General features: G+C 36.2%; 1 protein-coding gene across 1 annotated transcript; it reads left to right on the plus strand.

Moving 5' to 3' along the window:
• Positions 1–25227: 25227 nt before the first annotated feature.
• On the plus strand, positions 25228–59486 carry APOB (apolipoprotein B). The gene is made up of 29 exons (XM_065730657.1): positions 25228–25355; positions 26998–27036; positions 29564–29679; positions 30519–30664; positions 31712–31865; positions 32051–32206; positions 32878–33002; positions 33191–33276; positions 33975–34194; positions 35098–35325; positions 35791–35908; positions 36012–36158; positions 37098–37309; positions 37669–37906; positions 38462–38638; positions 38947–39138; positions 39776–39943; positions 41139–41350; positions 41892–42074; positions 42302–42423; positions 43077–43287; positions 44567–44742; positions 44884–45071; positions 45328–45473; positions 46371–46747; positions 47477–55057; positions 55810–55924; positions 56737–56920; positions 57482–59486. Exons 1-29 carry the CDS (start codon positions 25298–25300, stop codon positions 59300–59302), a joined length of 13896 nt encoding a protein of 4631 aa, XP_065586729.1. The 5' UTR covers positions 25228–25297; the 3' UTR covers positions 59303–59486.
• The last annotated feature ends 12603 nt before the right edge of the window (positions 59487–72089 follow it).

Consider the following 72089-nt stretch of genomic DNA (forward strand, 5'->3'; position numbering starts at 1 on the left):
TCTTGCAACCAGTTCCTCCTCCATCAAATCCAAATCTTTCCAATTTAGAAAGATATTGTAAAGGACCATGTCCGAGTCCTTACTGAAGTCCATTCAGATGACATCAGTGTCTCTTTTCTTGTCCATTGATGCAGTTACAACATTAGAGATTTCCTGAAGAGATTGCAGAATCACCATCTCTGGAGATTATTCAAACCAGCTGGGCATGGCCCTAAGCAATCTGATTTAACTTAAAAGTCAACTCTACTTTGAGATGTGTTTGGACTGGATGGCCTTCTGAGATCCATACCAACCTAGTTTACACTATGATTCTGTGATCTAACCAATAAAGGGGATCGACCATTCCATGCTGAACTTCCTGCCATAGATTTTCTTGCATATATTTTGACTGCTGGAGTTCTGTTACTGCCAGAAATCATGATGGAAGAAGGTACAGAATCTATCTACTTATAACTGTCAAAAAATCATTTTTGGTGAGATAATGTGAAAAACAAATGATAAAACATCAGTTAAAAACTCAACTACACAAACACTATAGAAACTTTGAAAAATATGAAAGAAATGTAAAGTTGTTGGCACAAATTTTCAAAATATTTGGCTTAAGTTTGTATCAAGCTGGAGTTTAAAAAAGTCTGACATTTGCATGTTCCAAATATGAAAGATACCTGTGTTCTGAAATAACTTAGAATATCTTTTCAGAATAAAAGGACATTGTTTAGTCTTGAAAATACCTTCTCACCTTTTAAGATGCAGAATGGTATTACCAACAGCATAGTCATTCATATTAGTCATCTTGAATTAAAATATTCAGTGTAACATTTACAGTGTATCTTTACTAAAATCTCAATTACTTCAGGCTTCGATTATTCTTAACTGCTTGTAGAAATGATAAATAACTGCTTGTTGCAGGAATTGCTTCTAGAAAAGGAGGTGATTTCCTTTGTGTTGTTTCCTGTAGCAATCCATTGAATCATATAATCATTGATGTTGGAAAAGACCTTCAGGATCATCTAGTCTAACCTTCCCCCTGCCATCAGTATTTCCCCACTAAACTGTGTCCCTTAGTACAACATCTAAATATTTCTTGAATTCCTCCAGGGACAAGAATCCTCCAGAAATCCTTTGGTGGTGTGGAACCACAGTTCTGTTACTCATAATAAGTATTTCCTTCCCACCTGGGCATAAAATAAATGAACAGGCACTGAGCCTATCTGTGCATAATCATAGAATCACAGAATTGTAGGGGTTGGAAGGGAATGCAAGAGGACTGGTAGTGGGGCAGAAGCATAACTGAATTTAAGTTAGGCCATATCATAGTCTTACACAGCAGGTCGTATTTGAGCATGAAAGGGAACCTATTCTTTCAAAGCAGAAGGATTTTATTACCAATTACCTATAGTATATAATGGTCTTGCAGTTAATTAGTTGGTATCATAACGATGTCTCTGAAAACAGAAATATGGACCTAATAATCATGAGATATGTATATGTTTCTACTGTTACCTGCTAACTCTGAGACCATTATCTGTCAGTGGAACAAAAGTCAGTTGTTTTCATTACGGTCTTAGTCAGCAATGTGTATATTAAAAGAGCTGCCTATGAGTGTATACTTGCTCAATTGCTGTCTCACTCTTGAGTAAATTTATTGTTCGTTCTGTTTGTTTTTCTCTTCACAGTCTAATCAACCAGTGGTGAGTAAAATGAGAGAAGCATTTATTTATGATCTCTAGTTAATTGTAGAAAAATGATGTGATGCTTCAGATTCATTTCCACTGAAAAGACTGCAAAACTATCTACTTGTATTTCCCATATGCCTTATGGACTCAGAGGATCTCAGATAGGATAGACTCTGTCAATGCAAGTACTGTAGTTGGTTCTTAGCCAAAAGCAGCTTTTGACAAGCACTCTTGTGAATTTTACCAACTGCAAAACCTGTGCAGTGTTTGTACAGGGAGATGTAGTCTTATCAACAGTGCTGACTCTACCACTGTTTATCAGTATTGTGCATGTAGGTTAAAACTGGTGTCAGTAAGTGAATGAACTCGAGCCTGAAACCAGTGTCTGCCTGTACCTCCTGTTTATCCCAATCCTTATCAGAGAAGTTATAAAGAAGCTGTTTTATCTGAACCCATTTGGATTATAAAGAAGCAACAAAAAATACCAAGCTTTTATAACTAGGATCCCAGATATCTGAACTTTGCTCATAACATATCTCTGTTGGCTACAACCTTTGGACAGTATAATAAATACGTTTGCTGCGTGGCAATGAGCTCATAGGCTTAGTAGCAGAAAAACAAAAAATAAAATAAAATGTTGAAGTTAGTCATGTAAAACTGCTCTTAAACACAAAAGGAATTGATTTATATCAATGCTGCTATAGCTTGATAGCTTGTGTGTGCTCTAATTGATATGAATGACAAAACTATCTTCATAGAGGAAAACAGTCTTCGTCTTTCAGTAGTGTTAATTAATTACAGTTTTATAGCACTGCTTCAATTTTACTCAGATATGGAAGGCATTTATAAGCATTTTAAGTAGGAAAACAATTTAATGCATTAGTACCAGTGACAAAAGTGGAGTTGCATGAATGAGTGACTTAAATAGAAGACATTAGGTCCATTTTTGCATCACAAGGTAATAAAATCTTTTTGGAAAGCTGGCTCTAACTATTTTATTTTCAATCGTTTAAATATATTTCAGAAAAGAAAAAAAAAATCAAGCTATTAGCAAATAACTATATTATTTTCTTTAGCAAAACAACCCAGGTGTGAATTTTAGAAATGTATTATTAATTCCCAGTGTTCAACTAAGCTAGTAATTTTTAACATGTCTATTATGTAGGGGAATAGTACCGAGTACCACGCACAGAAGTGTGTTGGGTAACACAAAGCCTGAATTTCATCCATTTGCTCTCAAAGGGCAAGGTAAAAACTAAGACCTTTGGGCATATGAAATGCAATGCAGTTGGGATTTTAGGTAACTGAGATGATCAGAGTGTTTCATATAAATCTTATTTTGGCACCTCAGATTTTGTGGGTGCTTATTATTTTAGTGAAAACTTCTTCAGTGCTGAAAATATTATATGTTCCTTGAAGTATCAGCACCTTGGCTTCTCAGTGCCTGTGTCTGCCTTAAGACTGTTTATGATTTACAAACAAGGCATGTCTATGTCAGCTCCTTTGGGAGGTCAGTTCAGCCAGTGCTCTCTCAGCACCTCTAACACACATGGACAGCATTTATTTCATCACAAAGTACAGCAGTCACAGGCAGTTTCATCCAAAAGTACAGCTGGAGTAAGCATCAGACTTTTGTATAGCAGTCTAGAGAGTTAAACCAATTGTCCAGGAAATGGTAGTCAGGGTTTCCAGACTGCTCTGTCCAGGCATGTTCTAACTGACTTTGCTCAGTTTTCAGGTGACAACTCTAACCCTTAGCTGAGAGACAAAAATGCAACAACAGCCTCTCTTACTAAATAATTTAGAAAGTTAATTTAAAGAACCTACTATTTTTGCTTTTAATCAGATATTTTCCCCGTGGGCATAACCCTGTGTTTCATGCTCATACGTTAAGTAGGAAGTCCTGAGTAAAGGCTAAGCTGTGCTTCTTACAAAGGTAACTAGCAGGCATTAACGTTATCTTTTTAGTTTCTAGGGAGATTATAGCAAGAGTGATAGATAACACATGCATTTCTTGAATTCAACGTAGCTTTAAATGATCCTTAATCTTACACATTCTTTAATGGAAGAGACTCTATATGCCTTGTGCTTTCCTAAGGGCACAAAGTGAAATCAAAAGAATGAAAAGAAGCGGTAATCAAATCTCGAAACAGTCTTAGGAAGTAGAGAACCAGCTAAACTGTCTCAGTGACAGCTAATAGTGTTACAGGGTTAAGAAATTATCCAGGACACACCTATAAGCTATTAGTCAGAGATAAGAAGAACTACAAGGCACGCCTTTAAGCTGTCATTCTAGCTGTCCCTATTATGAGGAAGAGACGGGCAATGAGAATAGGGCAGTGATGCAGGTAGATATTCTTACCACCTTACTTAAGGTTCCTTATCTATCTCCTGTGTTTCCATTTGTTGATGGTCACTGGAGAATGTTCATCAAAAGCATTGAATCACTTCAGATGATCTGAAGCTGCAACTGCATTAATTTTTCAGTTTCGATTCAGCATGCATTTCTAAAGCGAAACTTCCCTTGCTTTGCTTTGACTCATGTTGTGAAGGTGTGATTTGCACAAACTGGATTCATTTCAAAATCAGAGATACACCTTAAGCTCTTTATTCCCAGCTTGTGGGACCAGGTTAAAACTAATCTGTCAAGACAAAAAAATATATATATATTTAGTAGAAACTTAAAATACCCGAGCCAGACATGTTTCTGTAATCAAAGTGCCCTGTAGCTTAGGGAAATAGAGCTAAAATAATTTCAAATACACAGATATTTGAACTATACTGGTTGTCTGAAAAGGTTAAAACATGCAGCTTTGAGCAGCAGTAGATGTGAAGTGCAGATAGATCATTAGGACCTCTTAAATTTTGGAAGTCTTTAACCAGTTGGAAATCCAACATTTTTTTATAATTAAAATAAAATATTTGAGGTCAACTTTCAATTCAGATACAAGCTCAATTTATTCTGGTTCAATGTATTCTGAAATAATTAAAGAAGTTTTTTCATGTCAGCTAAACTGATGAATTTGTCAGCATCTGTAACCTGTACTCTAAGAAAAAGGAAACTTAACCTCATGTTAGGTTTCATTTGTTGCAAGCTAGGAGTGAGCACACGGAGAACTACCCCAGTAACTTGGCTGCTTGACTAAACTTTCATTCTGTTCCAAATGAATAAGCATTCAACCATGAGAAAAAAAAATATAGCCACTTACCTGGCATATTATTGTTTCTTTTCTTTGACGTAATTGGGATTGATATGTTTTATAATTCACTATAGAGTGGTGGGAATAGTTCATGGTTTAAATTATACTGAGCTGCAAAACCTAATATTTTGAACAGTGAAATCTAGTAATTTATGTAATTTATCTTTAACAAACAATATTTCCTTACACTTCTTTGAAGATGAGTATTATGACATTTTCTTACATTCAGAGAAAGAAATGGTTAATGGTGAGGACAGCAGAACAATCATTGTAGAATCAGTGGCCACCAAATAAATGTTTAACTAAAATAAATTTGTCCTAGATTTCTTTGGCAGAATAACCAGGGCACTGAAATGTACACAGAGGTCTTCCCAGCACTTTTTAGTCTCTTTTATTTATTTATTTATTTATTTTGGGAGGGGGAGAAATAATGCTTAAAAGTAAAGAAAAAAGCTTGATTCTTTAACCGTGTTGTTTAATATTAGAATTTGTTCATGAGAAATTATTCTTAGATCTGTGGAGGGTATTCTACTATAATTTTTGTCTTTTTTAAAGATTTAAAACCTCACAAAATATACAATGAATTTCTGTCTCGAAGATCCAACGTCAGCACTCTTCTTTTTGTTTTAATAGTACATCTGTGAATACATGCAGCTTCCACGTACTGTTGGAAGGAGCAGAAGTGCAAACACACTACTGGGAGGGTCTATGGCAGCATGGCACACCACTGCTTTTAGCAAGAGAGATCTGGTATAGATGTGATCCCTATAGATCCTGAATGTAACTTTGGAACGAAACCTTAATCTTTCAGTAACCTCTACCTGTGCCTGCCTGTTCTGTGAGTCATTTGAGTCTTAGTCTTAGTTCTGTGGTTCTGTGCACCAGTCCAATTTAAAACTCTATGTGCATGCTGACAGTATGAAGCCAGATCAACCTTTTATTATTTTTTTTTCTTTAGCTTTAACTTTTCCCTTAGCAAAAAGAAAATAAAATAATTAATGGATGAATTCTGAAGATGAAGAAGATCTTACTCAGTCTGAGGTTGACTGAGCAGTGGAACAGGCTGCCCAGAGGGGTTGTGGAGCCTCCTTCTATGGAGAAATTCAAAACCTGGATGATTTCCTGTGTGACCTTCTGTAGGAAACTTGGTTTCTCAGGGGATTGGACTAGAGAATCTCCAGAGGTCCTTTCCAGCTGCTATGATTCCGTGATTCTGTACTGAGGGCTTGCAAAACTGAAAGATTTTCGAAGAGCTTCTATGTCTTTCTGTGGAAAAAAAAAAAAAAAAAAAAAGGAACACCTCAAAGGGATGAAATCCTGGTGTAGTAAATGGCAAAACTCCCATTGGCTTCAATGGGGGTAGGACTTCTTCCAAAATGCACAGAGTTTTCTCAAGTCAAAGTGTAAGCACACTGACTTCTTAATAAATGCATAGTAATGCAGCAAGCCAAAGGCAGTATAAATACTTAAACAGAGTGTGTTTCAGTTTAAATGCCAATAGCAGACTTACTTTTGGAGTCTGTGGAGGATCCAGATGGCACTGCTAGGGTTTCTCACTTTCAGACATCTGGGTTCACAGATTCCTATTCAAAAGGAAATAATTAATAAAGAAAAAGTGGCAGAGTAGTGCTATATATTTAATAACCCAGGACTATTACATATAACCTAAAGTGATTATGAGCTATTTTTTAATGTTTAAGTGAGAGATACATTCTTTATTTATACTTCTTTTTTCAAGAAAAAGCAAAAACTAACAACTGTTTTTAACAGAATGCAGATGAAAATATCAGGATTTACTGAAATTGTAATTTAAAAATGTGTGGGAACATGAAGGTTTTAATTCATTTGCTTTCTATTTTATAACTCTCTTGACAAATCAGTTGGCATTTGCATGTATGTGTAAGTTAGGTATTAGTGTCCCATTATCAACTACTTTATACACAGAAATGAGTAGTGTGTATTTTGTGGGTTTGATTTAGCATGAGGTCATCTTTTCTGCAGGTACTGTAGCTAGCTGAGTGCAGTGGTCTGTTCATTTTGTTTGTAACTTCTAATAATTAACTTAATGAAAATGAGAAAATTCTCTTATATTATGGTTGAGTTTGCATCCTACTTTAACTGCCTCTTTCCAGAGGAGTCTGGAAATCATTCTTCATGGCTGTAAGGGACACAGAAATGATACTTCTTGTCCTAAAATAGTCAGAGGGAGAAGGGAAAGGTCTTTAATGTACGCTGTTTCTTTTTCTGTTTTTTTTTTTTCTTTTCTTTTTTTTTAATCCTATCTTGTGAGGACTGGTGACCCTAACCAGAGGTTGCAGCAACAAACTTTTACCAGAGGTCTGATAAGCCTGTGAAGTAATCACCTTTTGTATAATCATTTCCAATGCCATGCCTCATACTAAAAGCTTTTATAAGTTGAAGGGGGAAGTACTCAGTAAAAATACTTATTTAAATTCATTTATGTATGAATTTTAGTTCAAGGAAATTACTTTTCCCAGTTTGTACGATGATAAAGATGTATCATATATGTAAGACTGAATCTGCAGAAAAATGCAACTTGAAATTAGCTTCTATTCATGACTCTATACTGCAACAGTGCTCTTTTCTGCAGCATTGATATCAAATATAAGCAAGTGCTGGCATCCTCTCTTTCATAATTCATATTAAGAGGTGAACACTTGCTGTTTATCTTGCTCCACAGCTTCTGCTCCAAATAGTCTTTCTTGTATTCCCACAGAAACTTTACTTATGAGATGAATATTTGTTTCCAGTGAATTCTTTATTATTGATGCAAGTGCAATTTCCCTTACACTGCTTTCTTTGAGGTGTGGGTAGAGGATCCTATTTCAGATTATAAAAGACAAGTTTTACACATTTGTATATCATTCAATATCCTAATGTTTTATTACTAGTTTAAAAAGAACTGAAATGTGATATAAACATAGAAAGTATATATAAAAACAACTGAGATACTTACAGAACAATGTTTTAATCTCTTCTTCTTTTCTTATAAGAAGGAAGAGTGATAAAAGGTGAAAGCATTTAACACACAGACGGTGAAATTCAGCTTATGTAACCGGAGTCAATTTTATGTGACATGTCAAAGTTAGGCTAGGATAGATGCACAAAGTTGGATTAAATAATTTGTAGGTAATTAAGGCATTTATAATTTTGTTTAACCTCAGCAAGACTTAAGACTCCTAAAGGACATACTATAAAAATTCTTATGCCCCAAAATGAGAAAATAAGCACCTTCAGGGATTTCATAAATTTTTTTCTTCTTTGGAATTCAGGTGCATTCATCTAGTAGGTATTTAGTATTTAGAATTAAAATCTGAACCAGCTGTCTAAGCTATCTTTGTATTCAGTGAGAAGAAATAGCACGTTTAGCCCAACTCACTTCCTCTGTTTTGGATTTCACTTTAGAAGGAGATGCGTTGTGCCTGGAGATGCGTTTTTCTCCCATTAGGTATTGGAGGAACCTAGGTTGTAACTAAAATACAGGTGTTTGAATTTGAGATGTTTGGTCAGCTGAGTCTACATAGCCAGTTTAAGATTATAGATACCTGAAGTTATGTAAAATTAATCCCACTTTAAGTCCATAACTGCAGGTGACTGTCATTAAAATGCTGCCTGAGAAGGTAAATCAAGAAATTCTTCTTTTGCACATTCTGTTTGCATCTGTTCTACTTTGTGTTCTCATCTCAAGGAAGGGAGTTATTTGAAAATGAAAATCCTTGTTTTCTTCAAAATAAAGTTCTAATAATTCAACATTTTCTGTGGGCATAAGGTGCATAGAGGGACTCCCGTGCCAGTAGCTAGTTATTTGTGGATGAATTCTGACTATATTTGGTACTTTGGGGAGATATATTTTTACTCATACCGGAAGACTGTGAGGAACATGGCACTGAGGAAACTCAAAACTTTAAAACTGAGAGAAGAATTACTTGTAATTTCAAAAAAAAAAAAAAAGTAAATGAAAATTTGATTTAATGTAAGTTAGAAGTCTTACCCTAACAGAAGAGGCTTGATAAGAAAATCTTCCATGGCATTTACTGAAGTGAATAAGTAAGAATTGACTCCTTACCACGTTATTTCATGGTGGGCCCAGAGCAACCTATGGAGTCATACTTAGTTCCGAAGAAAAGAGTATAATCTTGAAGGAATTCTTTATTTTTTGTTTTTGTTTACCCATCTTTTTCTTTTCAAGATGCTGATTATCATTTTCTCAAATGACTGCTCATTCCTCAGTTCTGGAAACAAGTCATCTGCTTCCTTCAGCTGGGCTACCAAACATAGAATTGTCATGGAAGCAGCAGTCACATTTCTTGGCTTTGTTTTGTCAATGTCCACAGGTTATGCTTTTGTCTAATGACAGCCTTGTAGTTCAGAAAAAACAGCAGCATTCTGAGTAATTCTTGCAGTGCATGTGTACAGTGACAGAAATGTGTATAAAAAGAACCATAATGAGACATTTAGTTTACCATTGTTTTCAAGGACACAAAACATCCTTATCTACTTCAGTGAAAAGTACTGGTTCTGCCATTAAATGCAGGGGGTAATGGAGACCGTGATACCTGTAATAGAGACGTTTATGATACCACTTTTGTCCATCAAGTCTGGCTCTCTTTTATCTAGGAAAATAGATTCTGTCAATCACCATATCCTGGCAGATTCCCTCATGTCAAAATATTACTTGGTTTATTCTTTTTTTATATCTTCTTTATCTGCTAGGTTAACAGGTTTATGCTAAGTTTCTTTGCTTTGATCTTTCTTCTTTTTATCCCAGGCCCTTTGCTCTTTGACCCCCTTCTTAAGTTTAATGAGTTTAACTTGGCATACATCTACATATTAAGGACTGCAGTGCAATTCTGAACTTGGTAACAGGGATTCTGCTTTCAAGCAGAGCTTTATGCAGTCTCAATGCCCAAACTTTCTAATTTCTTTAGTTGGGTTTTGCTACTTTCCTTTGGTTTTCTTTTCATGACTGTAGAAACAAAGTTAGCCAGCTTCACCTTGTTTATTATCCTATTCTGAGTCCGTAGGCATAACTTTGAATGAGAATAATTCATTTCATAATAAAGCTAAAATTGCCTTTCTCTTTACCTACCATTAGAAAACAAAATTGGTGCTACAGTTATAAAAACTTGTTACAAAATTATTAATTTAGGTGCTTCACTGATGCAGAAATGATTGATGAAGTATGTTCTCTTAATGTCTCTAAATAAATGTGTCCTCAAAGACAAAGTATTAATGATGGCACTGGTTAATTTCTTGGTATTCCATGGTAGCAACTACTGCTCAGTCCCAGAAACCATTGTCCTGAGCATGTGCCTCTCATGAATTCACATGAATTCCCAGTCTTGCTGAAGTCTGCTATGTGATAGTATGTCAAGAATTACCTTTAAGCAATTTCGGATTCTTGAATAAATTTCAACATTTTGACCAAGAATTCTGAGAACTAATTTACAGAGCAGTTTTCCAAATATAAGAGTGAACACAAAGCATCTCACTAATGCCTTTAAAAATCCACAGCAAAAAATAAAAAAATAAAAAAGAAGAAATGTACCACCGAGTTTATGATTTGGCAATAAATCAGTAGTCTAACAATGCCAAACAATTTTAAAAGTTTAGGTTCCCAAGTTTGTATTTAGTATTTGAAAAAAGTAGCCTGATTTTTATAGCAGCTAACTTTTAAATGAACTTGTTAAACATTAAAGCAGAATACTAGATTTTGGAAAAAAAGAATTTTCATCGTTAACTTTTATTATTTTATCTATATCTAACAGCAACAAATACGTAACTAGGAACCTCTTGCTTTCAACTATGTTTATGACATCGTGAGTTTTTCACTTGAATTTCTGGTATTTCACTATGCTTGCGGTAGTGAGACATGATGTACATATAGTCTCCCTGCATCACTTGGAAATCAATCCTTCTCTGATGTAAGCAGGTCACTGTAAGCCAATTAAAATAAATTTTGAAATTACTCAGAAGATTTGTCAAGGCTAATGACAACATAAATGCAGTTTCCTGGATTCCCCCCACAGATATCAGAACAGTTACTACATTCTACTAATAAGGAAAGTTGGTTTACAAAGTTAACTACTTTATGAAGCTCTTTCTTTGGCCATCACATTTCCTAAGTTACAACCGCAAATTATAAGTCAAAGAGAGCTTGATGTGTTCTACTGTCAGTCAGCAGTTCATCAACAAATTCCTTCTATTCTAAGTAATTCTCTTGCCACAGAATGGCACATATTCCAATAAAATGATTTAAAAGGTTGCATATTTAAAAAAAACATCCCCATTGGTGGTAAAAAAAATCACAGGCATTTTGGGATAAAAGCCTGTGTTAGAAAATGTGACCTGACAGGAGGGTATAAGGATGTAAGGCCTATCCACCAATCCAGACCCTATTGAATAGTTTAGGAGAAATGATTTTTAATTTAATTTCTCTACATATATTAATACTCTATGTTTTTTTTAATAGATTTGTATTTTATGTAGACAGAGTTCTTGGAATTAGGCTGAGTAGCTTGTGTATAACATAGGTGAGAAGAATAATGATCACACTGAACTAGATACCTCATTGAAAATCAATGACTTCAACCAGCCATATAAACTGTATTTAATGTTTGGGGTTTTTTATTATTATATCTGTTTTTCATATATGGAATTTTTTCTGAAGTGCAACAAGGTCACTTTTTTAGTCAGGACAACATTTGAGTCTAAGTCTAAAGACTTTAATGGAAGAGCTATCTCAAGGTAGGATGACATGAGGCAGCAAGGTGCCCATGCCTCTAAGAAGTCTGTTCTTGGCTGCATTAGGCAAAGTACTGATGGGTCATGGGAGTGCTTTTCTCAGCACTAATGTAGAAGCATCCAGAGTACTACCTACAGTTCTAGGACCCCCAGTACAAGAGAGACATGGACCATGACCAATGGTGTGAAGATGATTAAGGGAGCTCCTCTCCTATGAGGAAAGGCTAAGAGAGCTGGGTGTTAGATTACAGAAGGGAGAGCTGTCAGTGCAGACCAGTACCTGAAAGGACGGTGCAAAGACAGAGCCAGGTTCTGTTCATTGCTGCCAATCACCAGGACAGGAGGCAATGACACAAACTAGAGTTTCCCTTTGACCATCAGGAAGCATTTCAGTGCTATGCAGGTGACAGAGCACTCGCACAGGTGTCCCAAAGAGGTTGTGTGGAGTCTTCTTCCAGGAAGGTCTTCAAAAATCAAATGGACATGGCTGAGTTGGTCCGCATGGCCTCCAGAGGTCCCTTTCTGCTTCAATCCTGTGATTCAGTGAGGGATGCATCTAATGGTTCAGCAGTTGTTCTGGCAGAACTCACAGCTTATTACTATTGCATGCAATTTTGAACATGCTGATGAATTTATATAGCTCATTAATTATAGAAATTATAGAATAATATCCCTTACACACCTAATTTACATTGATGAGCTGTTCTTGGTGCCTTTTGAAAATCTTGCTTTTGTCTTCCTCTCTGTTTATATGTTCCCTGCCATACTCACATTTAATAAGAAAACATTAAAAAGTGCAATACTGCACCTGAGTATTTCAATATCATGACATTTTAATAGTCTGTATTTTTCTGCTAAATTGTCAGCCTTTGACACTGGACACAGTTCTTTTTTTATAAACAACATTCCTGAAATTTTAAGGTATGTTTTTAGTGGAATGTTTTGTCTTTGTGCTTTTAGAAAACCCGTCAGTGTTTGAGGAAAAATACCACCTGATGTTGCAATGAGGGGCTTCACCTTTCTGGATAATGTTTAACTTGAGGTGTAAATGTCCACAATCAGAAGAGTCGTTCCGTAAGAGCCCTGCGGATCTAGGCTACTGATTTTGTCAAAGAAGTAACCAGTGTGTCTTTTCAGCATTCTCTTACTTCATTTTTGCTTTATGAATTTCTACATAGCAGCCCAGACTTCTGAAGCATGAAAATGGAAAGAATTATTGACATCTGTAGGATCAGAGTCCTGCCTGCTATCACAATGAACTGTGTTTTGTTAGGCTAGTCATAAATGCATTAAACTAGTCTTTAAATGTGTTTGCTTTTGGCCCCTAGGATATTACCATTTCTCTGCAAAGGCTTGTAGTCTGATACATAATTTCCAGTTATCAGCCTAGATATGTACCTTTAACAGCTTTATTTTGGGCCTATAACAGCACCATCCTTAAGCTTATCTGGCACTTCTCTCTTCCACTAGACTTACAGGCATCATTCATAACCCTTTAACATTTCTGTGGGACAGGATTCTCTTTGTTCCCTCAAAACAATAATTGGTTTCCATGTTGACTCACATAGCCCTTGTATGTCTGCCTAGTTTGAATTAATGTTTGCTGAATATGGATAACGTATGCTTAGAATATTCTGTATGAGGTTACTGCAGCACTAGGGAAAATATTATTGTTGTATTCTAACAGGTAATAAGGGCTGCTCCAAAAGTAATGCCTCCTATTTTATTATATCAACCCATGAGGTCAGAGGCAGATGGAGGTGGTACAGCTGTAGAAGCTGAACCTTCCCACTCATATCCCGTTACATGTTGCTGCCATGTGACAGATGGCAGCAGAAGGGCAGTCTGACGGAATGGCATCTGACGTGGAAGTGTGGATGAAGCAAAGTTGTGTCACTGAATTTCTCCATGCAGAAAAAATGGCACCCACTGACATTCATCGATGCTTGCTGAACATTTCTGGAGACCAAACAGTGGATGTGAGCACAGTGAGGTGGTGGGTGGTGCCTTTCAGCAGGGGTGACAGCGACAGTGGTTCCTCTTTGCTGGTGCTGATTGTTACAATGTGCCACACGGGCTAAAATGCATAAGTAGTGGTGATTACTGTGTGGAATAATAGCGTCTTGTAGCTGAGATTTTTCTCTAGCAAATAGTGTTATTGTGGTCGTATCTAGTGCAGTTTCCATGGAAATAAGTAGGGGATATTATTCTGAATGACATATATAATGCATCCTGATCACAATACAAGATTTTCACCAATACAGACTAAAATTGGAGCTGCTCTCCATTGGCACCACGGCTCACCATTCAGTTATCCTGCACATAAACAATATGTGTATGTAAATCACTCTTTTTTCCTTTTCCTTGTGTAGAAGTTTCTAACAAAGCAATAGTTCATCCTTTCTGTTCTTAAATGAGTAACACTTCATTTTGTATGCCTGAATTCCATGCCATTCCTGTTCCAGTTTATAAGATCATTTAGTTCCTTCCGGTGTGCGAGATCTTCTAATCTCCATGTTGACCAAAGGTAAGATACACAGAAAGATAAAGTAGAGCTCACTCTGATTTTTAACTGTGCTGATTTTGATCAGCAGTTCACTAAATCTGATGGCACTGTCACTGCAGAAATACCTCCCTTTACCAGCAGAAAGTTCCAAGGTGTCTTCAGTTCTCCACCTGCATACATCCCAAAATTTGTTACTGGTTGATGTCAATTCAGTTTTAAAACTGAAGTTTAACAGTGTCTATCTATTCCTTTCTTTCTAGCTTTTCTTTGCTTTCTTTCTTTTATAGCAGTCATACTTTCCCTCTGAACATTCAACAGTTCTCCTGTAACCCTTCTAAGAGCTAGAAATTTTGGTGATCTACTCCTTTTTCTTATTTGTCTTTAATGTTCTGCTTATTTTACTAGTATTTTCTGACATGATTATTAATTGAGTTAGTCTTACAGTTTTCCCTTTCAGTTTTTTTTTCCTCTTGTTTAATATGGAAATTCCAAAGTGCTATTTCAGTAACGAGATTACATTCTTCCTCCACATACTTAAGATCGTTCTCTTCATTTCATTTTTTTTTTCCCAAGACCAGTTCTCTTTTCGTAAATACTTCTCACTGGCTGAACATCTGTCATTTTCCAAGAAATATTAAAATATTGCCTATTGAAATATTGATTTACTTATTTTCCTTTCCTTGACAAATCTTTTTCCTTCTCCTTCGAAAAAACAAACAAACAAACAAAAGCCTATGGAATTCCACTATGGAAATAACATCCTTTTCTTGAATGTTTTCCCTAAGATGACATAATCTAGACCTGTTCTAATATGAAATCAGCAAAATAACTGCTTTCCAAGCATACCAAACAACAAATAGAGTTCTTTAGGATTCCTCAGATTGATATCTCATAGCTTTACTTTTGGCAAGGATCACATCCTGGTGTTCTCTGGATACACTTTGATGACAAAATGTAATGTCTTTGATGGCTTATGAAGTAATACTTAATAAGACTCTTGCCTTGCATTTAGACCTGACATCTTCTGGTTTTGATATGAATCCCAGGGCTTTTACTTCCTGCTTTTCTTCTGTTCTTAAGTCATTACATACTTTGTCGTCTTGTAGTTCTCCATTTGTTATCTTCATGTCTCCTTGGACTCTATTCTCTGAGGCTACACCTACTCTAGTAAGCCATAGAGAACCATGGCAATTGGACTTTATTTTTTCTTACAGCTAATAAACAGAGTCCCTGACCCATTTTTACCCCAGCCACTTTTCCAAGCATCCCTCAGTCAAGAACCATTTCCAGTATTCATATTACATATGCATGGATGTGAGAGTATTTAACTTCATGGATATGGACTGTACCATGCCCCTTTGCCTTAAAGCCAAAAGTGATCCTTTGTCCATTTCATTTTTTTTAATGTATAAACAAATGTGATTGTTCCCATCACCCATCACCCTTTCCTCCTGAAGCTAGTTTCCTTTCTTTGCCGAGCATTTTCTGCCTGCATCTCTTTTATTCTCCACTACAGCAAATATATTGTCAAATCAGTATTTCAGTTGTTATCTGCAGTTCTGGGTGTCTTGCCTAGGTGTGTAAATACTTGAGCCACCCTATCACTTTCTTGACTTCTTAATTCCATCCCAATCTGCACTACACCTTTCTTTTTTTTAGATACTTATTTTCCCCTATATATATTTTTTTTTTCAAGTTATACCTTTATTGAGGACCATTCAGAGACTATGCATTCTAGTTATTTGGACGTACTCTCTTCTAATCATCATTGTCTTCTCCCTCTGAGAACTAATTAAAAAAAAAAAGGAAAAAAATCCTAACCAAAATAGGTAATTTGTGATCTATTTGAATGCTTATTTTTTGTTGCTTAAATCTAAATCTGCTTGTGTTTCAAACTCTACCACCCGTCAGCAAGGAACACAAACCCATGCACTGTATCCATCCTTACTCTGCATTCTACACTCTCACAGGGTGAATCAGAAGTCATTTCACTTAAAACACGGGGAGACAAGTGTGTTAATGCTAGAGGTCTAGTGAGGGCAAGTGTTTTGTGAGAACATCATCAAACCGTTGAAGCTCATTTTCTAGCTCCAGTACAATCATGTCTCATCAACTAATATTCAGAAGATGAATAATATGAAGTAGGCTACAGCAACAAGCTTCCCCATCCATACAAGGTGATTCATGGAGAAATGCTATACACTATCAGAAAGATTCTTAGCTTCAAACCTTTAATGTGAAAATTTGAATCATTTCAAAACTATACTTTAGGTGTCTGCACATAATATGGATGTCTGAGTTCCCACTATAGTCAGTGGACAGCTGCATGTTTAATCAGATCTTAATCACAGGCACGTGGCATGGTTTTGAGATTTTTTGCACTACTGAAGTAATGACATCAATGTTGTGGTAGTAGTTCTTGCCCTCTTGGAGTGGGAGGTGAAAACCAAATGACTTAATATAGATGATTAGTTAAGATGGCCAACTTTCTTTGTCCTCATACTATTTTATTTGCAAGCTTCAGTCTCTCTTGTTTGTATTAAAATCAGCAGATAGAAGTATTCTTGTTTGTGCTTGTAAAACACAACTGTGATATGATCCCTGTTCAGCTAGAATACTGTGTGCAGGATATATCACAGAGTCACAGAGTCTGTAGGGGTTGGAAGGGACCTCCAGAGATCATCAAGTCCAACCCCCTGCCAAAGCAGCTCCCTAGCCCAGGTTGCACAGGTAGGCGTCCAGGCGGGTCTTGAACATCTCCAGAGAAGGAGACTCCACCACCTCTCTGTGCAGCTGTGCCAGTGCTCTGTCACCCTCACTGTGAAGAAATTCCCATGCACATTTTTGCAGAACTTTCTATGCTTCAGTTTGAGGCCATTTTCCCTTGTCCTATCACCACACATTGCAGAGAACAGTCCGGCCTCATCCTTTTGCCTCCCGCTCCTTAGATATTTATAGACGGGGATCAGATTCGCTTTCAATCTTCTTTTTTCAAGGCTGAACAGACCCAGGTCTCTCAGCCTTTCCTCCTAAGGGATGTGTTCCACACCCTTTATCATTATCTTTGTAGCACCCCACTAGTCTCTTTCAAGGTGGTCCCTGTCTTTTTTGTACCAAGGAGCCCAGAGCTGGACACAATACTTCACTATATGCTAAAGGAGGAGGTACCTAAATGAACTGACTTAAAACAGAAGTACCCAAAGTTACCTGTGGATTGTGCTTAATTCTTATTTTTATTTATTTATTTACTTTAGGTTTTTAGCAATATTAAATAGATGTAGACATACTAGTAGGTTGAAAATCTCTTGAAAGATCGTATCTCCAAGCTCCATGCAGATATTCTTGATAGGCTAAATTAAAATTTGATGCCTTCAGCAACTGATTCCACACACGTGCATGCCTCAAATGTTTTCTTGTACTACAAGAAGAGGACACAGTGCTTTTCCTCTTTCTTTACATTTCTAATTGTTTTGTGTGCCTTTATCTTATCTCTTTTTATCTCTTCTTCAAAGCAAACAATGACAGTCTCCTTAGACTCTCTCATGTTGGAATATTTTCCAAGGCTCTGACCTGCCTATCTGATCTTTCTCAGTTTCTACTATGTGCTCTTTAAACTGGAACCACAGCTCTTGTTTTCTTCTATTGTTTTGTTCCTGTTGAGAACACCATTTCCCGTATTACTCTAATATTGTCATAACATTTGGACACTGTTCTCCATTCTTCTCTTCTATTACATTACAGCTTTACTTTTTTTATTCACCTCTGTACATCGGCTACACTCCTGAAGTGCTTATTCCTATATGGAAATTATCCACCACCCCCAAATCCTTACCATTTCAAGGAAACACATCTCATTTGAACTCACCGTCTGTACTCTGCAGTCCTGACTTCTATAGTGAATCTCAGAATGGCTCTAGAATAGAAAACAGTGCACATATCTGCAGGGTATAATGCCATTGCACAAACATTGCATCATCAGCTTGGGAAATAAGCAGCATGTCATTGCAGAAAGCCACACAGTAAACTGCTCTGAGATTATGAATGATTTAATGCAAAAGAATTGGCGTTTCTAATGAGCTGAAGTAGTGTGTGATGAGAATTTGCCAGGTTGTTCTTGTAGAGGAATTCTGGATAACATCGTGGATTACAAAGGCTTAGTGAACAGGAAGATAAAGAAATTTCTCTGATCTAACATCAAAGCAAGGCTTAGCAAAATGCTAACTATGAGGAAATAAAAAGGTGACACTGTGATAGTGTGGGGAATAAGTGATGTGCTGAAACAGATAAAATGAATAGAAATTGAAAATGGAAGAGTAACAGTGGTAAATTAAATTGAATTGTAGCAATGAAAAGTGAAATAGAGAAGCCAGATAGAAGGAAAAATGGTGAAAAGTCAAGGAATGGAAGGAAAAATTTTGCAGCAGTCAGTAGAGAAGTTGCTGCAGAGACCATCAAATAGGAACACCTAAAAAGGCTGCTCCAAAACTGAGCTAAATTCTCAGATAGAGTAACCTAACTCCATTATTGTCACCCAACTCATTCCTGTGATTTCTAGGGCTGTATTTCTGTAAGAAACCTGTCCATTTTCATTACATCATAATTTTCATGTTGAGATGATGATTTTTGAAGAAGTTTAAAATATATATAATTCAGAAATTAATTCTTGCCAACTAACTAAATAAATATTTATATGTTTTAATTAAGTCAATTAAACATTTTCAAAGAACTTAAAAGAAATAACATCTGGAATCTTTCCTTCTGTGAGTAAGTAATACTGGAACTAACTAACACTGAAACAACAGGATGTTCTCTTTCCTCAAATCCAACTTCCTTTGAAAGATGAACTTCCACATGTTTTTGCAGCTTATACCTCGTTAAACGACGGCTGGTCTCATGTGCGTGGTCAGTTTAAAGAATCACAACACTGTTGGTAGAAGAGAGAATTGGATAATATTATGCACATAAATCAAAGAGCTGCATCTTCACTAAACCCCTAATGTAATGGAATTTTAGCTTACACAGCAACTTCCTGTAACCCATCATTATCCAGTAAGAGACACCTTTGTAAAGATGTCACAGACTGATTTTCAGACCCTCAAGCCTCTATACAGATGCTGGATAAAAAAGGTAATCTGTACACAGTGAAGAAATCTGACCACATCCTTTGATGATTAACACTGGAATTGTGATATGATGTCAGTGTAGCCCCTGGGACATCCTCTGTGTAGGCAGAGCCAGTAAAGAATAATATGCTGATTTCCATTGTCATTCCTTCTGGGTGTATGTTAGAGCTAATGAAAAGAGCATGATTTTACTAAAGAAAATGTACAAAATAGATTTTCATCAAGAATTTTATCACCAACAGAATTGTACTGTTTAAGCAGCAAAATACTCAGGTGTATGGTTAATCCTAAGCCGTTGCAGTGATAACACTGCACATATGCAAAGCCCCTTCTGAAATCTCTGTGACCCTTCACCTATCATAGAATTTAAAATCACAACCACGACAATAATGTTTCTAATTTTTAAAACATTTTTACCCTATGAAAGAAACAGAACCCACTTCTCATTAAGGCTGTATTTATGAAGGTGATCAGAAAGTGAAAAGCCTTTGATGTCAGTCCCAATAACCTGAGTGACATGTCTCCTTCCTTTCTAACTTTTCAGAGCCTCAAGTCTAACAGGTGTAGTTCATCATTCAGTAATGAAATTTATAACTCAGTCCATATATAGATTAAAGTTCAGTCCCCACCTGACAGCCATATCTTCTATCACTCTTATGGCTTCGTATATTTCGTTATCATTTCTGGCAATGTCATGCAAAAGCACTGACTCTTTTTTTTTTTTTCTTCCTTGTATGGCGTCAGCACTTTAGTAAAATGGAAAAAAAAAAAGAGAGAGAGAGAGAGAAAAAAGACAGTCTTTCTAGTTCTCAGATGAGGCATTAGGCAGATCTGACCATTACCTTCACTACTGAGTGCAAGCATAGTCCACAGAGCATCAAAGGGTGCATCTTCTGCAGTGTTAGCTATCTAACCTTGGAAGGAAGGTAGTAGCGAGGGCCTCCCTCACTGTGTAAGGAAAGTTAGTGAGTTCCTTTGTGCTTCTAATCTTTATAATTTGAAGACAGACGATTTTTTCCCTACCTGAAAAGAACTGTGTCTTGAAAATGCTCTGAAATGATCTAGGAAAATTGCATGAGATGTTTTGTAGCAATTCGTGTTGTACAATGCCACTCAGTTAAAATTATTGAACTGATGGATCAGTTCTGACACTGAGTGAAGCCAATCTGTCAGATTCTTTGACTTCGAGTTATTATTGAAGAGCAAAAAGAAAAATGAACTGCTCCGAGTGGCGGAAAAATGAACTCTCAAAACAACTGGAAAAGATTTAAACATTATTCCTTGGTGTATTTTGTGAGCAGCAGAAGCCAGAAAGAAAGAAAAACAGTGGGAAAAACAGTAGTTCTGTGGCTGATAATTCTTACATTCAGAGCTTTCATTTAACTGAAGTGCAGAAGAGTAAGTGTTGAACCATAGTGTGTGTGTTTAAGGAACATGGCATTCTCTAGAAAATTAGCACATGTCTGCTAAATATTTGAAAAGAAATAATAAAAAAAGGAAAAAGTATGTTAATGAACTCAGCTTGTATGTCTGGAAAACAAATAGACACTCTGAGAAGTGTCCAGATGCAGAGGAGAGGAACAGCATCACAGAAAGCACAATAGTGGCTTGAATTAATTTTGGAAAAGCAGAATTTTTTAAGCAGAGGTGGCATCTTGTGTATGGGAATGTCTGTGGAGACAGATAGCATGACCTCTGACAGAGTGAACATGATGGAAGGTTGAAACAATGAGAGAGCTGAAGGAAGGAAGTGCAGAGAACTTTGAGCTGGAGTTCTTAGAAAACCATGGTTCACTGAAGCACTCATGTCATGCTGCTCTGGTGGAATATAGTATTTTGGTGGGACTGGTAACACTGGAACCTGAACAAAAAGATGAAAAAGCTTGCCACTCGTTCACGAGCAGTTACTGGAACAGCAGCATGTAATTTTGCTACAGGAAATCCCTGGATTATCATTATGAAAGTAAATGCGTCTTAACTCTTTTGCAGATGAACTGAGCAAGTTGTACCAGTAACGCTTTTATTACTGCTGAAAGAGACAGTAGTTGATCAAGCATCCACTGGTGAGCTTAGAAGGGAACATCTGAATGGAAAGTGTAGATAGTAGAAATTGGGGAAAAAAAACAAAACAAAACAAAAAAAAAAAGAGGGAAAAAAAGTGGCAAAAATGCTATTTTAGAAATACATTCAGCACTTCACCATGTCCCTTCGCTGGTGAAAGAGAATAAAGTCAAGGTTTGCAGGACTCTTTTGGCAGAATTCAAAACTGAACTTGGAGAGCACAATTTACCACAATTCAAAAACACATTTCTTTGCCTTGGTACAACACAAAATGAAGGAACCGAGGAGGTTTAATACTTTGAAAGGAAAGTGTGAATAAAAGCTTCAACAGAATTGGTCCTTTTTCTTGTTAGAGAAGAAAAAAGGCAGACCCTTTGCCCAGGAATATACTCAAAATAACTAAATAAATATGTAAAAAGGAAACATTTTCCACTACCTACAAGGGGAGAAATTCTGGAGCAGATGACTTATGCCAAATATTTTTCTACTCTTGATGCCTCAGCAGGCTTCTGGCATCTGTTCTTAGACAAACAGAGTGTATGTTTATGCACCTCCAACACCTCCTTTGGGAGACATGGTTTCCTCCAAGTGCCATTGGGTTATAGTTAGCACCATAGGTGTTTTGCCAGAAAATACAACCATTTTTCTCTGATGAAGGACATGCTAAGACCTAAACAGATGACACTGATCTGGGAAACTCAGTAGAAGAGTAAGACCAATGTTTCCAAAGAGCTCCCAAAGAACCTGAAGTGCTGGCCTTGACCAGAGTTAATAACAATAAAGAAATGTGAACACCATCTAGTGGGTATATTTCTCAGAGAAAGAGAAAAAAAAAAAAAAGAAGGAAGAAGGGAAGAAAAAGAAGGAGAACAGATGCAAAACAGAGAAGGGAGAGAGGGAGGAAAAGGAAAGTGCACTAGGATTCTTTAGAATATAAGAAATTTAATAGCTGTTGCAATTGCTTCTGTCAGCTGTCTATATTTTTGGCTTGGAAGAATCACTGAATGAGAATGAGATTTAAAACTTAATAAGGGATGTACACAAGTTAATTGAAGAGCCCTCTGTCTTATAGCAATGCAATGACAAGCACAAGATAAAACTGATCGTGGATGTACCCAGTAAATGTGTTACCACATTCCTCTCTGTCAAAGTATTTGTGCCAGAAAAAAGAAATGTTAATGTTGTCAAGCAGAATAAAAGGCTGTGGTACACTATCAACATATTAGAAGCACTGTCATACTTCTACAGTTCATAAGGCCATCGACTCAGTATATACACAGTAAAGCTGATGAATGTATGAAGTAGTGGACCTGATTCAGCCATGTGCATGTGACCAGACATTCTTCACTGATGTGAACTTTCTTGTTATTCCATCAGCATTAATAAATACTCGACATTACATTTTTTACCATAAGACTTCTTCTGATTAATTAGCAGACACTAATGCTGTTTCTTTTTAACCTCATTTAGGAACTTGTTCTTTTGCTAGGTTCTCCTAGGAAGAATGACATGAAAACCCCAGTTCCTTTCTGTATATAATTTCATTGCTGTTTCTAATCATTCTGAATTTTGATTTCTTTTTTTTTAAGGGAATGCTGAACAAACTTTCTTGTCTCTGACATTACCTTGTGATTCAACAACACAGCCTTACCATCATGACCTCCAAGGTCAAAACTTCCTCTTTCTAAGTAACATAACCAAAAAATAATTATTAAGGGAAAAGAATTGGTGAACACAGTGCTCACAGCAGACAGTTTGATCCAAGGACAGCTGGAGAAATACCACTGAGGTAATTGTCTTTTAGATCAAGACCAAATCTGTATAGATTAAAGGTATGCAACATATACCAAAGACTGGAGATGCTCCCAGTCTGTAACAGCTGGGAATAAATAATTTCACAGAAGTGGCTGAAATAAGAAGTTTGATTTAGTTCCACTTGAGTATCAACTTCTTCCATTGATAGTTCCTTGGTGACTAGAAGCATTGTGTGACATTTTGTGCTATCAGCTGTGAAATAAACCCACTGTTCCTTGCCTAGCTAATGCTCTTGGTCTAGTGGTTAGGAGCTGGTGCTCTCAGCGCCGTGGCCTGCATTCGATTCCTGGTCAGGTATACCCAGAATGCAGCTAGAGCATTAACTCTTTAACTCCCAATACACCACATGATGTTATGATGTGGAATATCAACAATACAACAAAAATCATAAAACCATAACATTAGGTAATACAGCAATATAAACCTGTCATGGTAGAATGGTGTTACCTACACATTTATCATGCTTATGAAATGAGTCATGACTTCTGTAATCTATTTATGTCCATCCAATGTCTTGTTACTTCAGTCAGTCAGCCTCAGCTTGAACCCAGAAAAACACTTGAAGGCAGTGAGAAGGCACAGGAACATACAGATAAAGTTAACAAATCTCTGAATACAGGGGCACTCCAGAGATCTATCAATCTGCAGTGCTGAAGTGAGCAAATAAACAGATTTGAAATAATAGAGATCTCTTAGTATTTGAACGCAGAAAAGGGATCAAACGATACTGGCAGAAAGACAATATGATTGCAGTCTCTTTGATAGAGTCACTTTTCAAAGTTAAATCATTGTCATGGATCACAACACATACTGAGGCATCTGTGGACATGAAAGAAAACAGAAACCTCTGTTGCTAGTGTTGGCAGACAAAATCCTAAATATGTCTCCTTTATTGAATAGTGTGCCCCGTGCTTACCATTAGGTTGAACTGATGCTAGGAGTTATGTGCTTGTAGTGCATCCTGGGAAAGGTAACTTAACCATGAAGTTCAAGAGAGAAGGGGTATAAAGAAATAAGAGGCTTTGAAGATAACTGCTGTGATGCGTGGTAACATTTCAAAGGAAAATAAATAACTTTAATTTTTGATTCAGTAAGCTAAGAGGAAATATTTTGATTTGGGAATGTCACAACATTTCATTTTGATAAGATATCTGAAAATTGAATTTGCTGAACAAAATGTGCTCAACAGTTTCCATAGTCAAGTGTTTTTTTTTACTGCAGTTAGCACCAACAGATATGAATTGAGAGAGAATTCAAACAAGTAAGATTTCTCATGACATAAACCCAGATTTCACCAATGTGCATATTCATAAGTATTTTTTTAATTTGTTTATTTTAATTTAGTTTTTCTTCACAGTTTTATCTTCTTCATGCAAATAAATGTTATCTTTGCATTTTCATATCACTGATACATTAACAAATGAAAGAAATGGAATATAAAAGCAAGAAAACAAAAGAATTATACAGAGCTCACTTTCAGCATGAACACAATTTGACTTGCCAGAATATTGCAAGGAAAGTGAACTTTGTTTTTAGAAAAGTACATACATATATATATATATAAATTTTTTTTTTTTTTTAGAAAAAAGAACAAATCCTTAGATTTTCATTCTTCTGCCTCTAAAGGGAAGATGTCTAAATCACACAACAATCTCTGACGTTCTGAAGTGCTCTCAACATCTATGCCGAAAACATGTTGTGGAGATCATCATTTCTTCCAGCTCTGACTTATGCATTTTAAGCCTTGCTCTGTAAATGTGGGAAATGCCTTTGAATATGCCGTGAAATGCTGTAGTGAGAGATTTTGTTTTCAAAATTCTGTGAAAAAACAAACAAACAAACAAACAAAAGAACAGTCTAACAATTGGGATAAGTAACTTATTTCTAGTGCGGGCTCTGTCTTCTGCCTTTGGGGACTCCCAGCAGCCAATGCAGAGCAGTGTTTGGAGCGCAGTGAGGATCTAGATCTCTCACCTTTGGACCTTTGGCAATTTGCTCTGAGCTTTCTAAACCGTTTGCCTCAGCTGCTTGCTACAGATTATATAAATGGAGGTCCAAGTCAGAAGGCTCATTCTCCCTCTGAGGTGGTAGAGAAGAGGTGAAGAGGGGAGGGAAGGAAAAGGAAGGGACCAAGAGCATTCAGGGCTCATCATGGGCCCTGTGCAGCTCTTGCTGCTCTTGCTGCTGCTCAGCAGTGGTGTCCTCACACGTAAGTACCATCTTTTATGTCAGTGCTTTTGCTGCTTTATTCTTGAACTCGTTAAATTAACAAGAACAGTACAGTGGCTTATAGAATTAGAGATGGAAAGTGTGACAAAGAGGTCGTCTCTTCTCCTTCTAGGAATGGGGAACCATAAGGGGATCCTGATGCAGGAAAAGTCACAAATGTTGTCTGGGTTTTTTTTATCAGATTCAATGTATTGTGTAGTTTATGAGAAATTCATATTTTGTCCTCATTGTTTTTCCATAATACCATTCCGTATTCAACTCCATGGAAGTGCTGTCACTTACAGTACAGACTCACTCCAGCTGTTGCTAACCCTTTTTCTTGTGTGTGTCTGTGTGTGGAAGAACTGAGAGTGATAAAGAAAAATGTATTTGTCAGGTAGCACTTACATTTGAAATACAATTTTTTGTTGGAGGAACACGGCCATCAGTAGTGGTAATAAAAGAAGTAGACTAGTGAAGTTTTCTTTCTAAAATCAGAAAAGATATCGTGGGTCAATATGATTCTGCTTATTGTGAACAAACTCCTTGCTTCCCATGAAATGGCTTTTTAGAATGCGACAGGAGTGTTAAGATTTCAGGAATATTAAGGAAGAGAGTGAGTCCAGCACCAGTTATGCAGATCTGAACCAATTCAGGGTCTATGTGCAGATACAATTCATTATCACATTCTGACCCTGGCTGGCGTTACACGATTTTGAAGGGTGCATTTGTTTCTAATGCTTATTATTAATGTCATTACTATAACTACTATATTACTATATATTGATCAACCATAGAACTCCCATTATGGAAGCTTGGAAAGTCCACAGGGACTACTCTGAAAAGTTTTGGCATTCATGTGTGAAAGTTCAAAGAATGATATAGCACCACATGAGTGCAGCAAGCTTACTACATCACACTTTATTCTGTTTAAAATAGAGTCATATGGGATATACTGAAGCAAATAATCCTTAAAATGAATGGACTTCCAATAAGTGTTCTTTTCCTCCAAATTAAATTCAATTTGGAGGAAAATTAATAATTAAATATTATTATATATCTATATATAAATATTCTTTAGATATTATTATATATTATAATTAAAATTAATAATAATTAATTTGCCTACATAAAAAAAAAGGGGGGGGGAGGTTGGTAGCAGAGAATTATAGTATTGCATATCAAAGTTGTCATTTTTTGAGTGTACAAAATGCAGTGTATCTGTATTCCAAATAGACTAAAATTTTAAAGTAAGCAAACTGCATTCCATGTGGTGCATGTCATCTGTCTGCCTATAATTTCTGTACCCATTTTTAAAAAATTTTCACATAACACAGTACCTTTAAAAATGCTGGACAACCTAGAAGATGATCCTGAGGTTTAATTCAAAGCAATTTAATTTAGTGAAGATCCCACATTCAGCTCATAGTTCACAATGTCAGGACAATTTACATTACACTCTTTAAACTTGACTCTATACCATCAATGTTAAACATATTTGTTATTTATTTCAGTGCAAAATTTCATCAAAATGTGATATTAATTAGAAAGATCTTGCAATGAAAACTATTTCCACTTAGTTTTCATAGGCTAGAAACTGCTTGTATAACTTTTAATCCTTGTTTTTTTTTTGTTCTTTACAGAGGAAGAAACACCTGAAAATGGAAACCCAGGATGTTCAAGTAACTCATTTCTTGCATCTGCTTTTGTTATCATATATTGCTATATTAGCTGAATACACTCTTCAAACTTTTTCCTATTCTGTAAATGTCTTCCTCTGAAATAACTAAACAAAACTGAAGACAATATTATGAAGTATTTATTGTCATTTATTTTAGGTCTTTAATTATCCACAAGGTTTAGCCCTAAGAATATCAAAAGTCATCAGAGAAGATGAGGTGGTGTTTCTAAAATTTTTTACAGTCCCCTCTTAACAAATTTTACTTTTCATTGTTTTGTTGGTTTCTTAATTTTCACATGAAAATTCCTTAATCTGGAAATCTCTTTATCATATGCTAAGCTTTATTAACAAGGTTATGTACGTTACAATTACATGGGCAGAATCTTACTTCTTACATCCCCTTCACGTTTGCTGCTTATCCCACAGAATTGCACTTGGATATCTAACTAAATACCCGTAGAATTAATCATCAGCTCTATCAGCAGGAACAGCAATTCCTAAAAACGAGTCCAGACTCAGGAAATGCTGACTTTATGCCCTATCTTTATAATGAACTCTGACTGGCCCTGACTGCCTGGTTAGACACATAATGTTCCATCGTAGGGTCAAAGTACCAAAATGGGTTGTTTTCTTCATTGTCCCTTTTGATCTTCAGGCTTTTTTTCACTTTTTGGATACTTTAGCACCATCTTCAGGCAACTGAGTTTTTTTCAGGTGCCCAAAACAAAGACTTTTCTGGGCTTCATTGCCAATTTCTTGTGTATTTTTGATATAATAAATTCTTTGCTGTTTACATTTCTAAACTTATTGTTTCCATATTCCTTTTCCATTTATTTCTGTGTAAAAGCAGGAAATGAAGCAATAATTATCCCTTTGGCTTTAGGATAGTACATACTGACATTGCAAAAATTTCTGAGAATGTACAGTTAAGCAGTGGTAAAGTCCAGGACGGAAGAAAGTAAACATGATAGTGGTAAATTTAAGATTAATTAGATGAATTAATTGACTTTTCAAATGTTTGCAAGATGCTGATTGCAATGTGATATTTATTATTAATTACATTAATTCTTCATAGCAATTGCATTAAATTCAGTTAAATGACTATTAAGTATGTAAAGCTTATAAAAATGATAGCCCAAGGAGGAAATACAAAGTGTCATAGTATTATTCTATTCTCCTCTTTAAGTATGCAAATCTTTGACATACATAGCAAGATCCCAAACTGAGGGAATGATAACTTCTGGTTCAGATACAACTAAACTGCTTTAATGCTGTCACCTAAAATGCCCAAGCATATGATTAGTTCAACATGATACGTATAAATAAAAGGGGAATTAATTGTACCTGAAGACATGTGGCCTACATCACACATTTCAAACATCAAAATAAGCTCTATATCCCTGTATTTGACATTGATTTTTTTTTTATGTCCGTTACAATATTCATTCATAGACTCATAAAATCACCAAGATTGGAAAAGACCTCCGAGATCATCCAGTCCAACCTTCCTACTATCACCAAAATTTCCCACTAAACTACATCCCTCAGTACAACATCTAAACGTTCCTTGAATACCATCAAGATTGGTGACTCCACCACCTCCATGGGCAGTCCTTTCCAGCACATGAACACCTTCTTGGGGAATTATTTCCTAATGTCCAACCATTCCTGCTTGTAGAGTTCAAAATTACAAATTGTCAAAACAACAGACACATGTTTAACACTGGTTAGATTCATTCCTTTGAGGAACACCTTTATGTTTTGTGATTTCCTTTCGTGTAAGGAGAAACATCTTCACAAATCCTTCCTCCTGACTCTTTCTCACTCAAAAACGTAGTGGTTTTGTCATGCACTGGATCCTCTTTATATAGATAAAATCTAATAAAAAAAGTATGCTCTAAGGAGATTCCTTTACCTATTAAGTGAATTCATTAAAGAAAATAAGTAGTTTTAGGAGATATCCTGTAGATTCATGTGAAATAGTACTGTGGAATGCTGGTTTTGGTGTCCTATTCTTTTCTATGTTTATTTACTTTAAGTCCTTTTCATATTATTTAGAGCTTCTTGCATCTTCTTTCAATTATTCTGTGGAAAGCTTAGGTGAAATTAATAATTTTATCAGCAGTTTTAAAACTGCCATTTTATTAGTTTAAATAGAATGAATTGAGACTTTTTAAAACAGTTCTACACCTTCAGTTTTCTGTTGGTTCTGTAATTATCTTTAATAGGATGAGATCTTACTGTCAGATGAGATCATATGCTCATTGCTCATAATATAGAGCTGTGGAACCAAAAACTTAATACTTCAAACTAAAAATTTTGTCTGAACTATAGTTTTTTTTAGAAAACATCCAGCTGTTCTTTGTCTATGAACTCCTCTGTAAAAGAAAAGTGGGATAATTTGCATGCTTCCTTTATGAGTTACTTTATGAGCTATACATTTTAGTTACAAATTGACATGGGTTGTAAGGATCTAAATATGCATATCCTACAAAGGGATTAAAACACTTTTGTTTTCCTGATTGCAGAAGATGCAGCCCGATTTAAAAGCCTTAGAAAATATGTTTACTTATATGAAGCAGAAACATCAAGCGGGATCATGGGAACAGCAGATTCTCGCAGCGGTTCAAAGATCACCTGTAAAGTAAGGAAACAGGAGTAAATACAGTACAATTATTTGGGATTGTATACCAAATAACGTGGGACTTAACATGGGACAGCTGGGGAGCATCCTTCAATGTTTTTTCAAATAAAATTATTATTTTGAAAGGCACACTTAGAGAATCCTGAAGAGTAAACCTCCCTATTCTCTAAAAAAATATATTCCTCCACACCACTATTATCAGAGCATTTTTGTCCTTATCAGGCTGTACTTTTAAGGGAGAGAGGAAGAAGATCTGGTAGTTGAGCTTTCTTTGGCTACCAGGTTGAGTGTACATCAAATAATTCTAGGAATTAAAATAAAACAACTCACTGATGCCATGAAGACCACTTGATAGCCAGGATCCATGTTGTAGGGATAAAAGACTCCCTGGGGCATTAAATGTTTGTAGCAAACTCCTACTAAATTTTCCAGAACATTCCTTTCACTAGTTTTTTCTGCAATTGAATAATTGTTGGGTTTGTGGGTTGTTTTTTTTTCTTGCTTATAGTCTTTTGACATTCAGCAGTAATCATTACAGCGACACAAGTTTTCATACAATTATTCTAGTAATGTATATATTCAACACTGAATGTTGCTCTTTAAATATGTTCATAGTACACTTCGTGCCATCAGCCAAGCCAATACTTGTTTTTGTGTCTTCTTCCTCAAGATACCTTAGGCTGTTTAGAGACCTTTGGAATCTTTCCCAAGAGCTGCAGTCAGCATGATTCTGACACTTTGCCCAACCCAGGGAATACCATGTTTTCAAGACTGGAGCTAGATGATCGGGGAACATGGTCATGAAAAAACAGATAAACACACTGAGTTTGTGTTTTCAGGTTGAGCTGGAGGTACCACAGCTGTGCCAGTTCATCCTGAGGACAATGCATTGCTCCCTAAGGGAGACATTTGGTGTTGACAATGAAAGAAGAGCCATGCTGAAAAAATCAAAGAACTCTGAAGACTTTGCAAATGCCATGTCCAAGTAAGGAGTATTTATTGTCACTAACTAATTCATCAATACTTGTAGCTTTAACATTGAATGGCTGGTAATGTAACAGCCCCGACTATGCTTTTTTAGGCTTCAGACATGCTGATGATGACGTGGTGGGTTTACATATATGATGGTTCCATAGCAATTCTCTCCCTGCTATATTTGAGGCTAATGTAGTTCTACTGGGAAAGCTTTCTTTTTTCCTATCCAAAATTTTCACCTAGAAAGTCTTTGTAGTTTTTTTTTTTTTAATATCAATTACATTATGAAACTGTCGGTTAGTTCCCTATAAGATTGTTGCAAGTGGAGTATTTGTTCTTGTAAGCAAATTCTCACATGACTGTGTGAAGCCATTTTCCATTGCTTATATGGTACAAAGACAGTGCAATAGAAAGGCATTTGAGACTGAAGTCCGGATTTCCTATCATGATCTTTTATGACCTATGCAACTTATCTTTTCCTTACTTATCTACTTTTGTAGGTTACTGCTATTATCCCCTCCACCCAACTAGTCCTCAGTACTTGGTAGTGTATGCATTATTTGTATTCCTTTATGCTCGTTTCAGTGCCTCACAGTCCACTCCCTCTTGTTTCTCAACAACAACAAAAAAAAAATTGGGACAGTGTTAAAATATGTTTTTCACAAAGAAGCTTTTATTTAAAAGCCCCAAGTAGTAGAAAACGTTTCCCATCATTTTGTAGACAATTGCAATAGTTAATAATTACCTCAGTCTAAAAATTTGTTCATCTCCTATCTGAACTGTTCCAATTCCAACTTCTAGCCATTGCTCCTGATATTTACTTGTCCTTACATGACGTAGTCTGGTGATACCAGGGTGCCCTTGGTTAGAATTTTGCTGGGAAGAATCTACTTTAATAGTAATATTTTGTAATAGTACTAACAACAAATATTAAATAATGGTAGACCAAGATAAAACATGCTACTTTAGGTACAGCCCATCAGTTTATTGATAACATAGCCTTCACTGGGTGGTTTTAATATTATTTCATTACTAATGTTGGGGATTTTTTTGTCAGACATGAGCTAAAATTCAGCACTCAGGATGGAACAAAAGTCAAACTATATCCAGAGAAGGATGAACCTATGAATGTCCTCAATCTCAAAAGAGGAATCATCTCAGCTCTCCTTGCACCAACAGAATCAGAGGAAAACATAAAAACTATTTCCATGGTAAGAATTTTGAGAAGCATTCATCTTATTTTCTTCATAAATGGGAGAAATCTCACCTAGCAGAGTTACTTCCAGATATCATTTCCAGAAGACCTGGAAATTCATATGACACTAGGTGTATTTCTGCTAGGTCAGAAAATGGCTGATAGCATCAAGAAAGACACAGATTTCTTTCCTCCTTCTAGGATACTGTGTATGGAAATTGTGACAGTGAGGTTGAGTTCAAATCCAGAAGAGGAAGTGTTGCAGAAGATATTTCAGTTAACAGGAACCTGAAAGCCTGTGACAACTTCAGTCCAATCAGAGATTATGTCAGCCCTGTTGCCATTGTGAAAGGACTAGTAAGTATACCTACCACTAAGAACTGCATAATCCACCAACACTTAGATATGTCTGTGATGTGCAGAAGTGGGCTCTAAATCTCCTGAAGTAAATGTTTTGACATGCTTTTCAGGCTATGTAGGAATCCCCCCCTACAATCAAATGCAGTTGCTTGCATGAATATTTGCAGATTTTTTCCTGATACCGTGGCATCTGTGCTGTTGAGTGTTTTCCCCAAGAAAAAAAAAAATAAAAGGAATTCTTATCATTCTGAAAAGCACGTTCTATAATTCCTGCTACTTTTACACTTTCTTGTAGAAAATCTTAAAATGTGTATAATAAGAGTGAAATTAGAAAGAACATCAGTTGTTGTGAGGGTCCTGAACTACTCTAAAAATAACAAGCAAATTTATAAGTCCTATACTATACTAGTTCTATACTGTAAGAAAATCATGAAGTAACTGCCATGCCAAATATCACAGTGATACCTGAAGAAAAATATCAGCAGGATCTTTGCTTGTAGAGAGACCTAAGTTTGCTACTGGCGTAATTTCCTTTTTGTATGAGAATGATTGCAAGTTAAGAACCATCCAATATACAGTAAGAGTTAAGATTTCAGGGAAACTGGCAGACTTTAAGACTGTTTCCTGTACAACTCAGTGAAATTACTCTCATATTTTTTATTTTATAGAACATCCCACTATCTACTCTTCTGAGTAGCACTCAATCCTGTCACTACAATATTGATGCAAAGAAAAAGCATATAAGAGATGTTGTCTGCAGTGAAAAACACCTGTTTCTGCCTTCCTCATACAAGTACGTTGATCAATATTTACAATTACCATTTTAAAATAAATATTCATTTTGAATGCTAATGTATCAAATTGTGTTATGACTTGATCCCTAAATCTGCACTTAGTTCAACAAGGATGCAGAAAGCATAGCAAGATCCATCAAAGGCATTTCAACTCGACTAAAGCACTGTATTTTTGTTTGTTTGCTAGAAATCAGTATGGTATGATGACAGAAGTCAACCAGACACTGAGGCTGGAAGATAATCAAAGGATGAGTAACAGAAATTTTGATGGAGGTACAGCTGCAATTCTAAATAAATGAGAAATAGAGGAACCAATTTTTTAATTTTCAAACGGTGAACTCTTTGAAGATATATCTGGGAACAGCAAAGCAAATCATAATTTTAAATGATTCTCCATTGACTTATACTGGAAATAGATTTGGGGAGAAATGTGAAAAAAAAAAGTTTAAAAATACTTTGTAGTTCTACATGATCTTTGTCTCTTCATTTTAATTTTGAAATTAATCTTTATAATTAAATATTCTAAATAATGGGAAGTAATTCTAATATTTTTAAAATGAGTTTAGCAATACTTCTTTTAGTTAACCATAATTTCTTTAGCAAGTTCAGTCGCATCAGTTCATGATTACTGTATGTTTGGTTCTGAAATGCCCTTCTTTGCAATGCAACTGTTACTGCATTCTCAGAGCTTGTTTTTTCCAAAGATATACTCATTAGAAGTTAGACAAACTCTCCTAGTATAAAAGGTGCCATGCAAATGTCTTCATGAAATTTTCAAATGTTTTACGCAAGTAATTATCATGATTCTACTTCGGGGCAAATTGCATTTAAATTCCATTTATTTTTACAAAATGTTCAGTTGTTGAACTTCAACAACTGCAGTATGAGGCAATCTAACCAGTTGATATTAATTATATTTATAAATAATCTCCTTGATCAAGTCATAAGGAGTGTCATTTGTTTAATTCTAGGTGAACTGGAAGAGAAAGGACTTGCACTGGAAAGCACGGATGCTAAGTTTTCCAGGCAGGGTGATGCTGTTTTGAAAATTCTTCAGGAACTACAGAAACTTACAGCCTCCCAGCAGAACCAGCAGAGAGCAAAACTCTTCTACAAATTTGTTTCTGGACTTAGAAGTTTACACAATAGCTCTCTTGGCTCTCTTGTACCAAAGATGATGGAAACTTCAAGGTATGTTCCAGCTGTTCCAGAATGTGTCAGTGCCGTATGAAAATGGATCTCTTAAAATGCATTCTCTTAAACTGTAGTTTAGGTGTCAAGACTATCTTTCAGAATAATAGGTTTCATATTAATAATCTAGAGAGAGAAATAAGATAGTAAGAACTATGAATTTAATATTTATCCATCAGAATTGCTCAGATGGTAATAACTTGAACATTAAATAAATGAAAACAGTTTATGAGTTTAAATAGGTCTGAAAGTTCTAGACATCTATGAAGTACTAATATTGCTTGATCATTACCTGATCAAATCTTCCCATTGTAATGAAGAACCTGAACTATAAATTAAACTGACGTGAATATAGCAGGGTAGGGTTTTCCTCCCCACCACTAATCCAAGTGTGTATGCCTGATGCAATCCGGTGATCATGTTATTACGGCCAAGTATCTTTGATCTAGTTTTGCTCAAGGACACTGTAATTCCAAACTCCAAGAACACAGTTTTGGAAGTGAAATTTTTAGAGCCATGTGAGGGCACAAACCTTTGATTTGACATTGACCTCCACTCTCAAATCCTACTATTCCTGTCTTGGCTGGATTTCAGTCAGTTTATGTGTACTTTATGCCCTCTGTCTCAAGAGATGAATGCCTCAGTCTGATATTGTGGAAAAAAAGATATATACCTGTGTAATTTTAGTACTGTTAATACTTCTCATCTTGCTCTTATCTAATCAAATATTATAAAAAATTGTAAAATAAAGCAGCTTCTTCCTAATTAGTAAATGCATGCTTTACTTCTGGTCATACATAACCACACATTACGACGTGTTAAATGTTTCTTCCAAACATGAGGCATGGAGGAATAACTGCAAACAGAAAATTCATTAATTAAAGCCATCGCCTTTCCTTTCAGCTCCATCACGATTCAGGCTCTGATTCAGTGTGGGACTCCAGAGTGCTATAGTGCAGTCCTTCAGATAATGAGAACTGGAAACGTGAATCCACTTGTGATAGACCTAGTCACATATACCCTGGGAGTTTTGCCTTCTCCTACTCCAAAGAGAATCCGGGAAATTCTTAACATGGCCCAGTATCAGCCAAGTAGAGCTTCCTTTTATGGCTTGAGTCATGCTGTTACCAAGTAAGTAATAGTAGTATGAAATTTTACAAAATTGCATCTAGAAAACATTACAATGGGTAAACTCTAAGACTAATCCTCTTTGAGGGTTTATTGTTATTCTCTTGAATTTGTTCTACTTGAGAGGTGGGAGAATCATAATAAGAGTTTGCAGCTGGAGGCACAGACATACCAACGAATCCAGGAGAAAATTCAGGAAAGAGTTATGAACAACTTGGGAACATGGATAGACTGGCAGTACCTACAAAATGCTGTAAAACTGCTCGCAAAGTGTCATTACACTCTGCAATACGCATATCCATATGCCTACTACATGGAGTCTGGCCCCAGAAAGAAACTTTTTTATGGTTGGACTAGATGATCTTGTAGGTCCTTTCCAACCTAATGTATCTATGAATCTATTGAAATAAAAAATAGACAGGCATTCCCCATTTTAACCATTTGTTTCTAATGTACTTTTTGCTTCAGGTTCTATAACGAGAAGATGACTATGACAGAGGAAATAACAGATGTTGCTGATTTCATGATATCACTGCTCGGCACTGATTGTTCTGGAGATGCTGAACTCACATATCTTACACTTCGGGTATTTTTATTTGCTTCTTTCCTTATTATTATACATATGTATCTTTACTTCTGTTGGTGAAGAAAAGAAGTTAATCATCTTTCTGTGTTTTCATCGCTGACAGGCTATTGGAAACATGGGAGCAGTAATGGAGAAAGCTAAACCCAGCCTGAAAGCTTCTCTTAAAACATGTTTCAGAAATCAAGCTGCATCACTTTCAGTTCAAAAAGCAGCCATACAGGCATTCCGAAAAATGACTATTACAGAAGAGGTAATACATGAGCATTACCTGTGTTCAGTTCACCTTTACAGTTCACATGAATAACTAAATAGAATAGGACATTGCTATCAAATCATAATTTTGCTATCTCCCCTTTAGCTGTCTCCTTCTCTCACAGAATTTCTTTAGTTAGTTCAGTTTCCATCCTCATTTCTGAGAAATTATTCTGATTTAGTGAGTGTTACTCATTTGAGAAGAATCTGCTTTACATAGGCACTTGGAGTTTAAATGGGAACGTTCCTGTGAGTGGCTTAAATGGAAGCTGGGTTTAAATAAGGAATTGATCCAAATTTAAATGGATTTACTAAGAAAAATCGGGTTGCTATTTTATAATGGCACTTTGCTGTCATTGTTATTAACAGTATTGCTTAGATTTGTGACATGACAATTTCAACATCAGTAAGTTCATCTCACCTTAAAGGTGAGGTCTTGTTTCCAGGTAAGGCTTGAGGAGTATCGGAGCCCAGAATCATGTGAAGCTCACATCCTCAGACTTACTTCTACTTAAAGCATTCCATTTTTTATTACTGTTACTATTTATTTTCAAACTATGTTTTTAGTTTTCCTACAACAGGAGATTTCGTTCTCCTTCTTTTCCTAAACTGAATAATAACACTTTTTTTTTTAATTTGAAGATTTTTTTGCAGACCAGAACACTTCAGATTTCCCCACAAGAAAATAATTATTAGAAAAAAGAAATGAATCTGCCACATACAGAATAAGAAAATCTATTTTAATAAAACCATAATTTCTCTGAAAAGACCTATGAAAAGAAATTTTATCAGAATAATATCAATGAAAAAACTTTGACTGGTTTTAGAAAAAAAAGAATACTTTGTAGTTATGCAGCCTTGAAGAAATTTCATACTTGAAATTATTTCATGCTGTCTGTTCCCAAAGGAGGATGACAATGTTGTTACTTTTATGCAGGATCGTTCAGCACTTCTGAAAGAATTCCAAGAAGGGAATGCACCTACAGATAAACGTCTAGCAACCTATCTCATGCTGATGAAGAACCCTTCCCCAAGTGATCTCACAAAGATTATGAGAATCCTCACACGGGAGAAGGATGAGCAAGTGAAAAGCTTTGTTGCTTCACACATTGCTAACATCCTAGACTCTGATGAAGTAGGCATTGAAGAGTAAGTATAATTTGGTTATACACTGGACCTGTAAGAACAACAAAGCTTTTTCATAATTGCAGTGGATGCTATTTTAGTAGTGTAGATTTTGCATGGCTTTTTTGTTTGTTTGTTTCTTTCTTTTGCTGGTTTATTTTCTTTGTTTGAAGAAGAACTTTGTCTGAGTAGATCTACAACTTTGTTAGAGCAGTGCCACTCTTGCTTTCAGACTTACTATTAGTGTGCGGAGTGAGCTAAATATCTATACAGTCACCTCAGTTGTATGAATGTCTGAAAGTGCCATGACAAATCTCTCACTTAGGGTTAAATGATTTTGCAATCCATACTAATCATATTTACATTGCTATCCTTTTTCCTAGTCTAAAAAGCCACGTTGAAGAAGCTCTGAAAGGAAACGATGTTCCAACAGCCAAAGATTTCAGAAAATTCTCACAAAATTATCAGATTTCCAAAAGAGTTTCTGTACCTGGAGTTAATCCCATCTCTGCCAAAGTAGAAGGAAATGTGATATTTGATCCTAACAGCTATGTTCCTAAAGAAACTATGCTGAAAACCACCCTGAATGTGTATGGATTTGGCCCAAGTGATATCTTTGAGGTACAACAATTATCAAAAGCCTTTGCTAGCATTCAACTGTTTTCTTTCTCATTTCTGTTTGCTTATAACAACTTTCCATGAAGAATGTATTGTTTTTACAAGCTTTGGGGAAAATGTAAAGATCACTGTGCTTACAAGGAGACTTTCATTTGATCTCAATGGGCTTTAGAGCAAGCCATCCGTTATGTGATGTCACTTGCCATTGCCAGGATGGACGACCCTGTTGGAGTTATTAAAGGCAACAGCTAGGGTAAAATGAACCCATCTGTAACAAATGGACTTCATGCTAATGAGTCATTACTGGCACACTGAAATACTCATAGTAGATTCTAAGTGAGATACAGCCTATGTGTAGGTTTTATGTTTCTCTTTGCCAGAGAGAAAATTAATCATAAGATCTAGTATTCACTTCTCTCACATATCTTCCCTTAAGAATCATAGACTTGCTGGATACACTTTAAATGCATTTTTTGTTCCCCAGAAAGTCTGTTTGTTGTAAAGCTACAAAGAAGTGGAGAAGCACTCTCAGTTATGGCATTGTTCTGTTTGTTTCAGCTTGGCTTGGATGGAAAGGGTTTTGAACCAACACTGGAAGCTTTGTTCGGAGAGGAGGGATTTTTCCCAGACACTGCAAGCAAGGCCCTGTACTGGGTTGACGGCAAAGTGCCAGAGCAGGTTTCCAAGGCTCTCTTTGACTACTTCGGTTACTCCCATGATAGCAAGCAGGATCAGGTATAGCTTGAAAGCATTCTCTGTGCAGCACAGCATCCCTATATTTACATAGTAATTACAGCACTTATATGTTAACTTTTATATGAAGTTTTATATTTTATTATATGAACTTTCTCCTTTTCTAATATGCTAAAATGAAAGCCCTTAATGCTATTTAACAATGTTCTTTCTTCATGATATGTGGGATTGACCTCTGTCTGGAGGAACACAAAATGGCAAGATGAACTGATATCCAGTGTGTTATTTTAGATACATGACATCACAGATTTCTCAAAATCTATTTCACTACTTTCTGACTGAATTTTCAGGAGATCACTAAAGCAATAATTCTTAACCTTGAAAAACTGATAAAAGAACTGAGCAAGAAGGAAGCTCCTGAAGGAAGAGCATTTCTGCGAGTCCTGGGAGAAGAGCTTGGGTACATGAAACTCAATGATTTCAAATTGCTGGGAAGCATGGTTCTAAGGAGCATTAAGACTCTTCAGAGCATTCCTGAGATGGTATGTTTCTGATTTTTCAACATATGTCATTCACCGCTATTTATTTTTTTTAACAGTTGTTTATAATTTAATTAGTTGATTTTAATGATTTTAATAATAATTAATTTATTTTAATGGTATATAATATGAAGAATGTATATCTGATGCTCATTCTGATCACGTAAAATAAAAATACTTGAAATGAAGTATCTAAATTTAGTCTGGAGGACTCTGAGAAACCTCTAAAGACCTCTCCATAACTAAGTAGTCATTCCTGTAGATGAGTAAAGAAAAGAAAAAAAAAGGAGGGTTCATATCTTATTGCATAATTGAGATATATTCTGGAACAATTCCTAAAATCTCAGTGCTAGCCAGTATGGTATATTACTAAATTTTTGATTATGAGAAATATATATTAATTAATAACATAACATATTAAAAAGAAATGGGAACATAATGCAGTTCAGAATACATAGTAGAATGCTGCTTTTGATGAAGTCAAAAAGACATTTTGCCATTGACTTTGGGGAAGTCAGAATGTTACTCATTATCTAAATCAGCACACATTCAATCATTCCATTGAGTATATCATGGCAGCTGATAAAATCTAGTATCCAGCATGGATTAGTTAATGATTGTTTCCTTTTTTGATTCACAGATTGCACATACCATCTCAAAAGGTGTTGACAGGGACATATTTGTCCACTACATGTTTATGGACAATGAGTTTGAACTCCCAACTGGAGCAGGTTTGCAACTGAAGTTTGCTATGTCTGGAATAGTGACACCTGGGGCCAAAGTAGCTGTGAAACTACATCAAAAAAGTGTAAGTCTCAACAGCTATCTTCATTCTGTCTTCTCTTAATAATCATCAGTCTTATTTAGGGATTAAATTGTTTACAGAAAAAGAATTCTAAAGACTACAAAACACTCCTGAAATAAAAAGGAACTTACTTATTAGAGGCTGTCAGTTAATTCATGGGTAAAGTTTACCATCAAATGAGAAGTAATGTATATAGTAAGTTAAGTAAGTGTTATAATGATATTTGTAAATAAAATGTATTTTAATAATTCTTTACATTGATCCTTGTGATACCTCTGTAGTTCTCTCTCCATGCTCTCAAATGAGAGTAGTGTAAAAGCTGCAGCATGTGAATTTGGTGTTCAAACCAAACAGTTAATAAATATTTTTGATGTAACTAAATTAATGTGAAATTTCTGCTTTCCAGTTAAAAGAAATATTGGAAAATGAGCTAAATGAAACTTTTCTACAAGAAATAATACATTTAAAAAATTAAAAAAATTAAGTGGATGTGACACAAAATGCATTCTCCAGTTCATTTTTAAAGGAAATATTTGGATTCTTTTTTCAGTGTTTGTAATTATTTTACTCTATTTTAGTCAATATTCTATATAAAATCTTCACTGAAGACTTTACATAGATATAAGGTAACTGAACTTTTAATTTGCTAATCTGTGCAGTATTTCAGCAAAAAAAAATTTTAAAGGCCCTTAAAGTTATTTTTGGCTGCCATTTCATTACTTGTAGAATCTTCTCCAGAATTTTGCATTCTGTCCCTTCTTGCTGAAATGGTGAAACCAAAAGCTTGAAAAGAAGCTGTTTTCTGTTTAAAGAAATTGAAATCTTGGATCAGTTTATTTATTTATTTATTTATTTTTTGAAACACTTTACTCATTTTTTTGGAGAACTGCTGTTTTTTCTCTAGAGTGGAAAACTGGCTTTTGTTTTCTGATTTAAAGATACATGCAAGTAACTTCATGCACAAAATCTTTTCTGCAGAATGAGTACTTCTGTGTAAGGTTTCCCAGTGATATCATCTTGCTGTGTTTGCTGCATGACAATAGTTGCTTATGTGCTCCCTCAGCTGGGAATCAACTTTTTGAATAGCAAAATAAATTACACAAGATCTACCTCTGGATTATCAGAAAGAAAACATTGTGTTTGCGTTCTAAAAAGTGTACTGGGAAAATAAAATACATTAATTGCTTTCATTTAATAGATGCAAGCAGAAGTCATTGCTAAACCTTCAGTAGCAGTTGAGTTTGTAACACATCTGGGAATAAGCATGCCTGAATTTGCAAGAAGTGGTGTGGAGATGAATTCCAATATATTCCACGAGTCTGGAATTGAAGCACATGTTAGTGTGAAAGCTGGACAGCTGAAATTCAGCATTCCTGCCCCAAAGACCCCAACAAAGCTCCTCAGTATCAGGTAATGGGAAGTGAATGAGAACTTTAGAGAATGTGTTCTTCCCTTCGTTTCTTGATGTTTCATTATGATAGACTTGAGAGATTAGGGCAGACATGGAGAAATTTTCATTTTAGAAAAATCCCAGGCATTGTACAACTGGGATGACTTATCTTGTAAGATAAGTAAATAGCTTAGGCCTCGCAAATTCTTTAATTTGTCACTATTTTCTGTAACTTCCAATAAGATACTTACCATTTCTATTTCTTTGACATCTATCACGTGAAATTATTGTGTAAGCAATGCCTGGTTTAAAATTGAATTTAAATAAACTGCTTACATTAATCAGAGAGGATAAATGGCTCAACAAATGGAATTATAATTATCACTAATAATGCTTATAATAATAATATTATACTACTTGATCATTTAATCACCAAATGTTATTTCATTGAGCCCCTACCTGAGATATTTTTATTCAGTGTGTAACCTCACTAACAAGGCAACTTCTGAGTAATATTTAAACACCTGTTCTGGGAATAAATGAGTTACTTTCCTGTTCCAGCAACACACTACATTTGGTGTCCTCAGCCAAAACTGAAGAGATTCCACCTCTGATTGAGAACCGAGAATCCTCAACTTCATGCAAGCCTTTCATTTCCGGTCTAAATTTCTGCACTAAATTATTGTACTCTAATGCCAGTTCCATGGAGGCAGCTCCATATTTTCCCTTGACTGGAGAAACCAGGTAAGTTAGGAACGATTTGACTATGTCTATTTTGGGTTAACTAACCTTCCCTCTTAGGGCTTATTATCTACAGTACTCTTCTACCTAAAACTTACCTTTAAAAATACTGAAATACAGACTCACACGAGCAGCTCAGAAAGAGAGCTATTGAGAATTGTTTGGTATCTCCTGTTCACGATCACAACAAGATCAGTTCTTTACAATACATTTGTTTACTCCTCCTTTAGATTTGAAGTTGAAATGGTGTCTACAGGGGAAGTGAAAGAATACTCTGCAAGTGCAAACTATGATCTACAGAGAGAGGGAAATGACCTGATAGACACATTAAAGTTTGCAATACAAGCAGATGGTAAGTGTCTGAAAAAGAAATATGGTTTGGCTCTGCTTTGATCTATATGTCAGTGAACTGGAAAAAAGTTTTTATCTATAAATCACAGTAGAGGTATTTACAGTGTGAAATAGAACACTCTTTTCACATCCAAATAGGCACTTCCACTCTCATTTTGTTTCATATTTGCAACCACATTACAAGTTCTTCATGATTTTGTATCTCTAAAAAATCCCCAATGTGATTTAAATTAAATTTTGATGTCAACAAATGAAAGAATAGAAAAGGAAAAAAACAGCAATTTCTATATAAGTAACAGAAAAAGAATATCTTTGATGCAATATGAAAATGTTATATCGAATATGCATACAAATTGAGAAATGGAGAAATTAGTGCATACTAATTGAGAAAAACTGCATAAAACAAAAGGTGTTTTTTTCTTTTTTAATGGGAGACAACAAACCTTATGTAACGAAAGCAGTAGCAGGATTTGTCCATGATGAGCTTCAAAGATGAGGATAAAAAGATGACACTGTTTCTGATTGAGACCCATCCAAGGTTTCTTTAGATCTTCAGGGTGGTATAATTTCCAACTGATTCTATTTTTTCTCCTTCTTAGAAAAGTCTGAAATGCTCCACAGTTGTGAATAACAGGAGTATATTATATTTTCCAGGTGTAAAACAGCATGAAGCCACACTGATCTTCAAGTACAATAGAGACAAGAAGATTCTGACCAGTGATGTCTCCATTCCAGATATTGATGTTGACTTTGGTACTAACTTCAGAATCACTGATGAATCTGTTTCTGGGAAGAAAGCATATACCTTTGTTATAGACTTTAATAATAGGAAGATTTCTGAAGTTACTCTTACTGGACAAATCAGGTAACACAGATGAACCACATTTTCAGGCTTTGTCAGATAGCTCTGAGTAACTGAAGATTTTATTGAAGGTAGAAATTTTTGGAAAAATCATATCCCAATTTGTATAGATTGCACTTACATATACACAGATAGACATATGAAATTGTCATCCAACCCCCTTTGAAAACCCTTAGATATTTTACTTGTAATCCATCACATACACATAAAATAAATATACCTAATGCACAAGCTTATCCTTTCTACCACATGTATGTATGTAATTTGTATTACATGTTTCGAGTGGTAGTTCTTCCATGTTTGCAAAGATAACTACAAGGACAACATTTTACTAGCATAATTGCAGGTGTGATGGTCCAAAGATATAAATAAGACAACTTGTACAGAGAGGTATTAGCTCTTGGTAGATATATTCAGCTCTAACAGTTATGACATCTCCCCATGAAGGGTTCTAACAGCACTCACAACAAAACCAAAAATAGCTGAGAGCTTCCTGTAAAAATTCCCACGCTTCATGATGAGAATGTTTCCGGGAACATCTACAGGGGAGCTGACAAAAATGTTCAGCCTGACAGGGTTTCTAAAATTGTCTGCCTCACAAGCCCATAGTGAAACGAGCTGATCACATTCTTTAATAAACCTCAATCTTCCATGGAATTCTATGATCTTGATGGTGCCCCAGGGAGTCTTTGTCTTTGCTGTTCATGCCGAATTGCCTCTGATATCAGTGGGAGTTTTGGATAGATGTCAGGGACCTCAATTCCCTTTCATTTGCACTAACATAATATTAGAATTTTGCTCAAGTCAACAAAGTTACAGAGATATAAAATAAATTCGAGTAAAGGAAAATGAAGCCCAGTGGCATAATATATTTTGTCAACTGTTTTGTTTCTATTTGATTCATGGTCACACTCAGTATCCTTAGCAAAGAATCCAGCTTGAGTAAGGAGTTCAGAATTTGTTTCAGGTGGAATGTTAGCAGACAGGTAGATATTTCCATTTATTTCAGTGTTATGGAATTATGCAGAACATATCAAGGAATTAATATTGTGTGTATCCACACAGTCATAATTTAACAATTTTCCCTAAACTCCTGAAATAACCTATGGGAGCTGAAAACAGTCACTGTCTCAGAATGAACTTTACAAGTTTGATTAGTTCTGTATCTGTAACATCTATTCTGTTTTTTACACTCTTTTTTAATGCTGAAATTGCTCCTGAAACGGAAGTAAAAGAGTAGAATGAAATATTTTATATTCACATTCACATTTTGCCTTCACAGGTATGCTGGAATGGAAGAAGCAATGTTAAGAGGCACCATTTCTATTCCTCGTCTGCAAACTGAACTTAGAACTGAAGCACTGGTTAATTATTCACCCACCAAAGGATACCTTCAGATGAGCTCAGCTGTAATAACTCATGGGAACACAATTTCAAAAAGAGTTCTTTTCAGATATGGTATGGGCAAAAACATAATCCACATGTACAACCTTTAAATGTAAACATGTTGTTTCCTTAGTTTCTATTATATCCATAAAGAGAACATAAATATTTCTAATTTTACTCTTCTTTTATTTTTTTTTAATCCATTGTTTTCAGATTCTGAAAAAGCTGAGCTAGAGTGGAATACAGGTGCCAGTGCTGCTGTTGGAAGAATGTCTTCTGGCTTCCGAGTTGACTTTTCAGACTACTCAAAGACTTTAGAGAAGTATGCCAATGAACTACTGGATCAGAAAGTTGCTCATACAGATATGACAATGCGACATATTGTATCACAATTTATTGTGGTATGTTTCAGTCTACGGTTATACTTTCAGCATCAGCATATAGTCCTGATTAATTTTTGTCTCCCCAGGGAAAACAAAATTGGAACAACTTGTAAAAGTACTCATCAATGTGAATAAATTTTAGTTTTTCAACTTTGAGCCAGCCAACCACTTTATCAAATGCCTAGTGCCTAGTTACACCATCTTTCAAATAATTTATATAACTTGAAAAAATGTTAGGAAATCCTAAAATTCATCGTTTACTTTGAACCAACAGGCAACCAACACCTGGCTGCAAAAGACATCAAAAGATGTACCCTATTTCCAGACTCTACAAACCAAACTAAGTGGACTGCAGGAACTGAACATTCAGAAGATTAACCTGCCTGTTATCACCATACCTGAAGAACTTTTCCTGAAAAGGTAGCTACAGAAATTATGATTAGCACACAGGAAACTGAAAACAGATATTTGTTCATATGTTTGTTATTTTAGTTTGTCTTTTAATGCAGTGTGGAATTGTTGTAAACATCCTAACATTAGAATAATGGCATTCTTTTAGAAATAGAAAGATTTTAAGATCAAAGAGATTAAATTATATAGAGAAAATTGTGTATATTATTAAGACAAATTTGAATCTACACTAATCACTCCTGCAGCATATGAATATATCATGAAGTCCTGTATTGTACAGTAATTGTACAGTGAGCAAAAATGTAGTATTCAATAAACTTTACCCTGGAGAAAAAATCTAATGAAAACAGATTTCTCATAGATTAATGCCCCTACACCTTGTCTTTGGCAATAATTTCAATATCTCTACTTTTTCATATGTAGTCCTATTGGACAGTCTTTTCCATTCCCCCTCAGTAGTTTAAGTCCATGTCCTCTACCTAGTACAGTTTTACAGAGACTGTATGAAGGTAATTATGCTTGAAACTTTTATCCTTCTGTCAAATTTGATACAAATCATTCATCATGTTAAGAATTTATAAGTGGTAAGACTTGAGCAACAAAAAGAGAGTTCTTATAGAATTAGTGTGATTCTGGACTACGTGATCTCTCAGTATTATTTTCTCTCTCTGATAAAATTAAGGGAAAATCATTGACAGAATTCACCAGTATCAAAAATGCTTTGAAGAGGTTCTGATAGATGAGTGCTTCAAAAATGCTGATAGTTAGTAGTTACACTTCTCTCTAAGCCTAAAGTCAGGATATAACCATGTAAGTAAGGCTGCTATTCTGGGAGTAATAGAAATCATTTATGTGTACAAGTCATTGAGTTGCATAATTTTTAACAGAATCACTTTTATTTTCTAGTGAAGGCCGGATCAAATACAGCTTCAATAAGAACAGTTTTCTAATTAATGTTCCATTACCATTTGGTGGAAGATCATCTCATGACATAAGGGTGCCACAGACTGTTAAAACACCTCCTTTCGTAATAGAGTCTATGGGAATAAGTGTACCATCACAGGAATACAGAATCCCAACATTTACTGTTCCAAAATTCTATCCTCTTCTTGTGCCTTTATTTGGTGCTTTAGAGGTCTCTGCTAGTGTGCACAGCAACTATTACAACTGGACAGCAGAATACACTTTGTCAAATAGCAGCACAGAGAAAATATCCAGAATAGGAACTACTTACACTGTGAATGCTGATTCCATTTTTGAGCTCCTGTCCTACAGTATGAAAGGTAAGAATATTTACTGATTCTGTAATAATAGCCAAACTATTTTGATAATATGTACATTTATTTATTTTTAAATGTATCATGTCTGGCACCTCTATTTTCTCATTACTTATTTAAAGAAAGAGATTCTGTCATCTCTTTGTTTATAAAAATGTTATGTGCATTTGTTATTTAGGAACTAAAGGTAAAGTCAAATAAACCATTAAAATATTAAGGTGTTCATTTTTCAATGTATTTCATACTGAAGGTACGGTCCTTCACAACTGAAGGCTTTATCAGATAAATAGTTACATATCTGACAAGTCAAGTGTTTTCAAAATCAGGCAGGTGTGTATCTATGCCTCCAGTTTCTTCTATGTTTAGATATTAGGAAGCACTAAATAAAAAGGAATGTCAGTTATGTGCTAGTTTCAGCTATTCTCAAGAATACATCTTGTTAATTTTAAATAATAATATAGCTTTGCATCATCTTGTAATTATATTTAATACAGTAATGTAGATACTTGATTTATTTATAGTCTAAAATATTAGCTATGAGTATCAAAATAATAACAGGTTTTTAGAAAAATTCAGGGTATACCAAACATTTTTGCCTTTAAAGAGGATTGTTATAACTTTAACTATAGTTTAAGCAGTAATATAAAAGCTTAATGGCATTGGAGAATATGTCACCTTAAAGACCAAAAATGTACATTACATTGTTATTTTTTGACTCTTTTTTTCCTATTTCAGGTTCTGGAGAAGCATCTCATAGTACAAATGGATTCACTTGTGCATATGAAAATCATCTGAAGCACAAACTCTTAACTTCAGATTTTAAAATGTCTAGGATGAAGAGTTATGAACCTACTTCAGTTTCAAACTGTACCTTATTTCTTATGGCATCCAGTGCTCTGGGTCCTCAGCTTTCATTTTCCAGTGATATTGTTTCTGAGAAGACAAATAACATGAACATCAATAATGTCAAGATAGAAGGGCAGCTGAACGTGGCATCTGTCTTTGCAAGAAGCATTTACACCATGTCAACCTCATACAATGAAAAGAGACGAGTTTTAGAAGGGAAGTCAAATCTGAAGTTGGATTCTTCTTACCTTCAGGCTACCAATCATCTATCTGGTAGATACACTGATGATGTATTTTCCATTACTTCAGCTTCTGATGTACAAAATGGACTAGTAAAGAACACAGCTTCACTGAAGTATGAAAATAGCCAGCTGAAAATAACATCTGAAACGAATGGAAGGTATCTACATCTTGCAGCTGTCAATAAACTCGAATTTCTTTTGTCAAAGAAGATGGCAGCACTTCGCTCTGAGTACCAAGCCACTTACAAGCAAACCCAATGCTATGCCTTGTTTGCGGGTTCTCTCAATTCCCAGGATCTTGTTTTCAACACTGATTTCTCTCTGACTGATCAAAGGAATCGGGCTGCACATAAGACATCATTCAACATTAATCAGTATGGTCTAGCCAGCAGTGCAACTACCAATGTGCAGTTTAGTCCACTGACAATGCAGAGTGAAATGAATGCCAAACTCGATACTTCTGGAGGCTCTATGTCACTGTCATCATCTGGGCGCTATGGAAAAAACAATGCAAAGTTCAATCTAGGTGGAAGAGTGAGCTTAACGGAAATAACACTGGGAAGTGAATATCAGAGTACAGTTCTGGGTATGGACAATAAAAATGTCTTAAACTTCAGAATTAATAAAGAAGGACTCAAGTTTTCAAATAATTTGCAAGGGTCATTCAAAGAAATTAAGCTGGAGTACACAAATGACTTGAATATTCCTGGCCTATCCCTAACATTTGTTTCAAAGTTGGACAACAGCTTCAGCTTTGACAAGTTCCACAAGCACGTTTTTGACCTACAGCTGCAGCCTAGATCACTTACAGCTAAGCTGAACAATAATATTAAATACACCAAAACTGAAGTTTCCAACAAAGCAGAACTGCTCCTTGAGCCCCTGAAACTGAACTTGGGTGGCAATGTGAGAGCAGCCTATGGAGCAGATGAAGTAAGACATACCTATACCATTACATATGCTGATCTAACTGCAAACTTTAAAACAGACACAGTTGCAAATGTCCAAGGTGCAGCAGTGAGTCACAGAGTTAATCTGAATGTGGCAGGACTGGCTTCCTCCATTACTATGAACACAAACTGTGATTCCAAATCTCTCCGTTTCAGCAATGCTCTGCGTTCTACTATGGCTCCATTTACCATCACTGCTGATGTCCACACCAACGGTAATGGAAGGCTGATTGTTCTGGGTGAACACACAGGAGACCTTTACAGCAAAATCCTGTTCAAAGCAGAGCCTCTTGCTTTCACTTTGTCCCATGATTACAGAGGATCTACCAGTCACAGTTTCAAGTCTACAAGAAGATACACTACACAGCTTGATAACAAATTTCATATGCTTTTTACTCCATCAGAGCAATCAAGCACTTGGAAATTGAAAAGTCAGCTAAACAATAACATATATTCACAAGATCTCAGTGCTTACAATGATGCAGAAAAGATTGGTGTGGAGCTTAGCGGAAGAGCTTTAGCAGATCTCTCTGTGATGGATACATTGATAGGACTACCATTCACATCTGAAGACGTTAATGTAATTGATGTATTAGGCCTCAGGGACAGTGTGTCAGAGCCTCAAGAATTCAGCATCTCTGGCTCTGTGAAGTATGACAAAAATAAAGATATGCATGTTATTAATCTACCATTCTTGGAACACTTGCCAGTCTACTTTGAACAAATCAGAGGTGCCATTCTATCCACGCTGCAGGCTGTGCAGAGTTACCTGAAAAACATTGACGTAGATCAATATATGAAAAAATACAAGGCAACTTTAGATGAATTCCCACAGCACCTTAATGATTACATGGACAAATTAGATCTGAAAGGCAGAGCAAGCACCATAAAAACTAACTTGATTGCTTTCACAAAGGACTACAGAGTAACATCTGATGATCTCCAAATTGTTCTGGAAAAAGCCCTGGATAATTTTCAAGAAATACTGCTCCAGCTCCAGGTCTATCTGGTACAAATAGAGCAGTACATTAAAGAGAATTATGATCGGTTTGATATTAATGCACTCATTGCACAGCTTCTTGACCAAATCGTTGAAAAAATGACAGCTCTAGATGACAAGTATAAGATAAGAATGACTGTAGTTGACACTATTCAGAAGCTACAATCTTTTTTTAATCAGTATTACCCCAGCAACATTGGAAGCAGCACTATGACTTGGATTAAAAATGTAGATGATGAGTACAGGATCACAGCTAGGATACAAGAGAACCTAGAACAGCTCAAGATTCAGATTCAGAACATTGATATCAGAAGCTTTGCAGAAGGTTTGAAACGGAAGATCAAAATGATTGATGTTAAACAAGTATTAGAAAAATTTAAGCGTTCATTACCAATTAAAAAAATGAAAGAAGTTCTTGAACAAATCAAAGATTTCATTCTGAATTGGATGGAAGAGTATGAAGTGTCTGAAAAGATCAGTGCTTTCCGAGGTCATATACATAAACTGATTGTAAAATATGAGATTGATAAGCAGGTGTATTTTTTATTGGACAGAATGATAGAACTGCTTAACCAGTACAGAATAAAAGAAACTGTCCGGAAACTGACAATCTACCTAAGGAAAATCGATGTAAAGACATGCTTGGATAAAATTGTTGCTTTTGTTGATGATGCTGTCAAGAAAGTGCAAACCTTTGATTATGAAATGATGATAAAGAAACTCAACAAATTCCTCGACATGATTATAAAAAAACTCAAGTCTTTTGACTATAACCAGTTTGTTGATGACACAAATAAAAAAATCCAAGAAATGACACAGAAAATAAATGAGGAACTCAGAAATATGGAACTTCCACAGAAAGCAGAAGCATTGAAACAGTATATACGAGATTTTAGTACAGTAATTTCAAAATACATAGAACAACTGAGGGATGCCAAGCTTGTTGCTGTGATGAACTGGATCAAGGAGCTTATCGACTCAACGACATTTACTAATCTGAAAGCCAAAGTAAATGAGCATCTGGAAGATCTGCGAGAGAGGATTTCTGACATGGATATTTCCAAGGAATTTGAATGGTATCTTCAGAAGATAAGTCAGCTCTACAATTCCATTGTCATATACATTTCTGAACAGTGGAACATAGCTTTTAAAAAAATTGTTACTTTGGCTGAAAAGTATGATCTAAAAAATTGGGCTGAAAATTTAAACCAGTTAATTGAAACAGGATTTGAAGTCCCTGAAATAAGAACAATTATAGTTACGATACCTGCCTTTGAATTCAGTCTTCGAAGTCTTCGGGAAGCAACTTTCCGAACACCAGACTTCATTGTTCCACTGACTGATCTGAAAATCCCCTCCTATGAGATAAATATTAAGAGACTAAAGGACATTAAAATCCCAGCAAAATTTACTACCCCAGAATTTACCATTCTGAATACCTTTAAAGTTCCTTCTTATACAATTGACCTAAATGAGATTAAATTTCAGATTGTGAGAATGATAGACCAACTCATGTCTGGTGAATTTCAGCTGCCAGCAATTGATTTATATTTTAAAGATCTGAAGATGAGAGATATGCCTTTTTCTGAAATATCTTTTCCAGAATTACAAATGCCTCAGTTTGAAATCCCAGAATTACTGATTCCAAAACTAAATCTAAATGAGTTCCAGATTCCTGACTTGACGATACCAGAGTTCCAGCTTCCAAGTATTCCGCATACAGTGACTGTTCCTACATTTGGCAAATTGTCTGGTGCTTTTAGAGTTGCCTCTCCATTCTTTACATTGTCCACTCAAGCTGAAGTTCATAATACTACAATATCTGCAAACAGTCCAGAATTTGTGGCCTCTCTTTCATCTCAAGCAACATCCAAATTAGATTTCTTAGTTTTCAGTGTTATTGCAGATTCCCATATCTTGGCTCCTGAGATGAAACAGCTGAAGCTTAGAAACTCCATGAAGGTCAGCCACAAGTTCCTTAAAGTTGATCATACCAATGAAGTGGTATTTTTAGGGACTTCTGTGTCAGGTGAAGCTGAAACCAGAGCAAAATTGTCTACAACAAAAAATTCAATAGAACTTCAGAATAATTTAATGGTCAACCTGCAAAGAAAAATTCAGATGCAGAGTGGAACGGCATATTCGCATAGACTGAATATTCCACAAGCTGACTTTTCCAGCCAGGCTGATCTGGTGAATAATATGACAACCGAAGTAGAGGCTGGACGCATATCATTTACCACCAATGGCAAAGGAAACTGGAAATTGACTTCTCCTAACTTCTCCGATGAAGGCACTCACAATTCACATGCCACCTTCAGAGTTGACGGCCCTATTCTTATATTTTTTGCTGATTACAGAATAAATGATAGGTACCTGAAAGTCAGCCAATCTTTGAGATACGAATGTGGTTTCCTAAGTTATGCAACACTTCAAGTTCAGTCTGAAATTGAGTCACAGCGTGTGGGACGCAGCATTCTTAATGTGAAAGGCACAGGACAGCTTGGTGGAATGAAAGTAGAATTAACAGGCTCTCACAATGCTCGTCTCAATGGACGGGTTACTGGAACTGTAAATAATGAGCTTTTCTTTTTGGCACAGCCTTTTGAAATTCGCCTGTTAACCAACAATGATGGAAATGTGAAAATCAGCTTCCCAATGAAACTGACTGGCAAGATTGACTTCCTGAATAATTATGGTCTTTCACTCAGTTCTTCCGTTCAGCAGGTCAGCTGGGAAGCTGCTGGAAGGTTCAATCAATACAGGTATTCCCATAACATGTCTGCTGGCAATAATGATGACAGAATTGAAGCTCACGTCGAAATGAGTGGAGATGCTAATTTAGATTTCTTAAATATTCCTCTAACAATTCCTCAGTTTCACATTCCCTATATTGGAATCCAGACACCTCAGCTAAAAGATTATTCACTGTGGGAACAGGCAGGCCTGAGGGATTTATTGAAGACTACAAGGCAATCTTTTGATTTAAATTTGAATGCTCAGTATGAGAAAAACAAAGATATGCATGCAATCCCTCTTCCTTTAGCCATGGTCCATGAAGCTCTTAATAAATACATAATTTTCTTCAACAAATATTTTGAGAGAGGAAGAAACACGGCTCTAGATTTTCTCACAAAGTCATATAATGAAGCCAAAACGAAATTCGACAAATACAAAATACAGACATCACTGAACAAACTGCCACGGACCTTCAGGATTCCAGGATACACTATTCCAATTGTGAATATTGAAGTTTCTCCTTTTACTGCTGAGATGCCAGCCTTTGGATACATGCTTCCAAAAGAAATAAGTACAACAGGATTCACAGTTCCATTTATTGGCTTTTCAGTACCATCTTACACGCTAGTATTACCTTCTCTGGAACTTCCAGTCCTTCATGTTCCACAGGACCTACGCACTCTAAAGCTTCCTAGATTTAGAATCAACAGCCCATCAAACCAGATCTTAATTCCTGCCATGGGAAACATTACTTATGACTTCTCATTTAAATCCAGTGTGATCACTTTGACTGCAAATGCAGGGCTGTTTAATCAGTCAGATATTGCTGGGCACCTTAGTGTCTCGTCTTCATCTGTCATTGATGCACTACAGTTTAAGCTGGATGGCTCAACCAGTTTGACAAGAAAAAGAGGACTGAAGCTGGCCACAGCACTGTCCCTGAATAATAACAAATTTCTAGGAGGAAGTCATGACAACACCATTAGTCTAACAAAGAGGAACCTGGAAGCTTCACTGATGACAAATGCAAAAATCAACACACCAGTTTTTAAAATGAATTTCAGCCAAGAGCTTTCAGGAAATACTAGATCTAAACCCACTGTTTCCTCAGAGATAAAAGTAACATATGACTTCAATACTCCTAAGCATGGCGTCAGTGCCAAGGGAGGAGTTGCTCACAAACTTGCTTTAGAGACCCTTACATCTTACCTATCAGTAGAAGCATCAACAAAGGGGAATATTGATGGAGCAATTTACACTGGAAATTCATTTTCTGGAGCTCTAGACCATGAAGCAAACACCTATCTGCATGCTAATGGAGTTCGGTCATCTCTCAAGTTTGTGGCCAACTCCAAAGTAGATGGACTCTGGAATAGTGAAATGAAAGAAATACTTGCAGTCGAAGCATCTCCAAGTCGTGTTTATGCAGTCTGGGAGCACAATGGGAAAAACTATGCACGGTACACACCTCTCTTCACTACGACAGGATCTCAAAAATGCAAAGCCACCTTTGAGCTGGCTTCTTGGACTATGTCAGCAGATCTTCAGATTCAAGCCACTCAGCCCAATTCCTTCCTGGACACAGCCACAGTTAATGAAGTTGTCTTAATGAAAATCAGTCCTATAGACCAGAAAGTTGGCTGGAAGGGTGAAGGCCAAATTCAGTCAATATCTCTGAGACACGATATGCAATTATCAAATGAAAAATCAAATGCAAAGTTCGATATTTCTGGATCTTTGGAAGGACAACTGGACTTCCTGAAAAGAATTAAGTGTCCTATTTCTAAGAGGAGCTTCTGGGATATCTTAAAGTTGGATGTCACTACCGTTGCTGACAGAAAGCACTACTTAAATGCTTCAGCATCCTTCATATACACAAAGAGTGCTGATGGCTACTTTTTCCCTATGCCTGTGATTAAGCTGAGTGATGGCTTCACATTCAGTATTCCAGAGTTACACCTAAAGGCTCCAAGTCCTGTTCTCAGCACTCCAGAGTTCAGAGTTCCATTCTCTACTCTTCAAGTCCCAGCATACACCATTGACTTGCGCAACATAAAAATCCCACAGACACTAAACATAATGCCATTTGATGTGAATTTACCCACACTGCCAAAACTAAGGTTCCCCAGACTGGATGTAGGAGCCAATTATATTACATTAGAAGAATACAAAATACCATATTTTGAGGTAACAGTACCCGAATACCAAATAACTGTGTCTCAATTCACTCTTCCAAAGAGTATTTCTCTTGGCAGCTTCCATGTAGATCTGGATGAAGTAGCTAATAAGATTGCAGATTTTGATCTGCCTACTGTTACAATTCCTGAACAGAAAATTGAGATCCCCCCTCTCAAAATATCTTTGCCTGCTGGAATTTACATTCCATCATTTGGTGCACTGACTGGATCTGTGAAAGTTGCCTCCCCTCTGTATAATGTTACCTGGAGAACAGATTTAACAAATAAAAAGGACTCCTTTGAAGTGTCCATTGACTCTACCTGCAGCTCAACGTTACAATTCCTGGAATATGATTTGAATGGTAAGACACTAAAATAATTCAGTATGTCACAATTCTGGGGGAAATGAAGTATACTGTTTTTCACATATATTTTCTGGAACTTTGCTTATGAATGGGTTGCTATCTGTTTAACAGTTATGTTAGGTTGTACTTCTCTTTCATCATCAGCAGCATATTTCCTTAAATTATTATCAGAGTCTTAGTCAGACACTCTGAAGGCTAATGACAAAACAAATAGTATACTCTGGAAAAAAAAATTGCAGTCATCATGACATTCCTCATTTACTTATAATAATACATGTAAAGGAGACAAAACAGGCTGACTTTTTATATGATTCAGTTCTAGTAATTGTGTATTTACTCTTTTCCTTATGAACTAACCAGAATTATTTTTGCAAATTACTCCAACTCAGAAAGCTCAGATGTCCATACTGCTTTTAGTTCTAGATTTTAGAATAATAATAATAAATACATCAGAAAAAAACTATAAACTCTCAAGTAATTAGAATTCCTATTTATCGCCTGCAGGAATGCAAAATGTTATACCCTTGTTATTATAAACATAGGGGAAAGTTTAATTTTTAAGTACTCTGATTGAACAAGCATTTTTATGTCTTATATCTGGGGCATTATCAATGTTCAGGTTTTTTTATTCATAATTTTATGTACTATAAAAACTCCACAACTGGCCTTCTAGGGGACAGCTTGACATATATTTTGTGTTGTTCATTGGTCAATTCTGGTAATGCTGACATTTGAAATCTGTTTCACAGCTGTTTCAAACTACAAATATGAAGAAGACAAGTTTGTAATGAAGACCACAGGCAGCTTTGCTCATCGTGACTTGAGTGCAAACTTCAAGGAAGATCTCACTGTTCAGGGATTTGGGTAAAGATTTATTCTGATAATATAATTTGTAATAAGAAAAGTGCCAATTATGTACAAGTTGCTTTGAATATCAATGCCTCAGAGTGTTTTGATACAATTAGTTAAAATCTGTGTAACTATTCTGTCATTACTGGTGGTATTATTTTCAATCTTGAGATAGCTGGAATGCCATTCCTCCTCCTCATGTCCATTATAGTTTTTCCGAGCAGACCTATTTCATAACACTGCTAAACTAATAAAACAGCATTTTATACTCAGAGCAGTTCTAGGTCTGCCATCAGCACAGGCCTCTGTAAATACAAACCATTAAAGAGTAATTTCTATTCACAAGTACCAGCACTGCAGATTATAGAGTTGACCTCTTAACTGCCTCTTTTTCTCTGCAAGTGTTGTGTTTATATATCCAAGGGACTGAAGTCTGTGAAGGCAAGTAGAAGAGCGAATACAAAATACTTCCTATACTTTGAGTTAGTAGAAAAATTGAAATCAGCTTGTAGAGGCCTAGAAAGCTGACAATGGTGTAGCAACACATTTTGATTTGCTCTCATGATTTAATGAAAATTCTCAATAGAGCTCAATATATTATCTAAAAAAAGGAAAAAATTTAATAACATGAATTTTTGAATGTGCTAGGCTATATCCTAGGAAATGTGGATAATAAAGCTCTCCTTTAGTTTCAAATGTATTATTTATGTAAATATATATAATACAATACATGTTATTATATATAGACATATTGCATTGTGTACTTCTCCAAGGCCTGTGCTATCTTAGTGTATTCCTTCATACCTATGTATTCATTGTTGTTACAGTGCTATGGAGAACACTGCATCACTGGACATCATCAGCCCAACATTTGCTGATGTTCACGTGCGTTATCAAATGACTGACAAGATGGTTTCCTCCTCAGTATCCTCACCTTCTGCTGGGATCATGGGCTTTCTTGTTGAAATAGAAACTGACACCCTCAAGGAGAAGTTTTACTACAGAACTCTGGTAAGCTTGATATGACCAATAAAAAGAAAAAAAGTTGAGCGTGGTCAGATAAAAAATTCCTTTTTAAATTTGTGTCTGTTGATGTTAAGATACAAATTAACCATCCTTAGTCAAAACAAGAAGGGTATTATCAGTAATTACAATTTTTGTTGCGTATACCAGCCTTGCTGGTATAAAAGTAGCATCTATGTGAAGAGACTGACTTAGCGTCACACAGTTAATTTTGCCCTCTCCTATGATCAAGAAAGCATACCTGCTGAAATTATACCATCGTGTACCTGTACAAAGAAGCACAGAGTAGCTTGATACAATATTTTGTACTTTTTGTTCCAAAATAACCTCTCAAGATGTCAGCAAGCATGCAGTAGACAAAAATGTGTAGTGTTTCTGTCCTAATACATAATTGTATTGAAATTATGCATTAATTCATAATAAATAAATATTATAATAAATAAATCATAATAAATAAGAATGAGAAAATTGAAATACATCCATTATAAACAGTTCTGAATTTATTTTGTTTACAACATCCTTTACACTTATTTTGTTTTATGTTTTCAGTCTGCTCCTCAGAAGGACATTGACATATTAAAAAGTGAGATATCCTTCAGGAATTCTGACATGATTCAAATAAGATTCAACTGGAAAGAGGATGCTGCCAAAGACTTGCTGCTGGGTTTGAAAGGAAAAGTACCTAAAATGACAACTGCAATCTATAAGTGTGTTAATCGGTACTATAAGGAGCATATGGGACTGGATATAAGTGATGCCACTGTCATAATGAAGAATATAATGCAGAATAATGCTGACAAAGCTTACATGTTTGCTGTAAGACAAATAGATCAAATGGATGTTCAGCTTCGCACAGCTGTCAGTGAGGCCTCTGACAAATATCAGGAGTTGAAGGTGAAAGCTAGACAGTTATATAAAAGAGCAGCAGATCAAGCTGAACAGATTGACTATCAAAGAATAAAAGCAAGGCTTTTGGATGCTACAGTTGACCTAATAGAAGAATATCACAAGAAAATAAAACACCTAATTGATTCAGTCATTGAATTCCTGAAGACCACAAAATTCCAGGTTCCTGGACTGTCCGAAAAGTATACTGGAGAAGAATTATACCTTATGACTACAGAGAAGGCTGCAAAAACTGCAGATATATGCCTTTCAAAACTTCAGGAGTACTTTGATGCCTTGATTGCAGCTATAAATGAGCTGGAAGTCAGAGTTCCTGCTTCTGAAACCATCCTCAGAGGTCGTAATGTACTTGATCAAATTAAAGAAATGCTGAAACATTTGCAGGAGAAAATCAGGCAGACCTTTGTTACTCTCCAAGAAGCTGACTTCACAGGAAAGCTTAACCTGCTGAAGCAAATGGTGCAAAAAACTTTTCAGAAGGCAGGAAATATGGTTAGAAGCTTGCAGTCTAAAAATTTTGAGGACATCAAAGTCCAAATACAACAGCTATACAAAGATGCAATGGCTTCAGACTACACACAGAAACTTAGATCCTTGGCAGAAAATGTTAAAAAGTACATTTCTCAGGTGAAAATTTTTAGCCAGAAGACATTACAGAAGCTTTCAGAAAATCTGCACCGGCTGCTCCTCTACATAAAGGCATTGCGGGAGGAGCACTTTGATCCAACCACACTTGGACAGTCAGTGAAATACTATGAAGTAGAAGACAAGGTACTGGGATTGCTGAAGAATCTAATGGACACGGTGGTTGTTTGGTATAACGAATACGTTGGAGATCTTTCTGACTTGGTTACACGCCTCACAGACCAAGTAAGAGAACTGGTGGAAAACTACAGCCAGGAATATTATGACCTTCTAACTGACGTTGAAGGAAAAGGAAGACAGAAGGTTATGGAGCTCTCATCTGCTGCTCAGGAAAAAATCCGATATTGGTCTGCAGTCGCTAAAAGGAAAATCAATGAACTAAACAGGCAAGTTAAAGCAAAACTCCAGGAGATCTATGAGCAGCTCAGTGAATCTCAAGAAAAGCTGATCAATATGTCCAAAATGCTAATTGATCTAACTCTAGAGAAGTACTCTGCATTCATGAAGTACATCTTTGAGCTTCTTCGTTGGTTTGAGCAAACAGCAGCTGACAGCATAAAAACATATGTAGCTGTTCGTGAAGGAGAGCTTAGAATAGATGTGCCATTTAATTGGGAGTACATCAACCAATTACCCCAGAAAAGCAGAGAGGCACTGAGAAATAAAGTAGAACTAACACGAGCACTAGTACAGCAAGGTGTGGAACAAGGCACCAGGAAATGGGAAGAAATGCAAACATTCATTGATGAACAACTTGCCTCTGAGCAGCTGAGTCTTCAACAGATTGTGGAAAATATACAGAAGCGCATGAAGACCTGAATGAATAAGCAGAAGAGGAGGAATAATAAGTTTGTACCACAATGTATTTAAAAGTAACAGCAATCAACATACTGGAACTTCACGTAGATACTGTTTGAATCAGAATTTATAACTGAAAACTAAATAATCTACAATAGGTTATTTTAATAAGCTTAATAACCTAATAAATAAGTTCTTTATTACATTTGTGTGTCATTCATTGAAGCTAGTTTTACTAGGACAATAGGGCTTTATCCAACAATTGTCAAGGTCAGTGGCATTCTTTGCATTGTTTTCTGTGTATGTTGGATCAAGCAAGTAATGTGCAATACATTTTGTAAATATTCACAAAAACTATGAAATATATAGAATAAGTGGATTTAAAATAAAGGTCACATTTATAAGCCAGATGAAGAATAACTTGAAAGCACATCTATTTTCCATCACAGAAACGTCTTCATAGATAAGTCTGGGAGAAGAAGAAAAGAAGAGCACATACAAAAAAAAAAAAATTCTGGAAAAAATATCAAAAGGTAAATAAGATTATCACTGACTAGAAAAATAGAGTCCTGGAAAATTTCAGGTAACAGCAATATTCTATTAAGAAAAAATAAATCTATGCATGTATGAGTCTTCAAGAAGATAGTCCAAGAATTTTTTCTCAGAGGCTAATTTATGATTCAGAAATATATGTTTTTTCCTTACATGTTTCCCCATGCTCTTTCTTGCTTGACATCAAATTGTCTACTTTTTGTGAGTTTATTTGACTGTCAATGTTTCACTGACATCACTGAGTTGAATGGGAGTCAAAATGTTTTTCCCTCCGTCCTCTAGGCTGAAGCTTAGACCTCATTTAAATGAATTCCCAATTTAAAGATGAATTTCAATAATACTGAAGAATACATTCACAATATGGAACTACTTTTGAGTGGAAAATGGGACCTGTTGTGGTTTTCATCTCTTGGAATACTATATATAGCCCTTGAAAAAGGCTTGCTTAAGCTGAAATAATATTGCCTCTTTGAGAATAAACTCTTTAACAAACAAGACTAGAAATTTGTATGCATGTTTGTTTTGATATCAGTCTACTCTGCAATGTGATTTTTGCTGCTTCACTAATGGGAAGCCAGAGATTATCTCATCCTTTGTTTGCAGCCTTGACCTTAAAACTCTGGTTTCATCTTATGGCATTGTGGGTTACATAGGAAATGGAGCACCAGTTTACCCTGTTTTCACCCCAAAGAGTTACAATCTGTGTATGTCACTCTTCCCAGGGGAACCAGAGACATAAAACGCTCTGTTTATGTGTTCTATGAAGAATCATAGTAAATAAATAGTGGCTGCAGAGCCTTTTCACGTTCATTCACAAGGAAACTGAAGCCTGATGCCAGATTACACAACTCATTTCCCTGAATTTCACAAATGTTTAAGCACAACCGGATTTCTCAGACACTGTCTGATTCTCACTTCCCTCCATCATGACAAATAGCACTGTGAAACAAAGGACAGGAGAAAAACATATAAAAGTTATAGGAGGGGAAAGATTTAAAGTTTTGTCTTCATGGCTATTCACTTCTGTTCATCATCCATATTGCTTGAGAGGGTTATAAATTCTAAAGAAGGATTTACTTACAAAGAATGGGTTAACTGAATAATAAATATGCCAAATAGCATAAATACTGTTTCTCTTTGGCAAGAGTGAAGCTTCCCAAGAGCAAGCACAATAGTCTGCACACTGAACTGTGGTTAGAGGTTAGAGGAGATTTCCAAGTCTCAAAGCAGTGCTGCCGCCAATTGGATTAGAGCTCTCCATTCTGTCATCAATCTGACAGTCATCTTCCAGTCATTCTGCAGTTGTTTTGGGGAGGGTCTAGAAGCAGAACATCAATCTCAAAAATTAGACGTTGGTGGAAGTTAGCTGCAGAACAAATTTGTATCTGCATACCACAGATGTTATCTTAAGCATCTCTTCAAAACATTTGTCATGTTTTAGCATAGGAAGGAGTGTGCATTTGCACGAATGAGCAAGTATGATCCACAAACATGTACAACTACATGTAACATGTTTGGTTTTCTTCATTTACTTTTTTCTTTCAGGTGTTAGTAAATTTCTTTCCACATAACATATTACAGAAACATAGACAAAACCACAAGCATTCAAATAATGTTACAATTGACTCCACTTATGAAACTTCCATGATAAAATAATTTGAAATATTTTTAGTTCCATTTTGGCCTCTCTTTCAGCCTAGTTTATATAATAAGAAATAATATATTTCATATTTCATTAAATTGAATTGTGTAGGAGATAACAGGGAATGAACAACTATCTGGGGCTCACTGACATTTTGTTTCGTTTTTTCCTATAGTCTTCATCGTCTGAATTCTCATAAATGCCAGAGGGGCTTTTCTTTATAATTTACAGCAAGTATCAGACATAGAGCAGAACTGGTTGTAAAAGTTTAATTAAGTGAAACATTTTAACAAGAAATTCAGAGAACAATATGCCCCACTCTAACTAAGTGATTGTAGAAATAGCATTGACAAGAAACGTGTGTGTTCCTAAATGAAAAACTTTTGCAGATGTAGGACAGCAAAAATGTTCCAGAACTTTAGATTATGCAACTAACTGGAGCTGGTCTTTTATTAAGTGATTTAAAAATACATGTATACGTTTCCTATGTATACACCAATTCTACGCACATACCGCATCCACGCGTAATCCAGCTCCAGGTAATTCTATGATAAAGATGTTTGCAGAGTAACTGTTATTATGGCCTACCAATACCCTAAAAAGTTTAAATTGAAATGTTTAGTTGCTCAGTGACACCAAATTTTGTAGTCCTCTTTTGCTGGCAGATTTATTGTTCAGGTGGGGAAGTAGAATTTATTAAAGACCATACGGACATACAGAATTGCTTGCATTCTGTTTCAGCACAGCCAAATCCTGGCCCAAATCAATGGCAAAATGTCTATTGGCCTCAGCAGGAGTAGGCCGTAGTTATGAGTATAACTTGAGAAGTACTTGGGGATCCTGTAGGACGAAAAGTTATATTATTCTCTATAAAAATCTGCAGAAAATATATTTGAAAAAAACACTCAGTTGGGAAAATTAAGCACTAACAAATTCAAGACAGATTGCCTGCACAACGTTAACCAGAATCTCTTTCTGTATGTACTGTTATCCAGTTTTACCTAATATCACAGAGAAAGTCCTCCAAGGCCAAGAATCCTGGGTTCTGGTCTCATGGAAATATCCTTATTCGCATCACCCTCTCCCCCTTTTCATTATCCATTCAAGTCACTGAGGCAAACTGAGGCCTTGCAGAACAAAGGCAGATGTTGGAAGTTTACAAGGCCTGACCAAGCAAAGCCCTGAGCAACTCAGCCTGTGTTGAAGGTTGTCCCTGCTTGTAGTGGGAAGTTGCACTAGAGATACTGCAATGACCCTTCTAACCCGAGCTACTTCATCATTCATTTTCTGTGACTAAAGAGGCATGGCTTTATGTTACTGAGCTTAATGCCATACTTACCCTTTGTTAAGTAATATATGAGAAATTGTAATTCTAATGTATTATACAAAAATACAGAAGTTGTGCCATAAAAGCATTGTCATTCTGACTGCACAGGCTCCGATACTAAACTGAGGTGCAACCACCAAGCTGAATACTTTCTATCACTAGCCTACTACTGTTGTGCCAACAGTTTTGAATGCTGTTAACTGGTATGATTAAGGCATATTTCAATAACAGGAATTTAATTAGCAAAGTCAAGGTGAGCAAATTCTTGTTCACTATGCCTGTACAACCTGATACCCTATCATTCCTGTATTAAGAAGGTGTCAGGGCAAGCTTGTTGAGAGGTTTGGAACTTCTATCTTTAGCTTGATAGTAAGATGTCATAACAACTCTTCAACCGTCTCTTTCTTCAAATCATTTTCCCTCCAGAAAATAACTTTGTCCTGAAATGCACATAACACATGCCCTGGGAATCTACACGGTTCCCAAGGTATTACCTGCCAAATATCTGACATTATTCTTCGGTATAATCCATCATTCCCTTCAACTTTCAGTGCCTGTGATGCTGATTTCTATCAACCTGGACCACTTACTGGAAAAGTCTTTCTTAATTTCTCTTCTATATTTCTGGGTTCTGGGCCCAGCAGAATTTGTGAGCCAGAGGACTTCAAACCTACTTTCACCCACACTGTTGGAAACCTTTTCTTTACCCTACTCTTCCACAAGAAATAGGGCCTTGCTGTTTCTCTTACTGATGTAAATCACTCTGCAGTGTGGATGGGCCAAAGCATGCTCAATCCTCCTTATTTATTCACTTTAAGTCGACACTTATTTGGATATGTATGTCCATATCCAGTCATTCCTATAATGCTAAGTATATACCTACATGAGAACAAGTTTGCAAAATGAAATGGATAGCATAGGTAACATTGTATCACAAATTTTTCATGGCTGATGCTGTATCCTCACAGCTGCATCCCATAATATTTATCAGTTTCACTATGAAAGCATCTTGAATTCCCCTGATGCCTTCTATCAGTTTAAATTTGCTCAGTCAGTTCTTCATCGTTCCCCTTCATTACAGTCAGGTAGAAGTACAGCTGCCTCAACAAACAACAAAGGCTTTCCCAGCATGAAGGAACCAACCAAAATATGACTTGTATCCATCTATACTTTGTCTGTGATTTTGGTACCTGTTTAGAAGACAAACAATGTTAATTCTTCTCAGAATTGCTAGAGATGGCTCGTCTGCTGGGCTGGACATTGGCTTAAACACACATTGGCATTGTATTAAATATACAGCAAATTAGGGACACAACAAAGGATATAGAATACACTTAGGCCAAATTTATGTTGTGATGAATTTGTCAGGTATTTGCTATAAGCAGAGGTTATATTCTACTCTGTGATATAGGTCGTTCTACTGTTTTGTGCACAGATTTGGTTAAGGATGGGAAAACAAACAGTTAGCTGCCATAGCATATGAAGGCTCTGAAAGTAATGTCTCCTGTTTCATTATGTCAGCCCACGCAGTCAGAGCCAGATGGTGGCAATGGCAGCAGAGGTTGAACCTTCCCACCAATGTTGCTCCCAATGTTGTGACAGATGGCAGCAGAGAGCCAGTCTTACAGAATGGCATCTGACATGGAAGTGCATACGAAGCAAAGGTGAGCAAATGAATTCCTCCATGTGGAGGACCAATTAGAAGATGTGAGTGGTGGGTGGGATGTTTCAGCAATGGCAAAAGTGACAGTGGGCCACCTCTGCTGGTCCAGGTTTCTATGAGTGCAGCATGCAGGTAATTGTTCATCACTGGTGAAAATGCACAGCTAAAAGTGGTGAATGTATTGAAAAATAGTGTTCACTAGTTGAGAATTTGGTCTATCAAATAATGATATTTTTTTCCATCTCTTGTGGTTTCATAGAATCAGAGAATCATAGAGGTAGGAAGGGACCTCAAGAGATCACCGAGTCCAACCCCCCTGCCAAAGCAGGTTCCCTACACCAGGAAATAAACAGGAGACATTACTTTTGGAGTCACCCACATAATTTTCCCCACTTTGTCATTACTTCATAGAGCTTGATTTTGTTTTTATTCACAATCATTGCTCTGAAAGCACAATTATAGATCTTTTGGTAAGTTTAATGTACTAAGGCTTTATATGCTGGAATCCCAGAAATCACTCTCTCTGTTAAAATGCTGTTTTGTCAGCAATGTCCTGAACGTTCACCCCTGGCATCTACCAGTGACCCTGATACACCTCCTTTTGTTTGTTTGTTTGTTTGTTTGTTTTGTCTCTTCTAAAGCTTTTAATTATCTTAAACTTTTGGTAGTGAGACTGAAAGGCAGTTAAGACCTAAAGCCAGCTGCAAAAAGCTTCTAGATTTCTATGCTAAGGCAACTGAATCAGACTTCAGTATTTAGCCAAAATTTCCCCATTTTCTGTATGCGTGGACTCTCTCCTGCACCTCTCACTCCCATTGAAGCTGTATCACATTGCTATAAAAAAAAAGAAAAATGGAGAGGTGGACTGACTGACTCTGAGTTACTATAGGTGTTAATTGTGTTTTCCTGCTTCTAATTGAAATTATTTTAGAATCACTATAAATTTTCCCAGAGTCATCATTAAAAAAAAAAATCTCAGAAGCACCTACTGCATTTGTCTTCTGTGACACTTCAAGCAGACATTTCACATTAACAGGCTATTTGTCTCTCCTTAATATTCTTGGTCTTTATTATATTTGTTTCTTTAATAAGCCTTTGTTTTTGTCTATGGTAATGACTCGCTCAGGACTACTTACAAACAATACAGAAAGTTGCGCAAAAGCATTTAATTTGGAAGTTGCAGAACAGAAAACCAGCCAAACTCTAAGGAACACATCCCTCACACAGAGCCCATCCACGCAAAGCTATGAAGTCAAATGCATTACAGCAGTACAAACACCACCTTGTCTCTCTCTCAGACACATCTGTCTGTATGCACATACAACTATACAAACATGCACACACGTACAATGTGCATTACTGTCAAGTTAAAAGCTTGAAGTTAATCCTTAATCCTTAGGTCATCCCCTTCTTTTCAGCACATTCAGCCAGCCAAGTCTGCCCAAGATGACTGTCAGCAGCTAGCTGAGGTAACTCTTCCCACTCAGCTCCCATTAATTCAGCAGCTTCACCAGTGGTGTTCCACAACATTTGTCATCTAAATCTTCAGTTTTTGTTTAAACAAAACAAATAATTGGAAAACTGAGTTTGTGAAATGTTTCAGTGAGGTACTTCTCAATTCTTTTTCTCCTTTTAGCTGAAACACCCTGATGAATTCAATATATAGTTTTGTTAAATGATAAAGTTGATCTTATTCGACCTTTGAAAGTTCCTCTCCAAAACATTAAAACTGAAATTTTCAAATCTTTTTAGAAACAAAATTTAGTTTTAAAAATGGATATTAATTACCAGTGGGAGATGATCTCATCAGCTAGTTATTTCTCTTTGGCTATGTAAGAGTGTGTCATTTTGATCTTCATGTCGTCCCTCTTAAGCTTTTTATTGAATGTTCCTATCTTTCTGCTTTTTGCAAATCTTAATAAATACCCCATGATTGATTACCCTTACAACATTTTACCCATTATAAAGTCAAAATCTAGTCGTAACAGATCATGTTCTGGATTGGAGCTCAGTTCTTAGGCCAATTCTGGGTTCACTGCATTATTTGGTCACCTTGTTTTCTCATATGTTAATTTCCCAGTAGTAAAATGGGAATTACACCTCTCTGTTTTTCAGCACAGTTCTCAGGATAGAACTATTTCATGACTTGGAGATAATTTAGTAAGTCTAACTGTGCTGAATGCCATAAAGAAGATAGGAACATTGTAATGGCAAGAATAAATCAAGATGCATGTATTGACTTCTCTCTCCCATCACAATGTTTATTGTTTTAGAAACTTGGAGTTGATTTCCTTGCTAAATCACTCAGAAACACTCTAGTCCACCCCAAAATCATCATATGTAGCAGGCATCAAGCATATAACACTCTCATACAGATAAATGATCCGAGGAATGGACTCAGCGGCTGTTAGCAGTTAATTTATATCATGGTTTCGACATAAACTTTTAACTTTGGAAATAATCTGCCACCCGTTTCAATTTTTGGCTGCCACATAATGCACCTTTGTGAAGTCACTTTTCTGCCTAATAGAGATGTTTCTTTTTATGGTGAACATTTCTTTTTAAAATAACAAATAGTTATCTCATTTACCATTCACAAAAAGTATGCCACTTAACCTTATGTAACCAAGCCTCATTTCATCTGGTTTAATGTTTAGCAAGGCATGCATACTAGCAGATATTACAGGGAGAAGATGATTTATTTAATAAAATTACATTACCTTTTCCCATTAAAAAACAAACCCACACAAATAATTGCAACAAAAAACTGTTCAAAGTAGAAAAGCATATCCTGTAAAGATTGATACCAAAAAGTCAGCACATACTGGAAAGTCTGATGCTAACTCAGCTGCTGCTTCACACCATCTCCTCTTCTGCTCAGTATCCGGTATGCAGCCCGTCTCCATTTTTGAAGTAAGTACTCCCGTAGTGATTACTGATGTAGTTAGCAGATAGCCCATTTGTTCCACTGTGGGTAAGGTTGCAATAGAACTCTTTGAAAAACTTTTTTTTCTAATGTGTAGGATAAAGATTTGGTTGCGTAAAACAGGTAATGTGTAATATGTATATTTAGAATCATAGAATTGTCTAGGTTGGAAAAGACGTTCAAGACCATCAAATCCAACCATCAACCTGACCTACTTTGTCCCACCACTGAACTAGGTCACTTAGTGATGCATCCACTCGTCTCTTAAATACTTCCATGGGTGGGTAATCCACCGCCTCCCCGTGCAGCCTGTTCCAATGCTTGGCTATCGTTAGATTTATCAGATTATCTTCAAGTTATGAACTAGTTCTGTTCTAAGAACTCTGATGAAATCTGTAATTAAATTCTCCCTAATGTCCAGTCCAGATCTCCCTTAGCACAGTCAGGGACCATTTCTTGGTGCCCTATCACTTCCACTGAGAAAAGAGAACATCATACTCCTTGCTACAGCCTCTTTTCAGATAGTTGTGAAGAACAAAGACACCTCCCCTCAACCTTCTTTCTCCAGACGAATCAACTTCTAACTCCTCAGTCACTCATGTCTTGTTTTCTAGTCCCTTCACCAGCTTCATTGCTGTTCTCTGCACACACTAGAGCAACTCAACATATTCCTTGTAGTGAGGGCCCAAAACTGAACACGATGTTCAAGGTGTGGTCTTACCAATGCCATGTACAAACGACCAATTCCTTCCCTAGTCTTGCTGGTCACACTATTTCTGATGCAGGGCAGGAGACCACTGGCCTTGTTGTCCATCTGGGTATCTAGCTAGTAATATTTACATACTGTATCTACATATCTGTATTCTGATAATAGACAAGAATTCAAATACGAGTCAGTAGCATGGTCCTTTGTTCAAGAAGGATAACTGCACACCCAGCAGTTATAGTTGGTGAATCAGGGGAAGAGATTGTTCTCCGGCATTTGTGAAACCACAGGTGGATTGCTATTTCCACTTTGGGGTCCCCGGTGAAAGAGCAGATTGTAGAATCTCTTCTGTGGAATCCATTTGGATGTAGTGCTCAGGGACATTATTTAGAGTTAGGAAAGCTGCTGTTAGTTAAGCTGCAGTTGGACTTGATCTTGAAGGTCTTTTCCAACCTGAGCAATTCTATGATTCTATAATTCTGTGTTGAGAACTCGAATGGAAACAGTTCTGACCAGGTTCATCTGACTTCAAGGTTGAATCCAGCTTCAAAGTTGCCTTATTTTGTGTATGGTGTTGGATCTTTGATCTCAAATTATGCAATTTCATGATAAGATCTGGACACTGTAAGCACCCCAAAGAAGTGAACGGCTGTTAAATTAATGCACATTTAAGGCTAGAGATTATCTAATGTAAAGCTTATTTATGAGTGCACCAGCCATGGGAAAACTTTTCTGTGGAACTCCTGGACAACTACATGACACAAATGTGTACTAAACCTGACTTTGGCACTTTTTATGCTCTCTAATGTATTTAATACAATGTAAGTGGAGGAAACTCACATCTTCCCCACTCACACTGGAAGTCACAGAAAATTGCTCTAGATGACATTTTTTGTTCATCGACTCCCTGGTTTGCTGCTGTTGTTTATCTTCAACACATGTAGGATCTGTTTTCAGGAAAAGATGGGCAATAAATGTGATATTTTGTTTTGACATACTGCATTCCTCTTACTCATTAGATGCCTTTTTGAGATTAATCTAAGAATGTTGCTTTTGCAGTCAACCAGATAAGGCATCTCTTTTCTTATGGGGAAAAGAGGAGTGAGAGTTCTACAATTTTTTTGGCTAGTGCAACGCCAATTCTTTCTGCAGTTGGGTCTTTGTTCTTAAAATAAACACATGAACTTGGCTTAAAATAAGAAGTCATAGAATTTGTTACTAGAACACTTGTGATTAGCAGAACCACTAAACAGCAGCTGTTCTTATACACTGTGTGAGTTGACCACGCTTTCCCCACATACTTTGGAGGACAAGAATGACACGTGCTATGAGGCTAATGATGTCAGAAATGTTGAGGATGCCTTTTAAATTACATTTACTGCTCTGTGTTTCTCCAACAAAACAAGGCGCTCTAAGAAAGCAAGGAAATTGGGCAATACAAACAGAATATGTCCAGTACATTTTATCTCTGAGATTGTTATAGAATCATAGAATGGCTTGGGTTGAAAAGTACCTCAAGGATCATCTAATTTCAGTCCCCCTCCTGTGGGGGGTTGTCCTCCAAAACCAGACTGTAAAGCATAGTTGGATCAGGATAGTGCCCTCAGAGAAAACAAAACAAAACAGAAAAAGCACAGATAAAGGGCACTCATGCATTCATGCATATCTTTCTAGGAGCGTCCCTAGCAATACACCAGAAGGAAGGGAAAAAAAAAGCTACATTTGTGACATTTTGAGCTTTCTTCTCTTATGGCAACAAATGAGGCTTTAAATATATAAATAAATATTTTTTTCAAAATAAATACCAGTTTGACTAATATAATCAGATTAATCAGGAGTGACTTAGAAATCTACCGAAAGATAACAAAATCAGAGCCTTAGGTGACCTAAGATCTATTGATAAGGCCACTGAAATCATAAAATTAGGCATGTTCGGGTTTATCATTAGAACCTATCACATTGCTAGGAATTCATGCCTTCTGTCACTAAACAGCTTAGAAGAGGTTTTTGTTTGTTTGTTTGTTTTTAATTTTATTTTACATTTTTAATCTCTATGTTTCAGTTTTGGATTTAAGCACCTAAAGAACTGTGTGCACCATGAAATGGTTTTTGTGTGTTTAGCTTTAAGACTCCTCTCACAATAAATCTGTATGGGACAATTAAACATACACTAAAATGTTTAAAGCTCATTTGCCTTTAAAAGCAAGTGTGATTGCAATTAGGGAAGAAATATATCTATCATTTCCATATAGTTTGTAGGGTACAAAACTGTTTTGCAATACCAGATTCAAGGCAAAGCAGCATCATCCATGGAAACCAAATAGTAGCCTTGAGACGGGGATGTTATCCAAAGGGTGACACATGATTAAGAGCTTTCTGTGATAAAGAATGAGACAGCAACAGCTCCAGTGACAGCTCTGACCTTAGCTAAGGCCTTATAAATGTATGGATGTAATGGAAGGAGAAAGAATTTTCTTATTCTGCTCTTTTTCCCATATTCAACACATGCTCAGACCTCACATCATGGTTTGACCTTCACTGGTCTAAAACACTTGAAGCACATTACTTTTGGCAGCTCTGCAGTGGGGTCAGCAACCTCCAGAAAGAGCCAATAACAAAAAGCTCAGGTGCAATAACATCTTAAATCACCACAGCTGCTTGTTTGGTATATGTGAGTCACAACTCCAAGTGGCTGAGTATAAAAACTTAAAATTTACATCTATGTTGGTAAACTAAACAGTGTCAGGGCCATCAAGCCATCTGATACAATCTGATTGCATCAATAGCATTAAACTCTCAACCTCTGGAAAAGGACAGCTACCACTGTGTTGCCTACTGGGAATGGTACCTGGCTTGTACTAACTCACAAACCATACCTAGGAATTGTCTAGGACACTGTTAGTTGGTCTGGGCCAAAACCATGCCTAGGACTGTTCTAGCAATTGAATAACGCAGATGAGTATGTTCCAACATCTGTACCCATGTCTTGACACTGTTTAATTTACTTGAATGCATGTAGCCATGGCTTTATGAGTGTGTCACTAATCCATTTGATGTGCCTATGTACTTTGGTCTCTGAATTTAGATATTTAAAACATATGCAGCCTGACAGTACTTCTCTACACACTCATAATCAGTGTATTGGCATGCTGCGTCCAAGCTTTCCTCCAAAAATATATATTTTTTGATGACTGCAAACGAGTACATCTCAGCTTGGAATAAAATAATGTCAAGCCAAACATACTTTCTGAACTGCAACAGTTTGGAATGCACATCTGGAATGTGTGACAGTGTTAAGAGATCCTGAATACCAGAAGAACAACAAGTTGGGCTTCTGAAGCACAGCACTTACTAAATCGCCTGTGCAGGCTTTGATTATCTCTTGTTGTCAGTGCCCAATGGTCACTGATCTGATGATGTGAAGTATCTTGGTGCATTTAACTCATAAAAACTTGGTAGAATTCAGTAAGATCTCTGGTTCTGGTCTCACAAGTATATTTTAAAGATATACTTCTTGTACAACACCCTCCTTGGAAACATGAGGTCTTTCCTTCAGCAATCCTTACTGTAAAATCATTCTCAGAAATTTCTGAAGTTGTGCACCAGAGTAGGCTGCATGTGCATGCTCCTGCTCAGGCACAGGTCAGACATGTTAACCTCCTCTTTAAAGGCACACAAGCTTGTATATACCAGTCCCTCCTGTGACTGCAGTGGTTGCCCATACAAAGAAGGCTACAGATCTTCACATCCTTTCTGCTTCTAGCAGGTTGCTGAGGGTCTCGAGCACAGAAAATGTGGCTATCAAAGTTCTTCCTTCCTTCCTCCCCCAAGTTCCAGAAGTACCATGGAGGAAATACCAGCAGGATTGTGTTTTTTCTAGACTCAAGGGGGCTCTTGAGTTTTTGAAAATTGTATATGATCATAGAAAAAGGGAATTCATCCTCTCCTGCTCATATTTTTGTAGATAATCAAAATAACATGAAAGAAGTGTT

The sequence above is a fragment of the Cyrtonyx montezumae genome, unplaced genomic scaffold (assembly GCF_038088225.1).
Source record: "Cyrtonyx montezumae isolate F1298 unplaced genomic scaffold, pur_monq_1.0 scaffold_13, whole genome shotgun sequence".
NCBI lineage: Eukaryota > Metazoa > Chordata > Aves > Galliformes > Odontophoridae > Cyrtonyx > Cyrtonyx montezumae.

What these genes read in the sequence shown, in the direction of transcription:
- APOB (XM_065730657.1), top strand. Translation starts at nt 25,298, where the DNA reads ATGGGCCCTGTGCAGCTCTTGCTGCTCTTGCTGCTGCTCAGCAGTGGT. An exon ending in GCCCAAGTGATATCTTTGAG is followed by an intron (nt 37,907 to 38,461) that starts GTACAACAATTA and finishes TGTTTGTTTCAG; the next exon opens with CTTGGCTTGGATGGAAAGGG. An exon ending in TGAAACTACATCAAAAAAGT is followed by an intron (nt 39,944 to 41,138) that starts GTAAGTCTCAAC and finishes TTCATTTAATAG; the next exon opens with ATGCAAGCAGAAGTCATTGC.